General features: G+C 37.7%; 1 protein-coding gene across 2 annotated transcripts; it reads right to left on the minus strand.

The window, feature by feature from the left end:
- Positions 1 to 12355: 12355 nt before the first annotated feature.
- Positions 12356 to 44373, minus strand: CC2H21orf91 (chromosome C2 C21orf91 homolog). 2 transcript variants are annotated; one of them, XM_025913160.2, is made up of 5 exons: positions 44015 to 44373; positions 42977 to 43110; positions 19319 to 19855; positions 18239 to 18301; positions 12356 to 17058 (listed from the first exon to the last, which is right to left on the minus strand). In XM_025913160.2, the coding sequence occupies exons 1-5, from the start codon at positions 44146 to 44148 to the stop codon at positions 16892 to 16894; spliced, it is 1035 nt and encodes a 344-aa protein (XP_025768945.2). In that variant the 5' UTR covers positions 44149 to 44373; the 3' UTR covers positions 12356 to 16891. The 2 variants fall into 2 exon arrangements, with proteins under 2 accessions (XP_025768945.2, XP_086531894.1); XM_086675768.1 differs by lacking the exon at positions 44015 to 44373 and adding an exon at positions 43749 to 43996 and having other exon boundaries at positions 42977 to 43108.
- Positions 44374 to 72089: the final 27716 nt, after the last annotated feature.

The raw sequence follows: 72089 nt of genomic DNA on the forward strand, positions 1-72089 counted from the left end.
TGGAGCTGTGAAATGATAAGACAAATCAAGTTTACCAGACATTTTTGCTGAGATCAGGTTGCTAGATACTCAAGCACTGCAAACCTCCTGGGGGCCTATCTCATTCAGCGCACTCCACTGCTCTCACTTGGTTTAAGTTCTGAACATTTATTTGTGTTGATTGTTAGTATGAAAGTGATGTAATATTGCAAGAATTATGACCAAACCAAATAGTGCTTCCCGAGCTTTTCCAAACAGAAGACACTTTGGAGTACCAGAGGGGTGAAAGCTACAGAGATTTCAACATGGTTCTACTTTCCGGTTTTTTAAGAGAAGCATTTTTCACTGTTGGATTAAAGGGAATGCAGGATGTGATGAGGTGTAGATCACTGAATTGTAGGAGATGCCTGTGTATATGTCTGTTACAAAATGGGAGTTTTTATGACCTAGGGATAGGTTTATGAATAGGAATGTGAATGCTGGCTGAAGAAATAGCATCTTTTATTAGTTGTCTCCTAGTATTTAAGCTAAAAGATCATCTATGATCTGGCCCATTTAATTAATATCACACAACTAATTGGATGTATACTATCTCCTTTCATACTCCTTAGGCGTGAGGGTTATTTGCAAGGCAGATCTGCTGATGCTTAAAAACCCAAACAAATGGGAAGAATCACAAAAGGATATAAGATAAGGACACTTTGTACATAGATACTAGAAATTACTAAATGTTGGAGCTAGCAGCTGAGCCCAGACCCTGTTAACCAGAATGTCTAGTCTCAAGTCCCAGCTTTACCACTTAGAACCTCATGATGTGGTCAACTCAGTCTTGTGCCTCAGTTTCCCATCTGTAAAGTAATAGTACCCACCTCTTAGGTTTGTTAAGAGGACTAATTCATTTACTGTGTGTAAATCATTAGAGCAATTTGTGGCACATGCTGTTCGTTGCTTTGTTATTATTTGCTATGATCATTTACTCCAAGTTCCTGATGTCTAGTTTAATGCTCTTTTATATGACTGCTGCCCAGAAAAGAACCTAATTTCTAGGTTCAAATGAGCTACATCATGCTGGTAAACACAGAAACTGGAAATATATGTGTATGTGTATGCATGTGCATGTGTGTCTCAAATATAGCAGTCTATACTTCAAATCATGCTACAGCAGGGACCTTGAAAGAACTGTTTCTGTCTCCTTCCATTGAGGAAGGCCATCTAGAATATCGTAGGTGCCTCCTAAGTGATGTGTCCTTTAAAGGCCATCACTCTTACTGCCCTCCCCCTGAGTGGCCTTTCATACAAATGTTGAGCCTCCTCTTTTAGTGGAAGTTTTAAGGTCACCAGTGATGTTGTTAGCAGTTGACAAACCTCAAAGAAACGTCTTGGCCCAAGAGCTTTTTCCAGGCTCTCTTTGCACAAGTCATCTGAATGGGACTTTGGAATTTGCAACTCATCAGTAGTAATAATAGTCCCAAATAACCAGCTCAAGACCAGGAACGTGCCTCCAAAAATTGTACATTTTTAGAAGCGGAACTAGGTTTTCATCACTGACCATAGTCAGCATTGGATTTACTGTTTTAGTTTGCAAGACTCTTGCTCTTTTCTGAAAACAAAAAAGTGCCTTTACCTTACGGGCAAAATGTAAATGTGTGACAAGTGCTTTTCCCCAGGCAAGTGACTCACTGCAGATGTAATGACAAGCAATCCTTCAGTTTGATAGTAGATCAGTGAACTCGATGTAGAAGTGCAGGAAATGTGCAATGTTAGGAAATTGGATAAGCAAGTTTATCTCTAAAATAAGCCTCAACTTGTTAAAAGTACTACTGCAGCCAAAGTTAATGGCTATCAAAATTTAGAAAGAGTATATTCATAGATCCAATTCATTCCCTCAACATTAGTTTAATGAGCATTTACTACAAGTCTCTCTACTAGGGTCGAGGACACAAAGACAAGGAGATACTGTCCTTGCCCTTGGGGCATTTTGAGTCTTTGGCTGAAACTGATCCTAAATAAATGCTTTCCAAAATGGATCCATAAGTCTAGTGTTAAGGGAGCACAGAAATTTGGAGAAATATTTTCAGAAGATTAAACACTTAGAGTGGGTCTCAAAAGGGAAAAATAAATTTCTGGAGAGAATGGGGGAAGGACATTCCAGAAACAGCCAGAGAGCATGTATAGAGGCAGAGAGAAGGGGTTGCATAGGATGTGCTTGGGGACTTGGCTGGAGGGAACATTTCATTGAAAACTGTAGGGAGAAGTAAAGTTAGTAATAGTAATTGGGTCCAAAGGTACAGAGCTTTGGATACCCTGGTGGGTTTAAAACCCAACCTAAGGCAACATACCATCACACTTTTTTAAGTATGAATGTGATGTGGATAAAGGTCTTTGAAAGCTGACTTGGGAGATAGGCTGGTGTATGGATTAGGATGGGGAAAGTCTGGACAGAGTGGGGGTATGTTGGTCAACTCAGGCTCTGTAACAAAAACCATAGACTGGGTGGTTTAAACAACTTATTTCTCACAGTTCTGGAGGCTGAGGAGTTCAAGATCAAGATACTGGGTGATTTGGTTCTTGGGGAGGGCGCTCTTCCTGGCTTACAAATGTATGCTTTCTCACTGGCTTCATAAGGCTGAGGGGGCTGAAGGAGGAAGGAGGTATACGTGTTGGGGGAGAGAACATTCTAGTCTCTCTACTTCTTAGGAGGACACTAATCCCATCATGACCTCATGTAAACCTAATTACCTCCCAAAGGCCTCACTGCCTAACAGGAACCTAATTTGTGGGTTCAGATGAGCTACGGCATGCTCCCATACTGTCACATTGGGAGTTAAGTCTTCAATACATGAGTTCTGGAGGCACGCAAACATTGAGCACGTAACAGAATTAGAAGGCTCCTTAATGACCAAGGCATTAAATAGCAGGGTTAGAATTAAGGTACCTCAGTTTTCTGATCTGTAGAGTGGGGAAATTAATTATACCTACCTCATAAAGAAATTTTGAAAGTTAAATGTCACAATGTGTATAAAGCAAGAGGAACAATGCTTGCTCTTTAGGAAGACTCCATACATGTCAGTATTTTATTACCTACAATGACGAATAATAGTATTCACTAACTTTTTGAATTGCTTTTTTCACATTGGTTACATTTGAAACTCTAAGGATCAGGATTTGTATTTAGAGCCATTATATGATTCCCCCCCGCTTCGTTTCAAGTGCTTTGTTATCACAGAATAGTCTTTCTTTTAATTTTTAAAATTAAAAAAAGTTAACATATAGTGTAATAATGATTTCAGGAATAGAATTTAGTGATTCATCACTTACGTATAAATCCAATGCTCATCCCAACACGTGCCCTCAATGCTCATCACCCCACAGAATAGTCTTTTTTTTTTTTTATAATTTTTTTTTAAACGTTTATTTATTTTTGAGACAGAGAGAGACAGAGCATGAATGGGGGAGGGTCAGAGAGAGAGAGAGGGAGACACAGAATCTGAGACAGGCTCCAGGCTCTGAGCTGTCAGCACAGAGCCCGGCGCGGGGCTTGAACTCACGAACCGCGGACTGAGCCGAAGTCGGATGCTTAACCGGCTGAGCCACCCAGGCGCCCCAGAATAGTCTTAATTCATAAAATTTGTTGTTTCTTTTCTAGCTTTCAGTGAATAAGCCCTAAGAATAACAGCCAAAAATTTTTACCAAATGTTTTCCAATTTAATATTTTTATCAGTTTTACATTTATATCATTAAAAAAAAATCAAACTGCATTTTCTTATGGTAAATAGCAGTCCCGTGCCTCTTCCCACCCCACCTTCACCCTCCATCACTTAATCACCTGATTAAGGTGGGGCCTTAAAGTTATTCTTTTCCACTTGTGAAGTCATAATTATTTAGGGGAGGTGTTTTGAGATTATGTAACTCCTCTATCTCTCACGACAAACTCAATTTATTCACTTTTTAAAATCAGTATGGATACCTATTTTCCCATTTATTCAAATGATTCACTAATTATTTTGATACTTAAACTGTTTCTGATTTAGCCAATGGAGTCCTGTTAATGTGGCTTCTGTGTTCTTTTGACATGCCCACATCATGTTTTAAACACTTTTGTACTTTTGGGAACAAAAAGACTCATCTTGTTCTTTTCCTGCCCTAGTCCTAAAGTCAATCATTTCCCCAAGGGGCCTGATTTAGTAAAGAATGGTTTGTAGAAATTAAGGTTTGGGTTCTAGGTGATGCTTATTGCTTTTGTCCAGGGTCAGTCTCCCAGCCCCTTTCAGTGGACAAGCACATATAAATGTGTTTACACATATGCACCTGTATTCCTCTATCTACTTAGCTATCATTTATCTATCTTAAAAATTATGAGTCCACTCTATTATCTTCAGTTCCAGTCAAGCCCATAGAGTTCATTCTAGTATTCTCCCTTTCCAATTTGTAACTCTTTCAGGAATGAGAAACCAGGCTCCCATTATCCTTAATATATTCATTTGATCAACCTCTGTGTCTGTAACCAACTCTTCATCGCCACTCTTTCCCCCTTCTTCCTGCAGATGCCCTCTTCAGCCCACTGAGGCTCTAACACCCCACAGCCAGGCCTTCATCTCTCCTGATGCCCCCTTGGATGCCCTCCTTATCTCTCTGGTGGTCTGTCAGACTGCATCAGCTGCCTCCACCCCCCCAGCTCTAACACCTCGCACCAGCAGCACCCTCCACCCTCTGGACAGCTGGCTTATTTGTCTCACCTAGTAGTTCCTATGCTGAATTGGTCTAGAAGGAAAGGGGAAGAGGCAACACAAACTTCCTGAATTTTCTTAGGGCATTTTGCTGGTGCTATTTCTGGCATCTCCAGTAATGAGATTTCAGTGAAGTTGACTGCTCAGAACAATTTAGCACAGCCAGACATGTGGCCAAGCTGCAGGCTGCTTTCAGACATGAGTTCTTTCTTTATAGCAGTCTCTCATTCTCTTCCTGTCCATTAGCATAACAGGAAACCAAGCAGTGGGTAATGGGATAGGTCCTCATTTTACTTCTAATGAGCATTAAGTTAGTGGTAATGACTAAGAAGAGGGTTACTTAACTAACAGTCTCAGATCTTGTTCTAAAGTTTCTTTGTATCTGGCTACACATCTGTATCAAATTCACTTAGGTATGGGATTGGAATTTGGCTTACTGAGTTTTGCTGGTCCACCTACCTTAGCTTTCTTCTCACTGGTTCTAGAGTGTGGTACAGAAATATGTCATTTCTGCAAAAGAATTAATATAATATAATATATAATATAATATAATATAATATAATATAATATAATATAATATATAATATATAATATAGAGTGGGACATTTGGGACTTTATACATGCTGTTGTCATTTTCTTCTGTTGTCAAGGAAATCCCACCCACATTGTGCTTAGCCCTTTGAACATACAGCTACAATAATATAGGACTTTAGCACCTCTGTTTTGAAGAACCAGTTAGGAGCAATGGGCATATGTTTTCCTTTTTTTCTAGGTAATTGCAGTGGACATTTAGAAGCTTCCATATTTCCTAGGAATGAATTTTGCTGAAACTGGCTTTTTGATGTAAGGAAGTCACTTGCTGTCTTCAGGTTCTGATAGGAACTGTTCTTATAGCCTATCCTGGTTGCCCTCCCAGTGAGGACATCTAAGATACTCTCTGGATTCACTAGCAGTTGTCCTGGTTCCAACAAAGCCTTGCTTTAACTTAGCAGGGAAAACTTACCCTGTTTTTTTCTTTTCCCTGTGTTTTTCTCTTCTGGCTGTTTCTGTGGTCCATCAGAGTGTGAAGAAATATCCTACAATTCCATTAGATGGAACATCTTATATGATAGAGATAAAAACTAGAAGCCTGGATAGAGGTGGTATATTACAGGAATGCTGGAAATGGAATGGGGAGATTTGGGATTTGGTCCTTGCCTCTGTGGCTACTAAGAGCTGTAGAATGTTTGGAAGTTTCTTAAGCAATTTAAGCCACTTAAGGGGATGAGACTAGTTAAGCAGTTTCTTATAGGGCTTCGTAGATACCCAGGGCTATAGATCACTCAGAGCTGACCTACAGCTTTGGTGTAGGTGACAGTTTGGGGGACCTGGGGGTGGGGGGCAGTCACTTAGAAGGATGTGAAGGCAGTTTGTTCCAAGAATCTCCACTGTCTTTCATGCAGAGCAGTAACTCTACTTTCATACGTTACAATTTATGTTCTTAGAGGACTTTTTGTTTTGAAAGGCTCTCCTAAAATAAAACAAAATCAAGTCAAATAAAGGCTAAAGGACTCTTGAAGTCCCCTTTAGCACTACATATTTAGTGGTTTCCTATGATATTTATGTATCTCACATGCTGGTTCACTTTGTTCTCTGAGATGAGACCAGTCTGTGTCAATCTGGGACAGAAATTCCCTCCACACTTTGATGAAAAGCAGGGTAGCCCTGCAGGATGTGAACTTTCTGTTTGCTAGTGCTTTGTTCACACAGGTATGAAGATGAAAAGAAATGGAAGAAGCAAAGGAAATGTGGTTTTACATGTCACTAGCTCAACTCCGCCTACATTTTCTTTTCTGTTAAAGGAAACTCCCCGATCTTTCTTTCGGAAGGGCTTCAGCAGTGCACAAGGGCCCCACATTTCTTCTGGTGTTTTTCTGAGAGGCAGTGTGGCAGCAACTTAGCAGGGGGCCCAGATGCTGGATTTTCTAGTTTCAGAGCTATCTGATGAGAACAGAAAGGAACAAGTTCCCCACAGTGAGATAGCCAGAAACTTATTTACCCAGTTAATTGTGGGGAGCACCCAGGAGTAAGCAAATTTGTTTCAAGGATGTTGGCTTTGGGGTGATGGTGGTTAAGATTTAGTGGTATCTCTCTGGAGAATTATTTGTGTGGTAGAGGTAGGAGAGAGCAAAGATAATAAGAGATGTACAAACAATCAATATTCTAAAACCTTCAATAATTTATCTAAAATTATTGGGTAGTGATTTTAGTAGGGTTAATCATCTACATAAGCTTGTGGTTTTAATTTTTACCAAATAAGGACTCAAAATTTAAGAAATAAACACAAATAAAAACCTACCGTCTACTATTACTATCACTTTATGAAAGAAAGAACAATTTTCCACTCCCATAATAGGAAAGATATAATCTCAGAATAAAGGTGAGATGTATTGATGGAACTATGTTCTACTACACAGATTACCATACTGCTTTACATTTTCATTTTCCATGCCCAGGTGGAAATGTCCAAGCCAGTTATTAGGGGCTGAGCTGTAGATGACCCAACTTCTGACTGTGTAACAGAATCATCCCATTGTTACTCCTAAGAGAAATACTTTTCCTTGATAAAAAAAAAAAAAAAAAAAAAAAAAAAAAAAAAAAAAAAAAAAGTGGGACAGTAATAAGGTGTCAAGACTTAGTCTTTTTTTTTCTTTCTACAGACAATACATAGAGAACTGTATAGCTGTTTATGAGCCAGGTTGATTCTGCTATCTTTTCTCTTCTGTCACAGATGATCATACAACTATCTTGCTGTAAAAGCACCTCACAGTTTCTTCTTAAATGAAACCACACTTCCTTTATATTCTTTTCAGCTCAGTTCTGCTGTTCATGCCGGGGCTAGGGAGATTTTCCATTGCAGGCTTCTTAAAATTCATGATCCTTTTAGGATATGAGCTGGCAGTTCCCCTGAAGATCACCGAGTTCAATGCCACCCTTTACAGATGAGAACACAGAGCCTAAGAGAGTTAGAGTGGTGCCCAGCAGTGACAGAAGAGGGTCAGAACCTAAGTTCTCGAATGTCAGTTTAGCAATGCCTTCCTCATTACAACTTCCTCTTCTGCCTTTACCGCTTTCCATTCAGTTGCCTCTTTTTCCCTAGAAGAGCCCTTCTCCTTCACGTTGCCTTTTCTTGGCTTTGAAGTTGCATATCTGAAACTGTGTTTAGCTAGGCCTTGGCTTTCCTCCACACTCTGTATCCCTACTAGCTTCTTCTAAACTGCTTTTTATCTAGGGTAGATACTTCCCACTTCTATGCTGAAGCTTGACACCAACCGACCTAGACAACAGAGTCTTAATCCACTCTTCAAACAAAAATAATTGCTTGAAAATGATTGCTTAAGTCAAAGCTACAGAGTTCATTTTTTCTGCTACACACTATTTGCAGTAACTTTTCAAATTTCTCATTTCCCCCCACGTTTGGAATTTTATCTAGTGGGTAGGGTTTTTGTGAATTTTGTTTTTGAGTCACAATGTTATCTGAGTTTCAGATTCTATTTTCAGCAGTGCTTTCAGCTGAGTTTATAATTGCAAAAATATTCCTACTCTGTATGTATTTACAGCAACAAAATCTGAATGCAAATTGAGAAATTCAATCAATGGCGAGTCATAGACCCCAGTTTCCACCTTTTCTAAACAGTCTGGCAACCTTGCCTCCGGTAGCCAGGATCTCTCTCACGCCTGAGAAAGCAGCTATTTAGCACTTCACCATTTCTCCTGAGCCTCTGACCCCATCATCTTTTTCTTTTCTCTCAGAGAAAATAGAATTGGCCACATAGGGGCTTTTTCAACTTACTCTTCAATGAATCTCCCTCGAACACGTGCATCTGCAGTTTTGTCGATGTGAAAGCCTGAGACGATCCTAAACTTCTTCAAAGACAACCTGTTCTAGATATGCTAGCCTGTTCTGCCTCTTCAGTACTCTACTCCTTTGATTATGGCTACTTCTCCATCTGTAGCCTTTCCACTAATCTGTCCTCTTAGTATTTACTCATGATAAAGTACTTCTCAACTTAAAAAGCACAACCACATTCTGACTTCACCTTCATTTATCGTTAAAATTCTTAGAGATCACACCCCAGTTCCACTATGCTACTGCTTTACCCACACTTCAATTCATCGTGCTCTACTTTTTTCTCCCATAGGTCCATTGAAACACTTCTTATTGAATTTTTGGTTGCTAAATCCGATGGACACTTTTCAGTCCTTATTGACTTAAACTTGGTGTGTAATCCTTTTCAGTTGACCAATAAAACCTTATTGGCTTTTGTATCCTTTGGACCCAAAGCCTACGGGGCGTGTTAGAATTCCTGGCACATAAAAGTCTCAGTTTGATGACAAAATTTAAATGGAAAATAGGCAGGAGCCAAGTGGTGAAGGCTTTTAATGCTGAGCTCTGAGGATTCGTTTTGATTACACGAGCAATGGTAATCTAGAAAAGACTGCGCAGGGAAGTAGTAGTATTACATCTTGTGGGAAGTAAACTCTGGGGCAGTTGATGGTTTAGAGCAGTGGTTTGCAAAGTGCTCTGTAGACCAGCAGCATCAGCATCACCTGGGAGTTTGTTCGACAAAAATTCATAGGTCCCACCCCTGACCTATTGATTCAGAAGCACTGGAGGTGCAGCCGCGTGATGTTATGTTCCATGAAACTCAGAACCAGCATTTTGGAGAAGAAATAGAGACAGAACGAATGTGAGTTATCAAAGTCCTGAAATAGTCATGAAGGTGTGAAAAGTGGGATACGAGGAGAGGTGTATTCAATCACTGGATGAATGCCTTAGGCATTGTTTTGGTAACTGATTTACCTCTAGAGGGCATGCAATCCTAGTGTTGCCTATGAAGTCTCATTCACTCATTCATTCTATAGATGCTTACTGGGCTAAAGGTCATTATTTCCAGGGAGAACACAGGCAAAGCCCTGAGCTAAAATTATGACCAACACTCTTTCTATTAGTTTCTATTAGATCACCTCTTCCAAGATCCTGGTAGATACAAACCGTAAGCACTTTCAGTAATCAGTGGAGGGCAGTGAGAAGTTCTCCAAAGTCACTCCAAGTGCGAACAATGAAAATGTTTAATTGGAAAAGACACCCACATTACCAAAAGGTTTACTTTCTCTTCAAAATTTTCCCATCAGATTCAGCTAACCCAGCAGGCAGACCTTGTGGTCCTGAAGACTTTCAGTTCACTTTTAGAAACGAATGTTGTTAAGATTTCAGAGCAGAACATTGGACATGGACCCAGTGCATGAAGTGAGTAACTGAGTTCTCAGTTGCAAACCAGAGAAAGCAACCACTTCACTTAGGCTGAAAAGGAACTTATTCAATGGGCAGAGATCACGCAAAAGGCTTGGAAACCAGAAGGAACAAAATGTACAAAATTCATGACCAGATTTACACAGAGCAATGGCTACTCAACACCAGATGCCAGGAGCTTACCTGTTGCCCCCACTGGATACTGGATGTAGGATGTTTGTCCTCTTGAGGGACATTGCTGCTCTCAACATGGACCTTTCCTACCCAGTTTCTTTGCTTTGCCAGTCAGAGTGGGGTGTCCCAGATGTAAGAGAGGTTGGGATTAAGTTTTTGCTTCTAGAAGTCAAGGTGGTTTGTGCCATTTGAACACTGGAATGGAATTCAAACGGAGCACGAATGAGAGAGAGAGAGAGATCCATTGATATAAACTTATGAGTCATGTGTAATTTAAGATAGTAATGATCTAAGACATGATCTAGATCAGATACCAAAAGTGAAACCTCTTACTAATACTCAGAATCCAATATATAAATGATATAGAAAGGATATTATTCTGATTGCTGCTCTCCCTCTGTTCTGTCCAACACATGCACACCTACTTGCTAGGCTCTAAATTACCTGCAAAGAATTCCAGGCCCTATCATGACATTTAAAGATGACGGAGAACAAATTTTATTAGTTTTAAAATTCCCAAGAAGCCTTGGCAACTGGGCAGGAACAAAGGTTGGAAAAGGGGCACTAAGCTTGCATTCTACCAACTATTTGCTCTAGCTTGGTGAATTCAGGCTTAGAAAAGTTAAGTGATGAATTTCCCTTAACATCACAAAGTAGTTAAAGCTAAAACAAGACAGCAATTTCACTTGTGGTCTCATGCTCTTTCCAGTATTTTCTCCAAACCAGACTCCACTGATCTTCACTTGCCTCTTCTGGAAAACAAAGTGGTCTGACTTAGACTGTTAGACATTGAAAAGACCTTCAAGGATGATTACTATTCTCTTAGCAACCTGTTAAATGTTTCAGTTCTCAAACATCCCTTGTTTTGTATTCTGCCTCTGATCTTTTTTGTACAACTGTCCTTGTTTCCTAGTTTTAAATTACCACAAAAGCAGGGGCGCCTGGGTGACTCAGTCAGTTGGGTGTCTGACTTTGGCTCGGGTCATGATCTCACACTCTGTGAATTCAAGCCATGCATCGGGCTCTGTCCTGACGGCTCAGAGCCTGGAGCCTGTTTCAGATTCTGTGTCTCCCTCTCTCTCTGCCTCCCCCCTACTCACGCTCTGTCTCTCTCTCTCTCCTTCAAGAATAAACATTAAAATAAAAAAATTTAAAAATAAATAAATTATCGCAAAAGCATATACATTACTTTAAAAATCATTTGTGGGGAAAAATTGTAATTTGTGAATATTTGGATTAATAATGCTAACCACAATTAATGACCTCGAATACTTTAATTTCTATTTTAATATTATTTTAAAAGCCAATTTAAAAATATTCACAACAGCTTTATTCATATTAATCCCATACTGGAAACAATTAAAATGTCCATTACAGGTGAATGGATAAACAATTTACAATACATTCATACAATAATAGAATACAGAAGAAAAAAAAAAAGAGGGCACAAATTAGTGATCTTTTTGTTAATATGGAAGAAATTTCAAAGCATCCGGTTGCATGAAAAAAGCCAAAGGCAAATGAGTACAGTACATCCTGTGTAACATTTATGTAAAGTCCTAATATAGCCAAATGCAAATTACAGTGATGGAAGTCAGAACAGTGGAGGGGAAATGGGGAGTTAAGACGACTGGAAAGGGTCACAAAGGTTGATGGTTACACAGTTGTGTACCTTTGCTAAAACTCAAATACCACTCTTAAAACCTGTGTATTTATTGTATGCAAAGTACACTCCAATTTAAAAAGTTGCACAGACACCCAGTAAGCCACAAGAATCTTATTTCCTGTTTCTGGGCTCTTGATACAGAGGGAATATTAACTCTCAAAGAGATTCTCACAAAAAATTAAGATAAATTGCTAGAAGAGGATTGTTAAGTATAGACTCCCTAAGCCTGCAAAACAAAACGCTTCATATAGGTCATCCATTTAAGGAAAGAAAAAGAAAGTACACTTAAAAATATCCACTGGGTGGCTCAGTCGGTTAAACCTGACTCTTGATTTTGGCCTAGGTCATGATCTCATGGTTCGATTCATGGGGGATAGAGCCCTGCATTGGGCTCTGCACTGACAGCACGGAGCCTGCTTGGGATTTGCTCTCTCTCTTTCTCTCTCTGCCCCTCCCCTGTTTGCACTCTCTGTCTCTCTCAAAATAAATAAGTATTAAAAAAAAATCCACTGAAGCTAACAGATAACAAAATATTTATTTTATTGTTGTAAAATTAAAAATAGACAAGCATATGCAGTTACAGTTCCAAAGCAGAACAATACAAATATATAAATTATTGCAGTTTTAAAAGAAAAAATAGCCAGTAATGTCTGAAACCCTCTTAAAACCAACTTGTTTTTTGCCAGTAGTTTCATTTTCTTTTCCCAAAGACCCTAGCACAATTTTGTAAAATAAATTTCTAACAGCAAAGAGAGATAAGTTCAATGATCGTAGTATATGCTACTTTAAAACAAGGTTAACACACACATACGGACTATAAAAGTAGGGATGGCAGCATTTAAACAGAAGTCACTACTGAATACTTTGTAAAGTGCCTCTTTTGGAGGCAGCAGATGGAAATAAACATTCTACACAAGTTTGAAAAAAGAAACACACATTTGCTAAAATTCCCTTTGCTGTGTGTGCAGCTGAGGAAAGTTCAACTAACAATTTAGGGGGGTGGGGAATACTCATCTTCATGATTTTTTTGTTTTACTTTGGTAAGCTTAAAATTGTGTACTAATTCAGTATTACTAAAATGCATTCGTAGGCTGGACTCTTTTTAAACCAAAAAGAATAGGGAAAAGTAGGTTACAAGCTAGGTGCTAAAAAAAAAATCTAATGCTAGAGACTTGCTATGATTGGTTCATAGCAAGATGACCAAGTTGTGTAATACGTTAGACTAAATTCTATAATAAGGGCAATTAGGAAGGGATGAAGTGAATGGAAATACTGAGATGTGGGACTTATTCCATAGTACTAGAGCCCTCCTCCAAGGTACCTTTCCTTGTGCTGGAGCTCTATTACCTTATTATTCTGGTAAATAACCTCTTTCCCCTGCTACCACCACAAAACTTAACATGGCAAGAATAACCTTTTGAAGATTTTATCTCTCACTGATTCTCACCACAAATTTCCTCCATAATTATTCCCACCAACCTGAAGTTAATAACACAATTAAAATTAAAATTAAATTAAAAAAATTGTAGAGTACTAAACTTTTTATTAAGTACTTAAAAATACTCAGATATCTTACTTCAGTATAAGCAATATCTGTCAGTAAATCAGAAAAAAAGAAACACTATTAGATCTTTACACTGTCCCATTTGAAAACTTTTATGTCACAATTTTATGGTCACCAACTGAACCTCCTTCTAAGCGATACAAATAATTTATTCTTTAATAGTTCTTACTTAAATTTAGAGCGTATACATTTTAAATTGAATTTTATAACATTAATACAAAACAAAGTAAAAGCAAAACTGGTAAACATTAACACAAATAGATCCTCAAAAATTAATTAGAAAAATCCTAGCAAAAACTGACAAGTCTCAACAGTGTAAATGCCAAGGTAAAAAATATCTAAACGAGAAAAGAAAGCACTTTAAACCATTTTCAGTGTTAAACAATGTGGTCAGATGAAAACCCCAGGAAATCTCAAGATGCCTGTCAAGACGCCAATAAAATATATTTTGACTATATTTTTGAAATCACTTCCCAACATGAACTTATTATTTTAAAAATAATTCTCAAGTGTATGTAAAAATGGGCACTTTGTGGTGAATTGCGCATAAATTTGAAAAACTAAGAACATTTCTTTGCTCCAACATTTAAGAACTACATAATGGAATGAAACACTATTTTGCTGTCTGTATCACCTAAGTGATGTCCTAAGTGCATACCTTTTTTTTCTTAAAAAAAAAAGGAAAGACTAATTTGGATATTAAATGTTAGGGTCAAAGGGTGGTAACCTCAAATTAAAATAGATTTTTACCTTAATTAAAAGTCTGAACAAATTTGAAAACTTTAATCTCTAATGTGAACAATCTTGTGTGGTCAAAATCACTTTGGACTTCAAGTTGATTTTTAAAACTCCATCCAATTTGTCTAAAATTATGAAATCTAACATGAAAAAAACATTAGTTTTATTTCACTCCCCTTAATAATATAAGCTCTGGAAATGTTAGATTGGCGGTCTTCTCCCTTTTGCCATTTTTGAAACTGATGGTATATATGAGATTTTCTTCTAAACTTCCTCAAAAAGTACTAACAACTGTACAGAAGAATAGCCAAGGATGGTAACAATATTTGTAGTATTTCATATTCTCTCAGAACTCAACTCTGTCCCTTCTCCTCCTTTTAGCATATACAGTAACTACATCTTCATTCAATCAAGAAAACTAACAAAGGAATCAAAGTTTACCAAATGGTTGGATAAACTATTGTGCAAAGTCCTTCAAGAAAAATTCTTTCACTACAGTATTCATTCACATAAAGTACTAATATGAGTACCAGCACCGCAGATTGTTTACAGCACCTTTCCTTTGAAGAGCTTAGGTAGAAATATCTAAATGAAATAAATCAGAATCCTCAGTTAAGACCTTACTTAAGTACATGCACAATCCCACCCAATTGTTCCAAACTCATTAGTAAAGCTACATATTTGCCAAAAACAAAGCAAACACTTTTCTTTGGATTAACACTGTTGCATTTAGGACCGCACCATATGGCTCATCCTCTGGAAATAGGCTACTACTGATATCAAATGCAACACATCACAAACTTTTATGACTGTCCCTAAGTGATCTAAATAGAAGCACAAATGTGTGCAAGCACACTGGCTGGAAACATTCTTGATGAATTATGCCAAAAAAGAGTAAAGTCAAATTTAAAAAATGTGACCTAACAACTAAGCACTTACTAAGGTATTTACTGGCATCATCAGGAAATGTCTTTATTTAACTTGTAAATTTATAAAGATTTTGATATTGCACACGTTCAGTTTAAAGCTTATCAAAACTAAGGCAATGTATCCCCACACTCCCTGGATTTCAAATTCATTTTGGATGCCTCGAAAAACTGAGAGAAATTCAAAGTATTTTTCAAAAGCTCCCTCTGAAAAGCAGTTATGTCAGACTTAAAAGAAAACAAAATGAAATCAATTGAGATATCAATTAATACTCTCAGGCAAATTTAACACGTTAGTATTACAAAAAATTGTTTTCTACTAGACTGAGGCGTTTCTTTGCTTAGTCAAATACTGTTTGTGTTCAGACTAAACTGACCCAAGCCAGAGCAGGCTGCCAAATTTAAAATAGAAGTCATTCATATCTTTATGCATGAAGCCGCCAAGTTAATGGGCTTTTCTGTAGATTCTTTCAAGCAAAGATTTTACCTCATAAATATATTCTAAGCACCAACACAAAACAGAATTTAGAGCCCATTTTAATTCTGTATTGGTTATAGCTTTTACTATATAACACATTGTTATAAAACTTACCTAGCTGTCTGAGACGACATACTAGTTCAGAATTCTTTGGAAACATCACAGGCAACTTACAAGAATATCCTTTTAAAATGGGCTTATTTTTTTGAATTAGAGTTTTGTTTTCCTGTGTCAAGCAGTCTTCTCTTTCTCTTTAAGTTCTAAAGTTTAGAAAAACACCTCATAATGCTTTTTTCAGGTCAGTAATATTGACAAGAGAATTAGGACAGTTTAAGGATTCTTGAACCTATGTCTGAAGTAGCACACAGAAGAATTTTTAAGTTTTTTTTCTAAAGATAGGACAACAATTTCGCAGCATATTCAATTTGACAGATGTTACACTGGACTTGGAAGTGAGGCGTGACTTACTCTGTCCAAATTCTAACACATCAAAGTCATTAGAATGGAAGTAATAATGAAATATAACAGGCTTTTACTTTTATAGAGACAAGCTGACATATGAAAACTAGATTAGCATTTTCTTTCTGAACAAACTCAGAACTGCTTTTGTTAGAAAAAAATAATGTACTTTTTTTCTTGGATATTTGCTTTAAAAAGTTATTAATTCCTCTTTCCTAAGAGTTATTAGAAGTCAAAACAATTCAACTAGATAGATTTCTACTTCAAAATACATTTATCTTTGGAAAACAATAGTAAAAAGAGTATATTAAGAGAATAAAATGCAGTGATCTGAAATATGAGTGAACGTATTCACACAGGAAAAGTGTAAATATAATATACAGAGGCATTCAAATACACATTTATAAAGAGAATGGAAAGGTACCTAAAATAGCATTTATATATATAAAACTTTCATATTAAAATATTGCTCATAATAAATAAGAGGTGTATTATGAATTCCATTTCCCTCTTAAAAGTTATCTTTAGTAGTTCAGACTAATCTAAGGAGTTTAATTTTCTATTGTTTTGACAGGTGAATTGCATTAAAATGTTTAATCAAGTCACACTGTAACAGTAGTCACATGTGGTAAGTTAGGGAGGGCCATTTAGTAATAATGGGAAGAAAGATTCCCAAAATGAACCAAAATGATTAATCCTAGAAGACTAGAGTGTAACGATCTGCTTTATTTGACAAAGATGTTAAATACTGCCTTCAGCTTTGCAAATTTAAGGACCATAAAAAAATGGGACCAATAACTTTCTTCAACTTCTTTAAAGTTATCATGCCTGGCAGACCAGTACATGGTAGGGGCAGGAGGGCCAAGGAAGGAAATGTTAAGTCTGGTTTAGTTGTTTATGGGTAGGTGTGACTTTGTTCCTGTTCGCCCCACTTGCAGACATGGTAACTTGGAATAGTTCTTGAGGAGCTGTTCGATGGCAACGTGGCGGACGTGGAGCTCTGAGGCCAAAGAATCTTTTTCTTGCACTTGGTGTGTTAACTCTTCAAAAACTTCTGTAAAGATTTAAAAGGTGGATGAATATATAAATAGGTTCATTTATGACTTATGGGACAGGAAGTGACCATTAATACTCAGGTCTGGAAATACCTCTTAGGAGGTTTTGGATTCAGACTACCTACATTTTTGAATTCTTGTTCCTACACTTTTATAAGTCTCAGGCAAGTGACTAAAACTACACGCTTTAATTTCCTCTTATGTATAATCTTGGTATCAATACTAAGCAATTCACAGGGCTACTGTGAGGATTAAATGAGGTCATACTATAAAGTACATTCCACAGAATAAGCACTTGATAAACAGAAGTTGCTATTACTATTATTATTGTTACTATTTTATTATTCTCAGCTGATGTGTGATTAAGACCACTGGCCATGGAGTTAAGGCAGGGGTTATATAATCCTTAATCTGTTACTAACTGAACGCACGATGTTTGTAAGCAACTTAATGTCTCTGAAGTGTAATTTCCTCACCAAAATGAAAATCAGTTGTTTAAAAAAAAAAAAGGGAACAACAGGGGAATATCAACATTAACTGTTGTTAGTGTTAGCGTTGTATTTGATGATGTTTAAAGAATTACTAGCTATTGTTGCTGTTTTTTTTTAGGTGTGATAATGAGGTTGTGATTACCTTTAAAAGAAATTATCTTTTAGAGAAAATCCTGGAGTATTTGTAGACAAAACAATTTGTCTGGGATCTGTGTCAAATAATCCATGCTGGGCATGGGGTGAAAGGAATGGGTATGAGCAGAGATGAGGGGAAATTAGCTATGCTTTTGATAATAGTTGAAGCTGGTGAAGATGGGTCAAGGGGTTCACTAAACTATTCTCACCAACTTTTGTGTTTGACATTGTTTATAATTTAAAAAACTCCACAAAACAGGGCTAATACAACTTTAAGGAACTGTTAGGAAGCACACTCATATAGTGTCTGGCATAATAATATGCTAGGAAGAGATATGGGTTTAGTTGTCTCCATTTTTACTTAAAAAAGAAAAACTTATTTCCCCTTTATTTCATAAAGAAGTCGTTTTCTTAATCTTTTGCTCTGGAAGTTCCAATGGGTTCTAATCCCCTTTCCGAATTTAAATGCAGATAAAGTTAAGAATGTCCTGTCATGAGGGATTTTCTGTATCAAAATTTTCACATGCATAAAACATTGACACTGAGTCTTTACCCTGTATTTCCTGTCGGAGCTTTGCATTCAGTTGCTTTACCTCACCAAGAGTCATCGAATTCACTGAAACATGAAAATATGTGAATTATTACTACAGTAACCTGGAAAAATAAATTGTCTACATCACTAATACAATATTCTATTTAAAAAAATATTCACTTAACTGCCATTATAGTATTCACCCGTCCTCCAGGATTTATTCATTAACTCCTACAGTGTGGAGGATATTTTCAAATTCTAACTACAGCTCACAGCAAGAAACATATTTTACATCACTTCCAGTACACCTCCACCTGAATCAAAAGTTTTGCCAAAGAATACTTGGTAAACTGCTAGAAGCCACTACTCATCAAGCTGATTATGCTTAAGCACTACATAGTTTATGATCCACAGTTGGGAAAACACTAAAGTACTGTGGAAATAGTCTGAAAAACTGATCTATCTCGTTATATAACCTTAGATAACTCATGTGTAGAATTTAGAAGTTGCATTAAAGATACACCAATGTCCCTTCTAGTTCTAAAATCACTTGACTTAAAGTCAATTAGAATTATCTCAGTTTCTGTGAGTTTTTGTGGAAGTAAATGAAAACTGAACGGGTCACTTTTCCCAACTTTAAAATAAGTGCACACATTACCTTTGTCCTTTAGTGAAATGTCAGCTTTTTGCTTTTGAAATGCCACCCCCAGTAGATTAATCTTGTAGCGATGAGCAACGCGACAATGTATGTTAGCCAATGGTTGAAGATGTACTTCTAAACTACATGAACTTCAAACTTCCAATTGTTTGTCAATTCCATTTAGTTTAATACATTTAATTTATTAAATTTATTTATTTTAAATTTATTAAAAAAGATGATGGGACTGAATTCAAATGCTTTAGGACATACTAAGGAGTATTTGAGAGAACTGATGGAGAATTTAAGACACCTCATTTTTGCTAGGGTGAACCTGTCATTTAAATACTCTATAAAATCCATAATTCTAGAACAAAATTCTTGACATATCACATATGTAAAAATGTAAAAAAAAGAAAAGCCAACAAAACTGCAACCTTTACTTTTCTCCCCATTTTACTTACATTCCTCTCTGCTGTAATGTGGATGCTGGGCCTGGACGTTAGCATCTGGATCAGAGATTATTTCTTCTTTTTTCTGTGCCTGGTTGTGACTATGAGGCCACAATACACTACTGTGGCATAAAGTGGCACCTGAATCTTGCAACACCGCAAGCTCAAAGTCTGTATTTTCCCGCTGCTCCAATATTCTTTGTGAACAGTTTGAGAGGCCGCCTGCGCTTGCATCTATCCACTTTGCAGAATACTTTGGTACTTGAGAGTCAAACTGTGGGAGTAACTTTTTATCTGGCTTATGCCTGCAATTTAACAGGTGATGCTGGGTATTTTTAGAACATTCAGAATCTGAATCCAGATCCTTATTTTGTGCATACTGTACAATCCAGTTTATCTTCTTACTCAAAAGAGTTTTAACTTCTTCGTAAGTACTTTTTGAAAGTTTAGATCGGGGACAATCCTGGTTTGCAATCAAATGGTATTTTTCAAAGCAGTCTTTATGGCCCCTTAATGATCTGGTGTGCAAGAGATTAGATTTTGGTACTCCTATAGAGAAAAAAAAAAAACAAAAGACAACTTTTTGTTTTTTTAAAAGCTGCGATAAGAGTATATACAGATCTTAGTAAAACATGGATCTCAGTCATCAGGTTTGTAAATTAGAGGAAAGATGCTAAAGAATATGGGTGTTAATAACATAAAATATGGTCTAATAATTTCTGCTTCAGTTTAACTATATAGTTCAGTAATATTAAATTTTTATGAATAATAAAGCCTTTCCAAGGACTTGATTCATTTTAAACCTTGCTCCAGAGGGAGGTTATTGCATGTAATATAAAAAAGTAGTACCAAACTAGCAATTTACATTTACAAAATGTTGGCCTTTATAGTGTAGTGCTTTCTTTGCTAATCCTCCTGAAGTACACACTTGCAAAAATTTCTACTTTAAGGCTCAGTAAGAGAAATGCTTGACAATTTTTTTCTAACAAAAACATAAGTTGATCATGTTCTTAAATTATAGTTATATTTTACTGGGGAAAGGTATACCAGAACCAAAAAAATACACATTAATAAAAGCCTCACAAAGTCAATGAAGTGGGTTTTCTGTCTGTCTATCTATCTATCTTGATTCTATCTAGTAGGCCTCATGCCCAGCATGGAGCCCAATTCAGGGCTTGAACTCATGACCCTGAGATCAAGACCTGAGCTGAGATCAAGAGTTGGACACTTAGGGTCGCCTGGGTGGCTCATTCGGTTAAGCATCTGACTTGATTTCAGCTCAGGTCATGATCTCGTGGTTTGTGAGTTCGAGCCCTGTGTTAGGCTCTCTGCTCTCAGCACAGAGCCTGCTTCGGATCCTCTGTCTCCCTGTCTCTACCCCTCCCCGCTTGCTCGCGCACTCTCTCTCTCTCAAATAAATAAGCTTAAAAAAAAAGAAAGAGCTGGACATTTAACTGACTGAGTCACCCAGGTGCCCCTAGATTTATTTTTTTAAGAAAATGAAAGCATCTAAAATGTTTTCACATTTGTTTACCTTTCTAAAACTTTATCAAGATAATTTTATCCTCTAGAAGAAATGCATTACACACAATTAATTTTCATATAGCGATAGATTCTATCTGCTCCAATAACCAGTATAATTCTTCAACAAATCTTCATGATATCCTATAAATAGTAGATATGTTCTTATCACATTTTTCTATGTCCTAACTTTTTAGTAAGCTTAAGTATGCTATTTCAATTGTTTTTTAAAATACAGATTATAGAACACATTTTCAAAGACATAATACATTTCATAATACAGAATACCTTATTACATTTTTATAAACTCAAGCCATATTATTAAAGTCAAACAGCAGTATGTTTATACTGAAAGTGAATAAGGGATGTGGAGCTGAAAATTAATGCCTGCCAGAATTAACCAGTCTAAATCTGCTTAGCTTTGAAAACAAGGTAAGTGGAGTGCCACTCAGGTGGCAGGTTAAAAAAAAAAAAAAAAAGTTTTAGCTGACTTATCAGAAAAAATTAAACCCTGCACTCATCCTTTGTTTTAAAAATTGAAGTTGTAACAATTTTATTAACTGAACTGCAAACTTTGGCTAGTAGTAAGATAATGAAGTACTTGCACTTTAATGGTATTAAATCAGGTATAAAACGGTGTGTAAGTATTAATTTGTTCTAAAATGATGTAACATCAGCCAATAGTGGGACCTGCTGAGTTTGCCAAAACCACTGCTAAATGGGCTATCCGGTGGCTCACAAGTGAGCTATGGGGAGTACACCTCCTGAACAATGATCATGTAAGCATGTGGGAACAGCTGCTCTCACGAAGCAAACTCAAATATCTCAGCGTTGTCTTCCACCAAGTACAAAAACAGACCTGAAATGGAATTTCATACACATTTTATTTATCCCTTGGCTACTTATACTGCAGTTGTGTGTGTATGTTTTTTTTTTTTGTTTGTTTTGTTTTGTTTTTTAACCAGTTACTGTCTGATTAGGTCAAATTTCCAGCAAAATTAAGATACTTAAGTGCAAATCTTCAAAGCTCTATTTGATAACACGAGCGTACACCTTCAAGACTGGGTAAATTAACACGAAAAGGAAGTTCACAAATCTTATTAGAATGAAAATATTAAAAGTTTTGTTATTATATATGTTTAAGGCCATAAACAAGACAAAAAAGTAGCTAGTACAAAAGTACAGCCCAAATAAATAGCTCCACTCTGCTGTTTGATTCTAATACTTACTGCACTGGATAAACAGCAGGCAGGCAGAGAACTTGAACTTGCTTACTTTACTAACTCGGGAAGATTTTTCAAGAGCTGCCTTACTCTGCAACCTCCCTTCAGTCTCACTGCCAACAGATGGCTAACCAATCTCCAACGGTCAACTGTCTTCACAGACCACTGCCACAGCTCTAAGCCATGATTTAGTTGAATCTATTAAACATAGCAAATTTTAAGTTTCACTGGTCTCTATGAAAAGAAATTCTTTAGCATATAAAAAAATGGGTTTAAATTATGCTGCAGAAGTTAATTTTTGCTGTTAAATCTTGTGGGCTTCTGGTATTTATTTAGAAACGTCAAAAACTGTACTGATAAAAGATACAAAATTATATGAAACAATGAATTTCCTGATGTGTCCAGAGCTTCAACAGCAGGCTAATAGATGTCTATTTGAAGGATAACGTGGACTTTTAAAGTTAAAGATTTTCTTTTCCAATGTTCCTTCTTAGTTATTTGTGCAACATAACTTTTCTTCAAAAATATTTTAATTTTTAAGTTTATTTTTATTTTGATGAGGCGGGCAGAGAGAGAGAGAGAGAGAGAGAGAGAGAGAGAGGTGGAGGGGCAGAGAGAGAAGGTGGGAGAGAATCCCAAGCAGGCTCTGCACTGTCAGCACAGAGCCCTATGTGGGGCTTGAACCCATGAACCATGGGATCATGGCCTGAACCAAAATCGAGAGTTGCTTAACTGACTGAGCCACCCATGTGCCCCAAAATAATTTTTCTTTTAGTTTTTACTTAAATACCCAAATTAATGCTAGAAACCTGGATAAAAACATGATTACATGCATATAAATAATCTTTTGAGATGAAAAGCAAATCAGAGAACAATATTCAATTTACTGTACAAATACACAAATGTAACATAAATTTCTTTCAGATATTCAGGAGTAAAAGTCACCTGTAAATGACATGAGGGGCTCCTGGGTGGCTCAGTTGGTTAAGCGTCTGACTTCAGCTCAGGACATGATCTCATGATTCGTTGAGTTCGAACCCTGCATTGGGCTCTCTGCTGCTAGCACAGAACCTGCTTTGGATCCTCTGTCCCCTCTCTCTCTGCCCCTCCCCTGCTCACGCTCTCTCTCAAAAATGAATAAACATTTTACAAAAGAAAAATAAAACACATGAAAAAAAGTGTCATGGGCAAGAAAGAGTTCTGAGTATAGGGAACACTTACACTTAGATGGCCCATAGGCTTCTCAAACACCTACCTCCTGGACGAAATGCTTCTTCCTCTTCTAAGTGCCCAAACCTTAAACCTGATTCTCTTCCTGAGTCTGGCACCACCAACTGCTCAAGAAACCTAGGTGTCCTCCTTGACAGCTCCTCCCCTCACCTATCCCAAATGTTTTGCTGTCCATTTTAAAGGGTTCTTTTCCCCATAAAATCTAGCGGTACAACATCCCAAAATCCTGCTTCACCCGATCACCCCTCTCACTGAACTGTCTGGGTCATTACCATCTCCTGTCTGGTTCTTACTCCAACATGTCTGGGTTAGCTGAGAACACCAGATTTCACAAATGCCTCTTCACTGGCCTTTATCTCCGACTATGAGTAAGTTCTGTGGGAAAGAGCACATGCCTGGCACATGGGGAGTACTCAAGAAAAAGCAGTTAAATGAATAAAGGAAAATTTAAATTATATTAAAACCAAATAAATAAAATAAACTTATTAGCGATTGTCATTCAAGGTCTACTACAATGAACTTTTGCCCATCCTGGGCAAGGGAAGCAGGATATGCAGTTTTGCCAGGCTACTCAGAAGTTAACTGAAGAAAGCCATCTTCAGTGGAATTACTCCTATGTTTAGTTTAATGGGCCACTAGTCTGAAGAACTGATGAGTGGCACTGATACACAGATGGCAATCTTGTGGCATCGTTCAATCTGCCAGGCAAAACCATGAACTTCTACTCAACTGTATTAATTTTAACAGAAATTTACATGTAGAGAATATAAAAGGCTATTTTACGTGAACTGTACCTCATTAATACCTTTAATTTCTTTAAGCTCACTAAGTTTTAAAGTTCAATTTGAAAATGTTTGTTTTATAAACATGGTTTAAAATATCCCATGCAGTAGCACAGGAAACAAAACATTCAAAAAGTATAATATACTGATTACTTCATATACTTGAACAAATTACCTTTTAATCTAGAAAAGAATGTGAGTAGCCCACTTAATTTGTATCAGCAATATACGTGCCATTTGATAAACTCTTGAAGTGATTTTGTTTTCTTCACTTCATCAGTTCGAATTATTATAAAAGAAACAACTATTGCTATTATCAGAGATCCCAGTGAGTTTCCCTACTGACTTTTCAATTTTAATTGCATTTACAAGTGTAAACAGCTCTGAGCACCAATTTGTTTCCTTAGCAGCTTTTGAAAAGGAATGAATCTAAATGCAATTAAATGAGTTGATATTTTTGAAGAGCTGAGTTATAAGGAGTTTCCAAACCAGTTCAACAAAAACTGCGCTACAACTTCCTCACTAATAAAAATGTTGAAGGCAAACGTAATTGACATCCTATTATGAAAACTTCTTTAAATCATACTTCAAAAAGGTCCATGTAATTTTTTTTTTTTTTTTGTCATGAAGTCATTTTTATTAGTGAACCAAGACCTTAATTGGCAACCATGACTGCTTTTTTTTAAGTACTAGCTGCTCTGGAGAGAGGCCATTTAGAATTACATAGGCAGTATATTTCTGTATGAACAGGGGTATTTTAAAAAGTTAAGCTGTTCCTATTCAATAGTTTTTTCTTTTTTATCTTTTCCCACTTTCATCTCTGATTTTGTTATACCATTCTCACATACTTTGAAAACCCTCCCACTAACCCATCTGGCATGCTATCCCCATTTCTATTCTTTAAGTCCCTCTTTAAGATCAATTTACTTTTAAGAAAACTTGGTTAAACCCACAGAAGAGCAAAGTCACTCAAAAATATAGACTTTTCTGTCTACCTGCCACGGTTGCCCTTTTAAAATAAGGATATTTCCATGCTTATATTTAATCTGCCTATCGTAGCAACATGTCTCTTTTTCCCTAATAAGATGAGACTCTTAAGTGGCACTAAAAAATAGGAACAAAACCCAAACGCTTAGCAAGTTGTATTCCATGTCCCATTATCCTTGGATTAAAAAAAAAATTTTTTTTTAATGTTTATTTTTGGGAGAGAGAGAGAGACAGAGCATGATCATGCAGGGGAGGGGCAGAGAGAGAGAGAGGGAGACACAGAATCCAAAGCAGCCTCCTGGCTCTGAGTTGCCAACAATGAGCTCAATGTGGGGCTCAAACTCATCAACTGTGAGATCATGACCTGAGCCGTAGTTGGATGCTTAACCGACTGAGCCACACAGGCACCCCATCCTTGGATTTCACCTCCAGCCTCTTGAAGACCTTATTTGGGATTTGGTGGTAATGAGGTAAACAAAGCAATCTTTTCTTGATGGCTCACCAGTTGGTCCTGTCAAACAGCACTGTTTCTCAGTGGACTACACTGATGCCACATGGCTTTCTACTTTACACATCCCTGAATCCCGTCATCTGACTTACTCCAATCCTGCCTTACTGGACTCCGTCCATTAGAGTTCATTTGAATTTGATTACTTAACTTCATTTCCCAGTCAAAGGAATGGCTTCAAATAATTTGGTGCTCCTTAGGCAGAGCAAACAGAACACAACCAGTCGCTGGATGTAAAGCTGTGAATACACACGTTAGCACATCAGTAGGAGACTGGACAGCTCTAAGAGAGCAAGCTCTTCAAGTTTTACTTCAAACATAAAACAGAATTAGACAACTGGCAGTGTTGGTATTCCAAACTGTGGGTTTGTGTGTTCTTTCTTAATATTTAAATAAGGCAAGGAAATTTTAGTTATAAATTTAAGTTCCAGGCTGTTAACATGCTGTGAAGAAATTTGAAACATTTTGCCTTCAAACATGACCAACATTTGTGCAACAATTCGTGTGGTATTGCTTCAGAATCTTTTCTATGCAAGCTCACATTTTGCCCAGTTTAAAGAGTTTTCCAAGAGTTAAGATGTTTTTCTTTTTATGATGATCTTATCTTAGTTGCTAAGAAAGGGAGTACAAGTACCTGCATGTTTATGTGCTGTTCATATTAAGAAGTAATCTTGAGCTTCTTTAAAGTGTTAATTGTAAAAATGGGAGGAGAGCTAAACTTTGTTGTGCTAAGAAAGACTAAAAGGATTAAGATGTTACTTCTTTGGGAGGATCCGATCCCATTTCTGATAAAAGGAATAGAGGAAAAGCTCTGTAAATAGACGTAGCACACCCACACCCATACTGCAGACAAGTTTTGTTTAGCCTACAAGTGTATTAAAAGAAGAAAAAAATTATATCTACTTATAGTTTTCAGTTTCTTGGTTTCTCTTAAAAGCCAAATCTGAAGATCTGGCAGCAACTGGCTAGTAGTGAGAAGCAGCTGCCATCTGAAAATAGGGCAAGTTCTCTTTAATCCAAAACAGTCCTTATCATATCCTTCCTGAGTGTGCAGGGTACCTATGACCCAGCAGGCTCTGCGGCCAGGCTGCCAACTAGTGACACGTGTGCTATATACCAAGACTGTGCAGTGATACAGATCTGAATTGCTTTGGTGCAAAAACTGCTTGTCCCAATGATGCTTTGACACCTAACTTGACCAGGCTATTTTGCATCTGATGAGCAAGCAGGAACAGGCAAGCTAGGATTCAACAAGAGTTATTACCACTGTATCTATTGCCCATCACAGCCACTCAGTGGGAGGATGCTCAGATTGTCTATCCTGCCATGGGGCTAAAGGTGGGAAATTAGACCAAAGGCAGGAAGGCAAGGATACATAGTTGGAGCACCCACTTCCTTTCCACACCCATAATAGGCCAGGCTTCTATTTTTATTGGATGCCCAAGTGCTTTAGTGACTACTATGCTAACAGTGTCCTATTCCCTCCCACCCCATGCCTTTAGCTAACTCAGGAGCCACTGAAGAGTATGTCATATTCAAGTACTGAACATACTGTTAAAAAGTAATAGGTAATTGCTTATCTCTGCATTTAGCAGATGGAATTGCTGGCAACCACAGTAAGCCAATATACAGATGGGTTCAGCAACCTGCTTTTCTACATTTTGAGAACCAATGCCCTAAGGGAAGATATATCAACAGGTGGTCTTTAGACAGCAGACTGCAGTTTAGAGATGTTTATTCCATTCTCAAGTTACTGTATGTGCTACGAGAAGGATTAAGCCGTTAAACAGCTTAATCCAGTAAATGAATTATAAGGGCAAATTCCAATAAGCAATGAGTTCTGAGAGACAATGTTAAAAGATAAACCTCAATCTCTAATAATGAAGGAACTGAGGTCTGGTAATGAAAGGAGATCTATAAACTGCAAATGACTTGTCAAAAAGAAAACCTCTCAGTGAATTTCACTTTTTCATTTTAACAGTTGGAAAACTGGGGAAACACACCTACATAACAACTGTTTATTACTAATGGTACAAAAAATAAGTCCACATTCAATTCTATTCCCTAATTTAGCTACCTGGTTTTTTTTGTTGTTGTTTGAGAGAGAGCATACACAGGAGCAGAGGAGAGGGGCAGGGGGGAGAGAGAGAGAGAGAGAGAGAGAGAGAGAGAGAGAGAGAGAGAGAGAATGAATCTGAATCCCAATATGGGCTTCTATCTGATGACCCTGGGATCATGACCTGAGTCAAAACCAAAAGTAGGATGCTCAACTGACTGAACCACCCAAGCACTCCTAGCTACCTGTTTTTTAACTAGCAATGTCTAACAGAACATTCTGCGATGATGGACATGGTCTATAACTGTTATCCAATAGTAGCCACTGCCACATGCAGTTATTAAGCATTTGAATGTAGCTGGCATGACCAAGAACTAAAATTTTAACCTTATCTAATTTTAATTAAGGTTAATAACCATACTGTGGTAAGGCTACCAAATTGGACAGGGCAGTCTGTCTGGAAGTAATTAAGCAAAAGTGTACTTGGAACGAGAACATGGATAGAAGCTGTCCATGTTCTTACTAATGGTTTAATATGAGCTACTAAGCTTACAGCAGCCTACAATATAAAAGGCTAAATTTGTTTGTCTAGTACATTAAAATATGTCAAATTTAGACTGTAATTTTTTGGTGGTACAAAAAACATGATACTATAAAAAGTTTTAAGTCAATAATCCAACTGACTCAAGTAAACATCTACTTGTTTCATTTTCCCCAAAAAGAGCTCTGAGTATACTGACATTAAAAAATTGTTTTTGTGCATGAAGCTGTATAAAAGACTCCCAAAAAGTTACTCAAATCAGGGGTGCCTGGGTGGCTCAGTCAGTTAAGTGTCCAACTCTTGATTTCAGCTCAGGTCATGATCTCATGGTTCAAGGGATCAAGCCTCACACTGGGCTCTGTGCTGACAGCATGGAGTCTGCTTGGGATTCTCTCTCTTTCTTTCTCTCTCTCTCTCTCCCCCCTGCCCCCACACAGTCTCCCCAGCTTGTGCTCTCTCTCTCTCAAAATAAATAAACTTAAGAAAAAAGTTACTCTAATTAACTGTAGTATGATTGAGCTGTTTTATATGTGGCACAAAGAGACACTAATTTGCAGAAAAAAACAAAAAATCCCAACATTCCTAAAGATACATAAAGTTAAAATGATACATGTTACTTAAACAAAAGAGACTGTAAAAAAAAGAAATCCACTTTTATAGTAACACCAGATAAACAGGGAAAATCATAATGACAAAGTAAAATTATAGGTTCAACGCAAGAAATGTGATAGACATATGAATTCTTTGCCCTTTATCTCCTGAAACCTTGTCTGCCCAGTAAAGGTTATGAATGATTTATTTTCTTACAAATGAGGGAAAAAAAAATGAAAAGCTGTCCTACAGCTATTTTAAAACCTCAGTTTTGCATTTCAACTTTTTGCATAAATTTGAATCATGGTTCCTGAAACTCTAGTTGCCTATTCCTTAAATAGATGCTAAATGGTAGCATCTAATAGGGATATATTAGCTAGTGAATTTGAAAACATGTATAAGTCACTTACTACTATAGGTAGTAAATGGTAAAAATTCAGGCTGATGGAAAACAATCATTACAATTCACTAACCATTTGATAAGAAAAACTAACATTAAAAAAAATAATTGATAAATCATATTGCATGATGCTAAACATAGAAATATTATGACTGTGTTATAATTGCATCATAGTAATTCTAGAGTAGAAAGAACTAAACAAAGGGGTTGGTGAACTGACATAAAATAAAATTTTCCCATGATGAAACAAATAGTTTTTTTGTTTTGTTTTGTTTTGTTTTGTTTTGTTTTTTAACTGGAAGATTACATGGTCCTAATTCAGCAGTAATGGAAGGCATTGAAACAAATGATAGGACTACAAATTGGGACAGGACTCTGATCTAAAAGTCTACCTCTGGGAATTTAAACTACAATGAAATGGGAATTTAATCAGACATGCATAAAAAATGTACATATAACAATCTTTTAGTACTGGTAAACTGCAAACAAGCTAAACATTTAGCAATGGGATAGTGGTTAAATGAATTAGGGTACAATGGACTGCAACCTTAAAAAAAGTAGAAAATTTTACCTAGCATGAAAAAGATATTCCTAACATATTAAATGAAAAGGCTGATTATTAAATGCTATATATAGCTTGATTTCATTTTTAAACACAATTTACTACATATGTGTGCATGCACATATACATACATAGTCTACTACAGAAAACAATTTAGAAGAACACACCAAAAATATCAAGAGATTGTTGGTAGATGAGTGGCATTATGAATCTTAATATTCTTATTATTTCCTATATTTTGATTTTTCTGTAATAGGCATTATTTGCTTTTTCAGTGAAAAACATTTTTAAAAATGTCTAGGAATAAATACATTTTGGTTTGGGAAAGAACACTGCATTCCTTAGTCTAAGACAAATTATGCTTTTAGTATTGGACTGTATGTTCCATTGAACTAAGTGAAAGAAAAAAGATGGAGATACTGATAATGGTAAAAGACACACATACCTAAGATTCTTAATTTTTTCAAGACTGTGAGAATTTTCTTAGGCGAACAATGTATCTAGCAAGGAAAAGTATTTTCCTTCAAATGAAAGCAGTTCCTCTTCTCCAAAGAAAAATCATAACCATGTTATCGTTTTATCTGGCAATCCTCGGTGATGACCCAAGGACCCAAAGAGAGTAAGGGAAAAAGACACTGATAAGTGAAGACAGTTCATACTGTTGATTAAAAAAACAAAGAATGTATGGTGAAAGGATTTGCTGAGCAGCTGCTACAAAACAGAAATGAAAGCTAGAGCAGAAAAACCTAATGAAACCAAATCATAGAAAGGTAAAATCAGGTAAATTCAAACCTCCTCAATGTACAATAAAACATTAAATTATTTTTGTCAATGGAGAAGATGTTCAATATACAAGCAGTATTTCATCTTTTCAGATCCTTCTAATATTTGAATTTAAATACTAACATTTGTTTCATATACTATATTTACCACAAGGCTCCTCTATACTCATCATTTGATGTGACCCTCACACTGCTCCTTGAACACACGCATTGATGTTGTTTATCATCGCCTTTATTTAATACATGTACTCTAAAAGTTGAGCAGTTGCATACTAGGAGGAAGGAGAAGGAAATGGCATTTAAGACAGAGGAAACTTAGAAAGACATGAAAGTGAGAAAGAAATGGAGGGAATGAACCAGAGTGAGAAAGACAGAGATAGAGTTGGCACACAGACTGGCTTGTAGAGTGCCTTTGGAAGAGTAATGAAAGATGAAGGTGGCCAGTTGAACAGACATAACCCAGCCATGACATGTTTTATGTGTTGTGTTAGGAAGCTAATAATCTGAGTAAAATAGCAAGGAGTCAATGGATAGTTAGTTCTATGACAGTGAATGGCATGATCAGATCTTTAAAGTAAAAGACCTTTCTGGTGATACTGAGAAAGAACTGGGGAGGTAGGGTAGCGGTGGGGATAAAAAGATTAAATCTATGAAGCTAATTAAGTAGTCTTGGAGTAATATTGGTAAGGAGGAAAAAGGGCCTGGACAAAAGTATAGCAGTGGGAATGAAAAGTAGGAAACAAATGGGAGAGAATCAATAGGACTCAGGGACAGAGTGCAAAGAGAGGGCGGGTGGAAGCCGTCGGGTAACAGACAGGACCTGCTGCTAGGCCATAGGCCAACTTGCCTTTATATATTGGAAAGTCATCCCTACCAGGGTACACAGCTTGAACAGCAGAGCCTAGATCAGATTCTGGGCTACATTATCATTGTACCTACACAACTCTACATGGAAAGTCCTGAAGAACCAGGAACCATTCATTCACTAATGGCAGTTTTTCAAAGTTTGGTCCTGAGGTCATTTGCAGAATAGTTAGCTGGGACTCTTGTTAAAATGCAAATTTCAAGATCAACTCTAGACCTATGAAATCAAAATCTCTGCATGTGGATCCCAGAGTTCCATTTGAACCAAAGATGAATGAAATATAAAATGCATGTGTATATGGAAATAGAGATCCATTTAGTTCTGAGAAACTTAAATTCAAGACAGGTACAAAATATTCAAATGGAAGGCACAAAATATTCAAGACAGTTGAATATACAGGTCTGGCACTCAGAAGAAAGATTTGGTTTGGCCTGGCAATGTGTCTGTGGTATAGTACAGAGGTATAGCTAAAGACATGTCAATGAAAGAAGTAGATGAGTGCAATAAAAGAAGGACAGAATTCAATGAAACACTAGTATTTTAGGGACTTGTACCTGGCAATGAACCCGAGAAGACAGAAAAGTGGGCAGAAATACGAGGACACAGCTCTTTTCTCACAGAACCCATGGAGTCAAGTGTTTCAAAAGAAAATGTTAAATGTCAGATTTTGATAATGGCACGAACATGAGACTATTTACTGCATTGACTATAAGGAGGTCACTAGTGAGAGTAAAGGAGGATGGCAAATTGTAAGGGCACTGAAGGATAGGATGGGAGGACTGAGTAGACCCTGAATGAACACGGCTCTTCCAAGAACTGTGGTTTCAGGGAAAGAAATCATATGGTTTATGATTTTTTCTTTTAAGTATGGGAGACATGAGCATTTCTGCCACTCTAACCATCTTTTTGGTCAATCTGCCAGGATACAGAGATAGTAACTGTAGGTAGGCAAGATGATGAGTAAGCAGAAGTTACAACAAATGGAGGAGAGAGTAAATAAATGAATTAAGAAGAGTGGGTGGTAGAAAAGACAGTCTGTAAAAAGCATGGTATTTTTCTACATCTAGTCCTAACTGGATATAAAATTGTGAGATTTTAGTTTCTTTCTCAAGATACTTGCGGCTGGTATTTACCAGACACATTTAGTTAATACACTGGGTAACCTAAAACTGAGTTTTTGGGAGAACTTTCTGTTACAGTATGTAGGAATTATATTTTTTCTATACTGTTATATTTAATCTATATGTATTTATTCTACTTCGTAGCAGAAATACAATCAAAATGTTGCTTGACATGGAGTTGAAAACTGATTGTTAATATCCTGAAAATACTCTGAATAAGCCAAAGTAACATAATCAAGATTATAAAGAATATTTTAATAATAAACAGAAATGTTATCAGGACAAATATATTAACAAACAGTGTTAGTAAGGAAGTAGAAAGAATACAAAAACTTGAAAATATTTTACATTATACCCAATACTTAAAGATCTGTAAGTATTTAAAGATAGAAATACAAAAATATGAAGAGTACTTTGTTAATTTTGAAACACTCCCCAATACCCCTAAACTTTAACATATGGGTTCTGTTTTCAAATCAGACTAGCAATTTTTGTTCACTACATTCATTGTAGATATTATTCCAACAGTTATCCTAAGTTTTAGATATTAAAAATGTCATTTAAGTATATTTGAATAGCACTTTAGAGATTGGAAGGTGCTTTCACTGTCTACTTAATCTCCACGTTATTTCATAAGAAATGAACATTAAGTGTAAATTTCAAGTAAGGTAATACATGGAAAAATATACTAGTGATTTAATCTATACTTCATAAAGGCAAATAATCCCATATCCTCTTCCAACATACTATATAATTAATTTATTCTATTGTCTTTTCCCTCCTCTCATATAAGCTTTATGAGATTTATGTTTGTTTTATTCCATGTCTTATCTCAGCTACTAGAATAACTTCCAGCACAGAGTGGTTGCTTAGTTAATATTTACTGAATAATTGTGCTTAAAAATTGCTATGGACCCAACCACACAGCTTTAATTATGAGATATAGATTTTAATGGGTACACACAAATTATTCTGCTTTACTGGTATACAATTGAGACAGGAATGGCAAAAAATTACCAGAGATACGCTAGTTTAAAATTATTTGTAAACAAACAGGCAAGTTTCCCTTATTACAAACTATAAATCCAAGGCTGTGTTTAATGGGTTTATTCCCCTTATCAAAATCGTAATGAACCATATGGTGTGCCAAATTGGATTAGCATAATTTAAATCCACTCTAATTAGAACTATAGTTACCACATTTTGATAAGTTTTCAGTGTTAGCCTCTTTGATTTTAATCACTTACACATTTTTCATGTATTACTATATTTGAAATTCACAATGTTAACTTCCTATATAATGTGGAGATTAAGGTGCTGTAAAAGCACCTTTCACTTTCTAAAGTACTATGCAAATATAAAGGTATGAGGTCTTTATTTTCAGTAATAAACACTGGAAAATTTAAGTTTTTTTTAAGCAGAGTATCAGCAGAGGTGCTGTATTTCTGAATATGTTCTAAGTATTTCTAAAATCTTCTATTGATGTAGTTAAGTTCAATGCTCATTACCTTCTAAACTCAGAAACTAGAAAACTCATCTCATAAACTACCTATTTTTCTTTTTCTGAAAGTGCCCCAGGCACTTATTGAGGCCGATGAGCAAAAGGACCATGGTGTGCAATTTCCAGGAATGGTGCTAACATTTTCACTTGTGTTTGCACTGACTGCATCCATTTACTCAGATCCCTATTCCTTCTTGAAAGACTGATAATCAGGGTAAGCCTCCATTACCCAGATGGTTGGGAGGACAGAGAACAGTGTTAGAACCACTGCCTCATTACCAGTCGACACCTGCATGATTCTCTAGCAAATGTCAGTCTACAGATCAATAAGCTTATCCTTTCTGGGCAGGAGCGGCAAGATAGTCACAGGTGTGTTCCCTTCACTCTGATCGTTACCAGCCCAATCCAAGGGTTCTAAAAATTGTATTTTTTGACAGATTGTTGAGATTACAACATATTGAGATTACAATCCATGTGGAGACTGCATCATCCTACTCTCTTAAGTCATCAGAAATGTATATTTTCAGATATTCCACTGAACATGTATTAATATCATGGGGAGAAATAATTCTAAAAAATTTTATGTCTCCTGAGACCCAGATTTTGTTCCTTGCCTCAATATTCACATTTGTATAATTCACCTCTGACTTTGCCTAACTTAATACCTCCTAAATTTTAATAGTTCATGTAATTTTCTTTGGAAGCAGAAATGATTTAGGCACTTGGTTTTTTGGAATCAGAGACCTTGGGTTTGAACTTGTAAGCTGTGCAATTTTGGACCAGTTACCTAGCCTGTCTGCTCACTTTCCTTATTCATCAACTTGGGATAACAATAAAAACAACGCATGTAAAGTGTACAATACTCGACAAACAATACCTATTATTTAAATAAGTCTCTTATCTGAAAGTGTAAGTCCCTTAAGTATTTACTGACAGTTGAACTAGCTTCTTCCTAACTTGAGAGTGATAGTTCACTTCTTCCAGAGAACAGAGAAACCTATCTTTGTCTTCTTTCTTCACAGGACATTATTTTGCATGTGATAGAAAAATTACCCTTTTATTTCTGGGTAGCTGATTTCTCTTTATCAACTTTTCAGTAACAGTTTTAAATTATTTTAAGTCACATAAATCATATCCATTTACTAAGAATAGATAATTTTGACCTACATATTAAAGATTTTCAATCTAGATTTAATTTATTTCCATATCTCATAAAATATTTTTCATCTTTGTCAACACAATGGGATGAAAGAATTATGAAGCTGAACCAGAATGCCACATTTTTAACATTCTGATAAATCCTTTTTATTTATAATTATGATGTTCTTATTACTAAGATATTCTGGGTTGTATATTCTGCTTCCTTGTTTTCAACTTTAAATCACTGATTTAACGAATATATTTTTATCACTGATTTAAAGAGGACTCAGGGTCATCAAATGCCTAGGGGTCATCATTATGAGCACACAACACTATGTTGGGGTGTTCAGAAAAAGAGAAATGCAATGCGTAAAATGAATCTAGAAACTCCCATTCTTGACACAGCCCTGTTAAAACTTCTTGCTCTGTATTTGGGGAAAAATACTTATGTCTGTTTTTTACCCTGACTGAAAAAGAACCAATTATCACTATTAGTATTATTGGCTACATCTTATTTTTTTGAATATGGTACAAAGTTCTATTAGTTAAGATTCATAAAACTTCTAGTAGACTCCAAAAAGATCTCATGAAATTCTCTAAAAGGGCAGAAAAATAGTAGAAAAGTTTCAGTGTGAGCAAGTTTAAAGGAAAAATAATGTAAAGAGAAACAGTACTCTAAAGTCTCCTTTAGATTGATGCAGTCTTCAGTCAAATATTTATTCATTTCTCTTTGCCAGTCCTGTGCTACTGCTGATTATGTACTAGCAAACAAAACATACTCTAAAATAAATCCATGTCCTTACAGAATTACAAATGGGGGGGGGGGGAGGGAAGCACATTAAACAAACACACAAGCAAAGAACTACAGTAAACAATTATAACAAGTGCCATGAAAAAAAAGGGTGCTATGAGGAAAAGAATATTGGGGAGAGTAGTGGTGGTAGGGAGGGGCTGGGGGGAGGAGAATTAAAAGGCAGGGAGGGATCCTTTGAGAAGTAACTTTCTAAGAATTAAGAAACAGGCAGGCTCTCTCTGTGGAGCTAACCTGCACAGATTTTAGTTAGGCATCTAAGTCTTTACCTTCTCCACCCTTGACTTCCAACTCTGATATTTTTGGTTTCAGGGATAGAAGGGGAATTTACTTATTTATTCATTCACTCACTCTGAAAAGAGATATGGCTAGGGTAGGAATAACAGCTTAAAGCTTTAGACATGTAACTTGGAAGTACTTATTGGTTACATAGGTGAAGATGTCTAAAAATTAGTTACATATATTGATGTATAGCTGGGGGTGGGGGTGAAGGGAAGGAGGAGGAGGCAAGGGGTTGTTTTGTTAGTTTTCATCATATAAAAGGTTATGAAAGCCCAGAGTGAGGATGAAAAGCCTAGGACAGAGGAGGCCAACATTAAATTTTTCTTTTTTAAAGAAACCTATACAGATTATCAGGACCATTCAAAAACATTAAGAAAACCAGTGAGTGAATGAGTGAATGGCATCATTATAGAGGTGCTGGTCTACAATTTAAGCTGTTAAAATATGACAAAGGAAACAGAAATGTCCATTTCACACAGTGGTACATCAGCTCTGATATGAGACACCTGATTGGAATCCCTTCTGTGTCGTTTACTGTCTATGTGACTTTAGGCAAGTTTACTTGACCCCAGAGCCTTTATTTCGCCACATATATATTGGGAATATTACCACTTACTTCTTAGTCCTGACGGGAGAGCTCTGTTAGCTCTAATAAATGCTTGGTTATGCTTAAAAATCAGTAGGCAAAGTCAGGCTTTCTAACCTTTCTAGTCATTTCTACAGGTATTTTAACTACTCACTGTATCACTAAAGAAGAGAAAATAAATCTTAATCATTTCCTACTTAAAACTCAGATAGGCATATGCCTCCAGCTGAATTGACAGGATCATAATACACTTAAGCAACTTGCCCAAGTTCTCCTGGTTGGTGAATGGGAATTTGAATTCAGTCTGGCTCTGCAGTGTGTGCCCCAGCTGGAGGTGTTGGGCCTCTGGAGCAGTTTTAAGAACCTGTGCTCCCAATCACTGCTTGCTACTCTGCAGCTTCATCCTCAGCATCAAGAACAAACAAACCTGAGATCCGCTGCTTATCTTGGAACAAATGGCAACTATGGGAGTTCAGCCTTCGGAATGAGATTCTGGCACAATAATTTCAAGGTTAAGAAATACAAATAGGAAATTGCTCTTACTGGTGACATTTGAGAACCAGTATGACACAAAAACTTAGATATCTTGCCAAGAAGACCCAACTAGTTATGTGGCAGGGTCAAATGCAAGGCCAGGTCTGAGTCTAGGACCCACGTGCTTAATCAGCAGAACAGAAGTGAGCAGTGGCAGATGCACCCGGCTGCGGAAAAGCAATCTTCCCTGTAAAAGTATGAGGGAGGTAGAAACCATGTGAGTCTACCATGAACAGAGTCTGGGAGAGAGGAGGGAAAAGTTTTCCCAAGTTCATAATCTCTAAATTGCTTAACCACACAAATTTCTTCCAGACAAAAATTGGGGGACCTCTTTCAAACAGTAACATCAATCCTTACATGATACATAATGAGATAGGTTAGATACTTCAAAACTCTTACAGCTTTCTGGCAACAAGTCCATATGTGATCTGCCTGCATGCCCATCCTCAGAATACAATCCCTCATTCCGCTAAAATCCCTTCCAGTTCTAACTCCAGGACTGGAAGAATCATCAGAGCATTACTTATTAGTATTAGCTGTAGCTCAAATAGTTTGTCTCCAACATGGAATAACCTTTAATTACTAGGAAGGCCCCTCTCTGCCTGATTTTACTTCTTGCCTACTCAATATCCTTTGTCCCATCTTTGTGAAACACTGACGTTATTTGGAGCAGCTTCTCTTAGGGGCAATGAAATGTGTAAGAAACTATTAGCTGGGACTTCACGAAAAACCCCTTTTTAGATGCAAGACTGCTAACATGCATCTTTTGTCAGATGTCCTGCTGTCCTTTCTTTCTTGTCTGAGAATAAGGAAGCAATGGCTGGAGTTCCAGCAGCCACTTTGGCTCATGAGATGACCTTGAAGATAGTTACGTATGTGGTAAGGGAAGTGGAATAGAAAAACAGAAGTAGCTTGAGTCCTTCTGATCAGGGAGCTATCATACCAAGTCCAGGTCCAACTTATTTTTATATGGGAGATAGAAATATCCATTCCATTTTATTTCACCATTATTATTTGGATTTCCTGTTATTTGCGGCCAGATCTCATTCCTGATGGATGTATCTTCCCCATCAAAATTTGTGTACGATCTAGGTTTTAAATTCATCCTAGACTTTAGAATTAGAAAGCTTCACAAAGTTAAAAGGGAGGAAAAGCTGGGAGTAACTAAAAAGAGGCAAACATAATTAGCACAGGGATGATTCTAGAACCTGGCTCCTTATAAATGGGTTGGTAGTTAAGTCACAAGTCTTCATTAGATTCTGTTAGCCTAGATTCAATTATTTTTCTTTTAAAGTATTCTATAATTTAAACTTATCACCAGTTAAAACTACTTTCCACTTTCATCCCTCCCTACTCCTGTCCAAATAATGAGGTTTTACTGTTGCAGCCATTTAAAAAGCATTCAAATTTATTTAAAGTGACATTAAAAGGCAGTTAAAGAATTAACTTTGTGCCTGTATTTCTAAGTATATCAAAGATAGCCAAGTTAAAGTTTAAAAGTCACACTGAGCTTTATATTTACAAGTATTCTCGGGGCACCTGGGTGGCTCTGTTGGTTAAGTGGCCGACTTCGGCTCAGGTCATGATCTCGCAGTCCGTGAGTTTGAGACCCACATCGGGCTCTGTGCTGACAGCTCAGAGCCTGGAGCCTGCTTCAGATTCTGTGTCTCCCTCTCTCTCGGCCCCTCCCCTGCTCACACTCTTTCTTTCTATCCAAAATAAATAAGCATAAAAAAATTAAAAAAAATAAAAGTATTCTCTTAGTTAATACCAATATATCACATTTGCAATTATATGAAACAAGAGGCTAATGCCAGATACAGTTAGCTATAAATACAGTTTCCCTATCACAAGAGGTGGATCTTTTTACTTAAGTGGAAAGATGCTAGTGTGTCAGAAGCAGGACAAAGGAAGAGCTATTGGCAGACTTTGAGTAGTAAATGACCAGTCTTGACAACCAAACTGAATCAGGATTTAGGCTCCAAGCTGTCAGCACAGAGCCCAATGCGGGGCTCCAACTCACAAACCGTGAAATCATGGCCTGGGCTGAAGTTGGACGCCTAACCGACTGAGCCACCCAGGCGCCCCCAATCCAGTTTTATAAAAAAGTTTATCTCCACAGAAAAGAGAGGAAGTCAGTTATTAGAGGAAGGTAAGAATGCTCTAAAAATTATTTGCACAGTCTTTTGGCAGAAAATGAAAACTGTATGAAGTAACAGATTGGAGTCCTGGACTTTTGTCCCCTCTAGCTTCATTTCCAACTTTGTTACATTACAGCTGAGTTTTATTATTGGCTCCTGACTATCCTGGGCTATCTTCTTCCCAGCCTCAATAGCTTAGGGAAAGGTAGTAATATGGTCACTAATTGTAAAGATTTTAGTATCATGAACTATGATGCATATTAGAGTATCTGATTATACATGCATAAAAAAGTTTATAGTGTCTTAGAGCCTAGGATAGGCCATGAGTATTAGGAAGTTTATGCATCTGTTTTCTAATCCTAGAAGTAGACAAGTTATTTTAATGTGAATTACAGGTACAAAGAAAAATCAATCTTGCAAGCATTTCAAAACAGTTAAGTCCTCAAAGTACATTTCTTAGGTCCTTGAAGTATACAAGGAAGTATAAAAAATATAGGTACCATTTCCTTTTAATTACTGTGAAGTCACAGAAAAAAGGCAATTTAGAGCCATGCTCAGAATACGAAATCTCTCCAAGAAGATTTGACTGTCTTTTGTTATTTCTTTCTTCTTTCGTCTTCATTTATAAATATATGCAGGTACACAGCTTTAAACAACAGGCCATTTGATTGGACCAGTTTTGATTTGATGTAATCAACAACCCAAAAGATACAAAATTTCCTGTTTACTACAAATGTGTGGACTCAAAATTAGGTAAACTGTTATTATTCTTCAAACTGGTCTCTTGGAGAATATAGAATGCTTTAGAACAAATTTAGCAATTAGTAAACTAAGAAACCAAGTAAGAGCAACATTACCATACTACAAAGACTTACACCAAACTACTGTAGTTAAATGCCATTGTTTTTAAAAGTTCCTCTTATATTCTAATATTTATTGGCTGGTATTGTGCTAACAACTTCATAAGGAAGAGAAAATTTAAAACACTTTAAAAGATTTATTGACAAAGACCAGAATATACCTTGTTATTTTTCAGGTATGCGATTACTTTATTATCACTTTTTTTCATTGAGTTTTAAAGACCTGTATACTGATATGAAAACTGAAATTTTGTGGAATTCAGAGTTCTCATTCCCTTTCCTCCTATAATAATCTTATGACATTAAGTTAAAATGGTTATAATAGACTAGCTTGTCACTGTAGTTAAGTATAAAAATGTATACAGTTGGAAGAGCAACATCAGATAAATGGAGAAGAAAATTTAATTCTGAAATAATTTTTCTCCATGAAGTTTAATTCACATCTTAAAATATAAAATCTTCAGTGTATGTAGAGCATAAAATGAAACAGTTCTGATTCAAATTGAGAACTCTTTGTTTTTTAAGTTACACATCACTATTATTTCAACATGACTTATGTTATGCTTATGTATTAAAATAGATGTTATCAGAGATGAAATATTTACAAAGGTGGTACCTGAAGAATATTTGTATGTTCTCTATATAATGACAGAAAACCAGTTGAAAGGCATATTTTTGAAAGGCTAGAAAAGCAATTATGGAAGTTTAGGTTTCTGTGGAAAAATTCTATCACAGCATGAACATCACTAATGATGATTTATTAGGAAGCACTGGTTAGGAAATGTTGGCTGACTGAATAGCAAGGATAGCTAATTAAGATTCAGGAAAATGGGTTTCCGATAGTAAAATAACTATTGACAAAAGATCAATGGACTTAAATATATACTGGAAGGAGATCACCAGGCTTCAAACCCCAGCATGTCAATTACTGCTGTGTGACTTCAAAGTGCCTTTCTTGAAGGTCTCAATGGTTAGGTCCCGTTACCTTTAAAATGGATAACAGAAGCCATCCCAGAGCTATTTTGAGTTCATTCAATATGATAATCCACGTAAGGTGCTTACTACAGTGCCTGGCACCTAATGACAGTTTGCCATCACCACTGCAACCTTGAACAGTTCTATTATTTGACCCTCAGTTTCCTTCAATTAAAATACAGGTTTGGGCTGGATCATTTCTAATGCCTTTGCCCATTCAAAATTAAAATCTACAATGTAGAAGAATATATAGGGCCAACTCTATTTCCAAAGAACATAAATTTAGATCTGTCACCTTGGCATAATTAAGGACATGGTAATTTAAATGCTATAGAGGAATCATATTTTTAAGTCAGTCCTTTCAAATTAGTTATAATTACTACACTTATTAAGGCCCAAGTTATATGTATTCTATTTATTCCCAAGAAATCCATGATCTTCCATCAACTATCATGCTCAGGAACTACAATTCTTCCAGAAGGTAAAATGGCAAAACTAACATAACCAATACGATCGTAAGGGGAACATGAATGTCATGCAATTTATTATTATTTTAGTGTCTACTTATGATTATAATTTTGGCTTGTTACTACAGAATAGCTAAATATATTAATTTGGTGCCTACAACAATATCTGAAAAGTCCTAACAGGAATCTCAAAAGGAAACTGAAAACAGTAACAACAAATACATTAGGATTAACTATAAGAACATTTCACATCTCTAGTTACTTAACAGAAAAAGTAAAGGTAATGAAATTTTTCAAATATACAATCCAGGAAAAAAAAAATTAAATACTGTTTTGAAGCTGCCCCAAATCTAAAAGTCTAACAAAATCTCTGTACTGATATGTTACAATTCAAAATTCAAATGACACATAAACTTTTTAATCACAAGAATATTAAGATTCGTTTTAGTTTGAGTCATAAATATTTTTTTTAAAAATCTGAGTTTTATCATAATATCAAGATTAAAGAAACATATCCCACATGTTTCTTGGGGGCAAACTACTAATGTCCATACACATATTAACTGTACACGAATCCAAACAAATAGTACATTTAATAACAGACTTTTTTTTAATAGTTGGAGAACTCTTTCATATACTTTCAAAATCACTATTAAGAAATGTAAAAAACCTTTTTAGTTTTTAAAAAATATTAAAGGTGTGTGTGATCACCTTTTAGAAATTATCTAAAAATTTAAAAATGTTTTTCCAGATAAGATATGACTGGGGAAAAGAGTTCTCGTTCACCTCAGTCAGGTACCAGCATGAAAGGCCAAAGGAATTAAATTACATTTTCTCATCCATGTAAATGTTTGGTAATGTTCATTCTTAATATACAACGAACAAAAGCATCCACCTGACAACTTAATAGGGTCTCAAACCAGAAAACACGTTTCCTACTCAATGCTCATACCTTGTTTTTATATTAGCAAAAATGGGGTTAGTACCCTGGGAATTAAAAAAAGGAAAAGATTCATCTTAAATTCACAGCTGTGAGAACTTCGGCCTCCCTTCCATAAATTTTTATCTTCCACAGATCTTCACATATCACACTTGGCACAAGTGCCGATCATTCAAGAAATTTTAGTTTTACCTTATAGTTAGTTCAGCAAAAGTAGTTGTGTAAAGTTCATGCCATTAAAATGAATCTACACTGTATCCTTACCCTCAATATTTAGCTCAAAACAAACGTGGCAGAAGGAGAGTGTTTCTTTGTCTGTTCCCAGTTTACAAACACTGCAAATGTTGTCATCATTCAAATCAATGTTTACAAACTGCTCCTCTTCGTTCATAGTGCCCCTGTTAAGAAACAGAAAGGGTAGGTTATGCAATTTCAAGAACTTGACGGTATGGCAATAACAGGAACTTCTAGGGGAAGGATGCTGTTTATCTAATGTCACAGCCCCATCAAACAAGCATCGCCATGCTTGTACTTGAGTATCACACTTTTATCGCGTAAAGTCACAAAGCTAGTAAAACTTAAAGCCTTGCCATAGGCGTCACTAAGCCTGAGCGCCTTTTTTGATCTCGTACTTCATTTGGTTGAGGAGGTGAGCTGAAGGAAAGCCGTTTGCGGGTGTTCTGCTCTGCCCCATCCCCGGTCCTGGCACTGAATGCTTAGCAGCGCTGCCAGGGGTCTTTCAACCTACTTCACACTGTTAAATTCAGGAAAAACGATCTCTTCGGGACACTGTTTTGCTAACTTCATTGATGGGTTTCGCTAACTCGATGTAGCGAGGCTTCCTATCAGAGATACGCGGCAGAAAAACACACGTGCCAGCGCGAACACCCGAAAAGGGCGTCCCGGCAGCGTCCAAACGACCCGCACCGAAGGCCGGGCAGCGTCTCCACCGCACGGGTCGGACACGGCCGGAGCCGGGGTGTCCAAGCCGAGCTCGTAGGAGTCTTGGGGACCCCTCGCCCTGGACTTCTTTCCACCCAAGAAGGCGTCCAAGTGCCAAGGCAGCCGGACAGCCCGGGACTCAACGCCTCGGGGAGCCAGGCCCCCACTTCACATCCGGCGTTGGGGGGGCGCGCCCGTCCCTCACGAAGCCGCGGACCCGAGTCCGACTCTCTGTCCGTCCAGGCGCCCCGCGATGAGCAGTGCGAAGGGCCGCGGGGCTCGGAGCGCGAAGGCGGCGGAACCGCGGGATCGCGGGGCCGAGGCGCTTGCGGGTTTGGGACCGGGACGCGAGGTCTTTACCGTCGGCTCCGCGCGCCGCAGCAGCCGTTCCGCACGGCTCGGGCTCCTCCACTATTGTTTCCGGCCGCAGCGGAGGCGGCCGCAGCAGAGGAGGCAGCGGCGCGCCCGGCCCCGCCCCCTCCCGCCGGTGCCATCCCGCGGAGGCTGGTAGGGGGACGCGCCGGGGGGGACGCGGCCGAGAGCAAAGCTGCGCGCTGGCCAGGCGGCTGCGGGCCCTGCCTTTCTCCGCTTGCTCCGACGCCGCGTTCTTGGCTAGGATTTTCTCGTGATTCCGAGTCTCTTGGCCCACATCTCTTACGGTTCTCTGGAACGTGGCTGCTGATACACCCCCCTCCTCGAGGCAAGTAGATACCGGAGTCCGTTACCACCTCCCCCTTCAGCGTAGTGGAAACTACTGCCCTCGGGCGGGGGCCGCAGGGGGCGGGGGCAGAAAAGTGACGAATGGATCGGAGAAGGGGACAGAAATGCGTGGGTAGGATTTTGTTTGAAATCACTAGACTGAAAAAGTAGTATCACTGAACGTCGAGTTAGGTTCCAGTTGAAACATTTAATAAGGGAGAAGTTCAGATTTCAGGTTTCATCCTTTAGGGATAATGTTAAATACAGAAGCTTACTTTTTAAATGGGGCTTCCCTTCCGTATAATATGGTCTATTCCTTGCACGCCCACGGGATAATCCCAGAGCCCCGCCTCATATTTTTAGGTCCCGCCTTGTTCTCAAACTGTATGGTACTTGAAATCTTCTGTCTACTTTGCTTGACATTTTAAGTCATTATTTTTTTAAGGTTGTACTTCGTGCTATACTTTCGCTTACATTTTCTGTTGTAATCTTCACAACAGTTTAGGAGAAACCGGAACTATTCTCTCATTTCATAGCTATGAATGACTAACTCAGATTATAGTTGGTTAGAAGCAGAACTGGGACTTGGACCCAGGGCTGCCTATGTAAAATCACTGTTATTTTCCACAGCATCATAAGCACCTGCACTGGTTACATTCACAGACAGGAAGCGGGCTGGGTTGTCAGTCTGCATGTAAAGGATGATAGGAATGGATTCCATAGATCTGCGAAACTTCTAGACCAAATTGGCACTGGATACAAACCATCGATGCCTCAGTAATGTTATTTGTGTTCTTGCTGCTTAAAGTGTAGTGGATGAACCAGCAGCATCAGAATCACCTGGTGTTTTGTTAGAAATGTAGAATCTCAGATCTTACCCAAGATTTCCTGAATCAGAACCGGCATTTTAACAAGACCTTTAGGTGATTCCTATGGACATTAAAGAAACATTTGAAATAGAAGTTTGAGAAGCATTAACTGAAATAGAATAGTCTGTGCCTTTTCTATTTGAATTTTTCAGTCTAGGTAAGTATAACCAAAATGTCTTGCATCATGGATTCTACACATCTTTTCAATAAAGGTGTTTTCTAAAATCACACTTCTTGCAGTGAAACAAGTTCTTTTCATTTCTCAGAATTATCTTACTTCCTGTGGCATTTTACCCTGTTAATTCTCCTTAAAACTCCTGACCCTTCTTGTTGTTGTTTAAGTCAAGAAATCCAGGCCTAATTTACAGAAATAAAATTTTCCTATTTTAAAAATAGTCAGTGAATTTCTACAAATGTACACACTGTGTAACCACCACGCCAATCAATTTATTGAACCTTTCCACAACCCCCAAATTCCCTTATGTCTCTCCCAAGTCAACCTCCCCCCACCTCTGATTTAATTTATATCCTTAAAGGCAAGTTTTGCCTTTTCTAGAACTTCACATACATGGAGTTAAACGGTATGTATTCTTTTGTGATTGGCTACTTTCATGCAGCATGTTTTTGCAATTTATGATGAGCTTTGTAGTAGTTTCTTTTTACTACTGAGTAATATTGCACAATTTGTTATCCCTGTGAGTTGTTTCTAGTTTTGGAACTATTATTATAAAGCTATTATGAATATTCATTTAAAAGTCTTTTTGTGTTTTCATGTATTCTTTCTTTCAGGTAAATACCTAGGAGTGGAATTGATGAGTAATATGATAAGTGCATATTTACTTTTTTTTTTTAATTTTGTTTAATGTTTTTATTTATTTTTGAGAAAGAGAGAGACAGAGCATGAGCAGGGGAGGGGCAGAGAGAGCAGGAGGCACAGAATCCAAAGCAGGCTGCAGGCTCTGAGCTGTCAGCACAGAGCCTGACGCGGGACTCGAACTCACGGACTGCGAGATCATGACCTGAGCTGAAGTCGGACGCTTAACGGACTAGGCCACCCAGGCACTCAGTGCATATTTACTTTTAAAAGAAATTGCCCAAGTGCTTTCCCAAGCAGTTATACCATTTTTTAAAAAATGTTTATTTGTTTTGAGAGTGGGAGAGTGAGTAGAGGAGGGGCAGAGAGAGAGAGAGAGAGGAGGAGAGAGAATCCCAAGCAGGCTGCATGCTCACCATGGAGCCAGGTGCAGGGCTTGATCCCATGAACCATGAGGTTATGACCTAAGCTGAAGTCAAGAGGTGGACGCTTAGCTGACTGAGCCACCCAGGTGCCCCAGAAGTTATACCATTTTATGTAGTTAGTGCTGTTATGTCTTCTTGATGAATTAATCCTTTTTATCACTATACAATTTTTTTATCTCTGGTAATAGTTCTTCTGAAATCTGCTTTCTCTGATGCCACTCCTGCTTTCTTATAATGAGTGTTTGCATGTGTATCTTTTTCTCTTTTTTTACCTCTTCTGTCTTTATATTACTACATGTGTTTTTTTTGTAGACAAATATAGTTGTGTCTTGCTTTTTAAATTCAGTCTGACAATCTCTGTCTTTTAATTGGTGTGTTCAGTCCATTTATGTTTAATGCAATTATTGATATAGTTGGGTTAAGTCTACTATCTTATTATTTGTTTTCTATTTGTTCTATATGTTCTTTGTTCCTTTTACCTTTTTGCATGGCTTCTTTGGATTAGTTGAGTCTTTTGTTTTGTTTTGTTGTTTAGTATTTTGTCTCTTCATTTTATCTCCTCTATTAGCTATATTTTATGTGTGTAGGGATTGATGGATATATTTATGTATTTTGGGGCTGAAAAATATCTGGAGTTTAGTAGATTCATCTTTAACTTATCACAATCTACCTGAAATAATATTATACCATTTTATGTAAAACATAAGAAGCTTATAATAATATATTTCTCTACTCTGATCATTTATTATTGTCATGTATCTTACTTCACATGTGTTATACACTCCAAATACATTTTTTCCTCAACAAGCTATATTTTAAATAAATTTAATAAGAGCATGAAATAAGTTTTATGTTTACCCACATATTTACCAATTTCAGCATTCTTCATTCCTTTGTGTATATCCATATTGCCACTGGTATTTTCTTTCCCCTGGAGAAATTTGTCTGACAAATTTTATTTCAGCTATCATTTGTCTGACAATGTCTTTTTCATTAATGTTTATTTGGTTTTTTTCTTTTTTTTTTCAATATATGAAATTTATTGTCAAATTGGTTTCCATACAACACCCAGTGCTCATCCCAAAAGGTGCCCTCCTCAATACCCATCACCCACCCTCCCCTCCCTCCCACCCCCCATCAACCCTCAGTTTGTTCTCAGTTTTTAACAGTCTCTTATGCTTTGGCTCTCTCCCACTCTAACCTCTTTTTTTTTTTCTTCCCCTCCCCTATGGGTTTCTGCTAAGTTTCTCAGGATCCACATAAGAGTGAAAACATATGGTATCTGTCTTTCTCTGTATGGCTTATTTCACTTAGCATCACACTCTCCAGTTCCATCCATGTTGCTACAAAGGGCCATATTTCGTTCTTTCTCATTGCCATGTAGTACTCCATTGTGTATGTAAACCACAATTTCTTTATCCATTCATCAGTTGATGGACATTTAGGCTCTTTCCATAATTTGGCTACTGTTGAGAGTGCTGCTATAAACATTGGGGTACAAGTGCCCCTATGCATCAGTACTCCTGTATCCCTTGGGTAAATTCCTAGCAGTGCTATTGCTGGGTCATAGGGTAGGTCTAATTGTTTATTTGTTTTTGAGAGAGAGAGAGAGCGTGCATGTGTGAGTGTGAGGTGGGAGGAAGGCCAGAGAAAGCAGGGGAGAAAGAATCCCAAGCAGGCTCCTTGCTGTCAGTGCAGAGTCCAGCATGGTGCTTGGTCTCACAAAAGAGTGAGAACTGAGCTGAAATCAAGAGTGAGATGCTTACCTGACTGGGCCATCCAGGCACCCCTGTCTGACAGTGTCTTTATGTCACCTTCCGTTTTGAAGCAATCGTTCTGTATATACAGAATTCTAGGAAGGTAGATTTTTGTCTTTTAGCCTTTTGAATGTCTTAACTTTTGTTCTTGCGTATAATGTGTCTTCCCCCCACCCCCTACCCCCCGCCCCCATCTGCTTTCCAGTCTTCTCTTAATTGTCTTAGCCAGTTTGATTATGATGTGTCTTGGTTGGTTTTCTTATGTTTATCCTGCATGGGGCTTGTTGAGCCTCTTGAATATGGAGTTGATATTTTTCATCAAATGTAAAAAAGAATGTAATCTTCTCTTATAGTATGAGATTGCAATTATACATGTTAGATTGATTAATATTATACTAGAGATTACTAAGGCCCTGGTCATTTATTTTTCAACATTTACTCTCTGTACTTCACTTTTTACAGTTTCTATCAACAAGTCTTCAAGTTTCCTATTTCTTCTGTAGTGTCTAACTTATGCTTATCCAGTGAAAATTTCATTTCAGATAATATATTTAAAATTCTGTTTTTATATTTTAAAAATATTTTAAATATACTTTAAATATATTAATATTAATATTTTAAATATTTTAAAAATTCTGTTTACTTCTGTTTAACTTACATTTATTTCCTCAGTGTCTTTATGTTTTTCTTTAAAACATTGGAGATATATATATATATATACATATACATACATATTCCATATATATGTATATATATAAATATATATATATATTAAAGTTTATTGAGAGGGAGAGGCACATGGGGGAGGGGCAGAGAGAGGGAGAGACAGAATCCTAAACAGGCTTGGTGCTGTCAGTGCAGAGCTGGACAAGGAGCTGGAACCCACAAACCATGAGATCATCACCTGAGCTGAGACCAAGGGTCTGCTGCTCAACCAACTGAGCCACCCAGATCCCCCAAAACATTGGATATATTTTTAATAACTATTTTTTTAATTAAGAAAACCTTTATTCATTTTTGAGAGAGAGAGAGAGAGAGTCAGAGTGCAAGTGGAGGAGGGACAGAGAGAGAGGGAGACAGAATCTGACACAGGCTTCAGGCTCTGAGTTGTCAACACAGAGCCTGATGTGGGTCTCTAACTCATGAACCATGAGATCATGACCTAAGCCGAAGTTGAACGCTTAACTGACTTAGCCACCCAGGCACCCCCTTTAATGACTATTTTAAAAACTTTATCTGCTAGTTCCATTATCTCTGATTTCTGCCTGTTAACATTAATAGATATTTTGGGGCATCTGGCTGACTCAGTCGGAAGAGCACGTGACTCTTGATCTTGGGATTGAATTTGAGCTGCACATTGAGTGTAGAAATTACTAAAAAATAACATAAAAATATAAAAATATATTAACAGATTTTTTTTCCTCTTCCTGGATGTAAGTCATATTTTCCTGCACTTTATCTGATATGCGTTGATTGGATGCTAAACATTGTAAATGGGACTTTGTTGAGCATGGTGGGTAGAATAACTCCCCAAAGACACTCATACCCTACTCCTTGCTTCCTGCAAATACAGTATGTAACATAGCAAAAGGGATTGTGCAGATATAATTAAGGTTATGGACTTTAGGATGTGGAGATTATCCCAGATTATTGGGTAAACCCGGTCTAATCACATGAGCCCTTAAAAGCAAAGAACTTTCTCCAACTAAAGTCAGAGAGATGCTGCAGAAGGAGGAATGAAAGTGACTGGAAGCATGAGATTTTAGCCACCATTGCTGTAGGTGCAGAGACTGGGCCCCAGCTGATAGCTAGCAGGAAAATGGGGACTTCAGTCCTAAAACTGAGAGGAACTGAATTCAGCCAACAAATTGAAAGGGTTTTGGAAGTTCATTCTAATACCCTGCTGACACCTTGATTTCACCCTTGTGAGGTTCTAAACAGGGGATTCAACAGAATCATGCTGTACTTAGGCTTTTTACCTACAGAATAATGAGATAATAGATGGGTATAGTTTTAAGCCATTAAATTTATATCAATTTGTTACAGCAGCATTGTGAAACCAACACATTAGATGTTTAGAATTTTAGAGTATTGGGCTTTGTTTTGGGAGGCTGTTACCCTAGTAGTGGATCAGCTTGATCCGTTTGAGGCTTGTTTTTAAACTTTGTGAGGGTCTGGATTATCCTTTTGTTTTAAGGATTTTCTAGTCCTTTTCTAGAGAATTTGGATTAGGCTTTCTGTTGTCTGTCTTAGGTCTTTATAATAAAGTTTCTATACTCTAATTGGATGAAACTCAAATGACCCCTTTCCCATGTGAGTGCCAGTAGTCACTCAGATTGTAGTTCTCCAGTAATTTTTTTTTCCTCTGGTAGTTAATTTTTGCCCATTCTCTTGGAGCCTCACCCTATACATGCACAGCTTAGTATTCAGGCAAAGACTTAAAGAAAGGGTATTATGAAATTCTTTCTGTGTACAGTTCTTCCTTTCTAACTCCTTGTTGCAAATTCCAGACATTTCATACTCCCCAAGCTCAATCTTTGTCTCCTCAGCCCAGCTTTGCTTTGGGTCTCCCTGTGTTGATCATGGCCTAAAAGTACCTCCAGCTATAAAACTGGGACAATTGTAGGGCTCACCTCATTTTTTCTTTTTTTTCCTATTTGCTTTCCTGTGTTTCAGTGTTTGAAAACAGAAATTTCATATATTTTCTCCTGTTTTCTAACTTTTAACAGTGACTCTGGTACTCTTCACTGTATCCTGGCTGGAATCATTTACTTTGTGAGTGAATTCTTCATTCATCAAACAAGACCCTCTTCACAGATTTCTTTGCTTCCAGTCTAGTTTTAGCAGTCCATCCTTCACAGTCCATTCTGAAATAAACACAGATGAAGTTTTCTCCCCCCAAACGTGTGCTGATTTCTTGACTTTCTCATAACAGTAATACATAAATCTATTTAGCATTTAGACAGTTACCAGTTTACCAACTTATTTTATAAAATCTAACTTATTTACTTGGATAGTCAAGGATTTTATCTTTAGGTGCAATCCTTTCAACTCTAGTAACTCAATAGCATGGGCAAAAATGTGTTATAAACACATTTTGTTATAAACAAAAATGTGTAAAGTAATATACAAAGACAAGTTATATAATTGGTTCTTGACCTAAAACAGATATTACCTTGACTTCAGGCTTAAAGCAGTTAGGAATTCTTTCAGGTACAAGTAACAGAAAACCTGATTAACATTATCTGAATTGAGTGAAGTTCTGTTTCACAGAACAAAATCAGAGGAACAAACTCTGTTGGCTAGTCATTGTCAAGACTACCCACTCTGCAACTATTCTGGATTTCCTCTGAAGAGTACAGAACGGCTACCTTACAAACATATTTTCTAACAGGCATGAAGATAGTGATGGAAAGGGTAGGCGAAGTTGGAGGAGAAGCTGCCTCTTTCTTCTTTTTTTAAAAGTTTATTTATTTTGAGAGAGAGTGTGTGCATGCGTGTGCACAAGTGGTGGAGGGATAGAGAGAGAGAGGGATAGAGAGAATCCCAAGCAGGCTCCACGTTGTTAGCACAGAGCCCAATGTGGGGCTTGATCCCAGAAACTGTGAGATAATGACCTGAGCTGAAATCAAGAGTCAGACGCCCAACTGACTGAGCCACCCAGGCACCACTGGCATTGTGTACATTTTAAAGTAAAGGATTCAGGGGCACCTGGGTGGCTCAGTTGGTTAAGCGACCGGCTCTTGGGTCTGGCTCAGTTTGTGAGTTTGAGCCCTGCATCGGGCTCTGCACTGACAGTGTGGAGCCTGCTTGAGATTCTCCCTCTCTCCCCTTCTCTCTCTTTCTGTCTCTCTCTCAAAAATAAATGAATAAAAACTTAACAAAAAAAGGATTCAGTATACTTGCAATATCTATCCATCCATATCTCACCCCTGCCATCTTTGCTTTTCTTCGCGTGTTATCTTTCGCTGCTGTTGGAGATGTGCCTCATCCATTTAGCCTGCATGATGGGCATATGATGCCACTGGCTTAGAACTTTTTAATACCATGACTCTGAAGGCACCAGAAACTCAAGATATGTGCATAATTTATTACATTGTTATTTCTACTTCTTCGTACTCTCCCTCTGCCGAGTGACCTTACAATTCACTACCTTGGGCAGAATATACTTTCCCTCTCCAATGAAGTGTTAACAAATGCAACATGAGCAGAGACCGTAAATGTACTTGTGTGGTTTAGCTTGGCTTCTTTACCTTTGCCACCTGTCATGAGAACTTTACCCAAATGATTGCTGGTCCAAGGAGCATGTGAGATGTGGAGCAGGCCTGGGCTTAATCTTCAGCCTAAAGCTAGGTAAATTCAGCTGACCTGCAGCCCCATGATAGATGTTTGTTGCTGTAAGCACTAACTTATGGTTTGTTTTGATATGCAACATATTGCAGTGATAGCTGTTAATACAGTGGGATTCTAAATGCCCAAGTTTAATTCATATGCTCATTCCTGAATCAGTTACAATGGCTAGTACTTTAATTGGCCAGGCTTAGATTACATTCCATCTCTCCCCTCCTCCCCACCTTCTCAAATTACGGGTTGGCTCAGGAATGGGGCTACAGGTATTGAAACTTGATCTTATGGTATATGAGAAGAGTTATTCCAAAGGAACATGGATGCTGTTATCAGAAGAGAGTTCTTTTGAAATCATAATAAACAGGCAAAAACTATTATAATCCACTCTGGTGCTGTTTATACTTCAGTATTCATTGCTAAATTTTAAGCTGATTGTGTACAGGAATTCTGCCTTACTCATCTTGTATTTATTTCAACACTTAAAATATCTTACAAATATCTTGTATCAATTAGGATTAGATTTCACCGCAAGCAATATAAAAACCCCAAAGAAAAGTGATTTTAAAAGATAGGACTTTTTTCTTTTCCATTAAAGTCTAGAGGTGGGCAGTCTAGGGCAGGTGTGGTAACTGATTCACAAAGTCCTTAGGCATTCATGATCCTTCTAGCTTTCTGCTCAGTCATCTCTACGAGGTGGGTCTCTTGTTTGTGTACAGGACATGGGCTCTTTCATTAGAACCACGTTCCACACAGCAGGGTGGAGGAAGGTGAAAAGGCAGAGCACAGAATACATGCCAGCTGCTTTTTAGGGCTATGTCTCAGAAGCTGCCACATAACATTTCTGACTACCCCTCTCCCTTGTGGTGTTAAGAGCCTAGCTGAAAGGGAAACTAGGGTGTCAGGTCTTTATTTCAGCGTCCGTGTGCTCAATTAAAACTCAGGGCTTCTGGGGCGCCTGGGTGGCGCAGTCGGTTAAGCGTCCGACTTCAGCCAGGTCACGATCTCGCGGTCCGTGAGTTCGAGCCCCGCGTCGGGCTCTGGGCTGATGGCTCGGAGCCTGGAGCCTGTTTCCGATTCTGTGTCTCCCTCTCTCTCTGCCCCTCGCCCGCTCATGCTCTGTCTCTCTCCGTCCCAAAAATAAATAAACGTTGAAAAAAAAAAAAAATTTAAAAAAAACTCAGGGCTTCTAAAGGAGTGAGGATATTGGAGCAGGCAACAAGCAATCTCTGCTGCAGTGCTCAATAAATATTTGTTGTAGAGGAGTGTGAGTGAATGAATCACATATTAAAAATTAAAATTGGTTAATAAACACTGAAGACTAAATTTTCATACTTAGATTCTATGCATGCTTAATATATTTGAGGTTAAAATGCCTTTTTAAACTATTCTTCATTTTTAGTAAGCAAGAACGCAAAAGTTGATGATTTGTTTTAGAATTCTTTTTGCATTGTCCTCAAATTGAACAGTGCAGGGGGCTTATTTCCGCTTTGTCAATCCATTTTCTAAAAGTCTAATCCTTAACAGTATTTGAGATGAAGTCTAGTGCTGCTGTATTGGAATCCTTAACCCTAAAGAAAATGCCTCTCTTAAAATTATGTCTCCTTTTAAGCTTAGACAAGCATCCCTTTGAGAGTTTGGGATACAAATATTTGCATTAAAGGGATTTACCACCTATAGTTTCAGTAATGCTGACATTATGGGTAAACTGTCTGCTGATCCATTGTCCTGCTGTGCAGGCAGAACAAACCAAAACTATTTCCAGTCTGTGGATAAATTCACTGTTGGCATTGCTGGGAGGAGATTGGGAGGTAACTACCAAGCTATTGATTTTTTTTTTTTTTTTTTTTTTTTTTTTTACTGTGGGCCAAATCCAGTCTTTAGTAACGTGCACAGTTCCCACTGCTAAATTCAAGGTGATAAAAGGAAAGTTTGGGATTGATGTCTCAAGTTAGAGAAGAGTCCATTTCATAAAATTTTATTAGAGGTTTATTTTTATATTTCATTGTATAAATATCAAATGTCTAGCTGTGGAATACTCAAGCTAGAAATGGAAATGCAGACATATTTCTGAGTTAACTATTGATGTGCCTATTGAGTTAGATTTAAAATTTAAGAATTTTAAATTTTCATACTTTTCTTTATTCCAAAATATTTGTTGATGGGAAATGGTAGCATTCAGGGTGGGTGAGAAAGAATACAACTTTTTGTGTTTCAGGTGTCTATTAAACATGGTACTTTGGGGGCACCTGGGTAGTTTAGTTGGTTAAGCATTGGACTGTTGGTTTTGGCTCAGGTCATGATCTCATAGTTCATGAGATAGAGAGCCTGTGTCAGGCTGCTGGGCATGCAGCCTGCCTAAGATTCTCTATCTCCTTCTTTTTCTGCACCTCCCAGGCTCGTGCTCTCTCTCTCTCTCTCAAAAAAACCCCACCAAAACCAAAACACAGTATTTTTTCATAAAAGTTAAAACTAATTAAACATTAATTTTTTTTCATTTCATCATTGAACACATTTTTATTAAATGTTCATTGTATGTGAGATATTATGCCAGGTATTAATTATACAGTAGAAAGCAAAATAATCATTCTTGAGAAATTTATGACCTAGTGGAAGAGACAGGCATTAAGTGATTGCTTTTGGAATGGCGTTTTTAATGACATTGAAGTATACTTGCGTTTTAATTGATGTAGCACTATAAAGGTGTCTGAATACTACATTGGCAAATAATATTTTTCTGTCTTTTTCTTCATTATTCTTCTAAATCTTACGTGTTGTTTAGTAATGATTCATGTATCCATAATCTGTAGAAAATGAGTGGTTCCTCCACAATTTTTTTCCAAAATAACAAAAATGTTTTCAAAACTTTAAAAATTTTAGCTATTTTGAAAGCAAACTACAATAAACATTTATGTCCCTTCCCCCCAATTCATATGTTGAAATCCTAATCACCAATGTGATAGTATAAGGAGGTGAGGTCTTTGGTGAGGTGACTTAATCCTCATGAATGGAATTAGTGTCCTTATAAAAGAGATCCCAGAGAGCTCTCTTACCCTTCTGCCACATGTGGACACAGCAAAAGGATGTCTGTCTATGAACAGGAAATGGGCTCTCCCCAGACACTGAATGCACGAATACTTTAATCTTAGCTTCCAGCCTCCAGAGCCATGAGAAATAAATTTGTGTCATTTGTAACGCTTCTAGTAGTCTATGGGCCCAAACTAAGACAAAAGCTTTCTAAAGTGAATTATATTCTTTTTTTTACCATCTTGAAATATATAGAAGATAATTTCTGCATCAGCCAGGGAGTTAAATTTCTATATTAGTGTATACTAAGTCGTTGTACACATAGAGTTAGAAAATCAGAGACTTCAGGAACGAGTAATAGTCGAGGGTGCTCCAGGTCGGTAGCAGCTCTCTTCCACTCTTGTGAATGCTGCTTCAAGGACCAGGACTCTTCCTTCTTGTGACTCCTTCATCCTATAGGACCTTGTCATCAGGTGCACGGTCTCAGGGCTTGTTCACCACATCCAGGTTGCAGCCAGTGGAAAGGGGAACAGTGCATCAGAGGTATACCACTCTTACAGGCCCCAGTCCTGACAAGGCAGGCACATATCCCATTTGCCCACATATTATCACTGAGAATTTATGTATGTATGTATTTGTTTGTTTATGTATTTATTTGTTTATTTATTACATGAGCAGGGAGGTGCAGAGAGAGAGAGAGAGAGAGAGAGAGAGAGAGAGTATCCCAACCAATCTCCGCAATGTCAGCACAGAGTCTGATGCGGGCCCAGTCTCAAGAACTGTGAGATCATGACCTGAGCCGAAATCAAGTCAGATGCTCCACTGACTGAGCCACCCGGGTGCCCCTATTGCTGAGAGTTTAGTCACATGATTGCATCAGTCTACAAGGGAGACTAGGAAATAACCTGATTATATACATTATTTACATATGTAGATAATGTATATAATCTGATTATATGCCCAAGAATAAGGGCTGGATGGATATTGTTGGGCTGCTATGGTGTCTCCCACAGCCTACAGCTCTGGCTGCCAGGTTTCTGTGTGTATCCTTCTCACATTCATCCTTTCTCCAAGCAAGACACGTAGAGCACACTCACCCCTTTCCAAGGGAGACCACTCAAAGGATCATCCAGTTTCTGTATTCAGCTTAAATCCAACGAGTCCTGGGTAATGATCTGTCTCTTCATTCATGTCCAAATGTAGCTCAGGTGGATCAGAAAATTAAAACTTCTATTCAGAAAAGAGAAGAATGAGAAACCGCAGTCACTGGTTCCTAGCACTGATGGAGATCAGCAGGACAGGAGTGTCAAAGACCTGTGCTCTGGCAGTGGATGAGGCCCCTCCAGTGCACCCTGTTTCACTCCCTGGGAAGGAATTCTTGTCCATTGCTGTCTGTGGCCCCTGCTTCTCTGTCTGGGAGGACCTATCTTGTCTACTATTTCTCTTGGTCACATCTGAAATTGGCTTTGGGAATATGTTCTCCCTGGGGGCTGCATATATTTTGCAGTTGTTTGTAGGCCCATAGGTTGTTTTAAGACTTCAAAGAGTCACATGGTTCCTTGATTCTTAGGCTCATAGGTTCTTTAACAACACAATTTCTGCAGTTTTAGTAAGCTCCATTTTTTTTTTCTTCCAGCGTGTCTATAAGCACAACCAAAAATTTTTTTTTTGCATATATTCTGCACAGTACTTAGGGTTTTGCTTTCTTACTCTTCCTTTTTGATATGTTCTTTCACTTTAATGGCAGCTACCTTGAGGCCATCTGAACAATTAGACTGGGCTGAGAAAGCAACAATCTGACCTTCTGCCATTTAGAATCCAGAATCAGTCAGCTTTTTAGGCCAGGGCCTTAATCTTTGCCTTTTTTACCTTCAAATCACTGTCACTTTCTTAAGAGGCCTTCTCTATTCTTATCTTCCATCCCACTTTGCCCTGATCTTAAAAAAATAAAACCAAATCACTTCCATATATATATGAAATAGTTATATATATGATATATTTATATATGTGATATATATCTTTTTGTTATTGTTTATTGTCTGTTTTTCTCCTCTATGCTGTAAATTCTATGATGTTTGGAATTATATTTTTTCTCTATGTTGTAACCCAGGGATGCAGAATAGTGTCTGTCTGCCACATAATAAGTGCTTAACAAATATTTGTTGAATGAATGAATGATTTGAGAGTATGCAGACTCTTTTTTTTTTTAAATTTTTTTTTTCAACGTTTATCTATTTTTGGGACAGAGAGAGACAGAGCATGAACGGGGGAGGGGCAGAGAGAGAGGAAGACACAGAATCTGAAACAGGCTCCAGGCTCTGAGCCATCAGCCCAGAGCCTGACGCGGGGCTCGAACTCACGGACCACGAGATCGTGACCTGGCTGAAGTCGGTCGCTTAACCGACTGCGCCACCCAGGCGCCCCGAGAGTATGCAGACTCTTTAAGATCTTCTATATATCATGCTGTTAGTGAGCTCTGCAGATACTGGGGGTTACAACCATTTCTTCATCTTCCGTGTAAACAGAATCCTCATTTTGTGTATTTGGTAGCGTAAGGCAGGGAGGATGCATCTTTGTTCTCTGTTCTCTAGCCATAGAGTTTCTATGCTAGTTGTGGAAATTCCATTCTTCTTTGTTCAGCCTAACAATGGACAAGTGACCCAGTCTTGGCTTAGTGAGAGGTAAGCAAAAGTGTGTTAAGATGGAGAACCTCTGGAAAGAAAAGAAAATTGTTTTTGTTTGTTTGGCTTTTGTTTTTCTTTTTTTCCTGCTCACTCTCTTCCTTTCTGCTTTGGCTATTCTTTATTCTTGTGATAGTGTGGTGTTGAGGCTTTAGCAGCCATCTTGTGATCATGAAGGCAGACAGCACTGACATACTGAGGTTGAAAGATGGCAAGAAAGAACTTGGACCCATATGACATAATTCAATCACTCCCTTTTAAAGTGAGATAATAAATATCTACTTTATTTAATCCATTTTTTGTCTGCTATTCTGTTACTTGTTTATTGTAGCTGAAAATATTCTAACTGATACAGTAGCAGTATTTTTAGTAGCTGCTCAGACTAATTGGCTGCCATACTGCTACTCATTTAACCATTTGTCCATTCACTCATTATTAAGTTTACGATATATCAGGCTATATGCAAAACTTAGAGTAAAAAGATTAATAAGATACAGTTCATGCATATCCTCAAGGAATCGACAATAGGGGTATGAACAAATAATCACAGTTACACAGTCTCTGACTTACAGTGGTTCAACTTAACAATTTTTTAAAGTATTTATTTATTTTTGAGAGAGGGGGGAAGGGCAGAAAGAGAGAGGGAGACACAGAATCCGAAGCAGGCTCCAGGCTCTGAGCTATCAGCACAGAGCCCGTCGTGGGGCACGAACTCACGAACCCTGAGATCATGACCTGAGCTGAAGTCAGATGCTTAACTGACTGAGCCACCCAGGCACCCCGCAACTTAATGATTTTTTGAGTTTATGATGGTGCAAAAGTGATGCGCATTTAGAAGTCATACTTTGAATCCTGAATTTTGATCTTTTCCTGGGCTAGTGATACGTGGTGCCATACTGTGTTGAGACATGGGGCTACAGGGGCCACTGCTTACCAGGGTAAGCAACAGATACACTTCCAACCACTTTTTCACTTTCAGTACCATATTTAATAAATTTCACAAGATACTTTTTATTATATTCTTTATTGTAAAATAAATAAATACACTTTTTATACAATAGGCTTTGTGTTAGATGATTTTGCCCAACTGGAGGCTAATGTAATGTCGGTAGGCTTGACTGAGGTATGATGTTTCGTAGGTTAGATTTATTACATGTATTTTCAACTTAAGATATTTTTAACTTACAATGAATGGATTTATAGGGATATAACCCCATTGTAATTAGAAGACTTGTATCTAGCACATTGTTATCACAGAGCAAGTGTTTATTAACTTTCAAATTCAGTATAACTAGTAGAATTGGTTAGTCTTCTAGGTAGACCAACTTGGATAGAGGTAGCCTATCATCTCTGCAATGGGTCCACATGGATTTTACTCTCAGTTACCATTTGAGGGAGGCTTTAAGGAATAGTACGAATATAGGCAATTTTGGTCATATTATTTATGTTCTATTTATTCTGACATAAACCCATTGGTGGAGAAGATTATAGAGTTAAGGAATCAGGTAAGATAGTTTGCCTCTTTCTCCTCTATGTCCACCAATGGGTCCTTTTTAAACCCCAGGGAAAATGGAACTGACTGTGGGTACGGTGTGTTGATTAACTTGTGGCAGCTTAAGTATGCTGCTACAGGCTATTGGTAAAATTTTCATGCATGCCTAGAGAATAAATTAGAATTGCAGAGTGTTAAATATTTCAGTTTAATCATCCGGGAAACTATAGTTTGTTTGTTTTTTTTTTTTTGTCTGCAAAAATCAAAGAAAACAAAAAAGCTTTGCAGCTTTATCATCCAAAGCTAGCTATCTAGTCTTTAATATGTTTAACTTTTTTTTTTTTTTTGCAAAGCCATTTAGTGTGCAGATGAATGATAATGTTAGCTGCCAAATGAGGATGTGGGCTTTATACCTAAAACTCAGTAAGGGAAGTTGACTGTATCCAGCTCTTTTTCTTAATTGAAGTTCAAATGACAAATGCATGTATGCTTAGGATGCATAATCTCTCTAAAGTGCATTATATAATATTAGGTTCACTGGCTTACATTTTATGTTAAGCTCATTAAAAGTTTATGTAGGAAAAACGCTTGTATGGCAAACTCAAGAAAAGGTAGTGACTCAGGGCAGTACACTGATTTCTGACAGATCTGACAGATTAATTTATATGCCAATGGAAACTGTTCAGGAACTACTCTCAGTTTGCTTTATTTATTTAAAGTTTATATCAAATACCTTTAAGTCTAAGAATCCTTAATTATTTCTCTCTGATTTAGAATGCTTTTATTTCCATTCTTTAGTCTTGTCTACTCTGTGGTCACTGACTTCTCTAATGGTATTTGTCAGTTTTCTTTATTTGCTTTTGGTTTGTGAAGTTTAATAGCCAGGTGCAGTTAACTAATGTAGAAGAGAGATTATAATTTTCATTTGTGATACATGTAAACTTGTGGTTTTTAAAGAGACAAACCAGTTACGTATACATCTGTGAAGAAAGTAAAAAATAGAGGATATAAAAATGTGAAAGATAGCAAAGCTAGCAACTATGCCTGTACCAAAGTATACTTAGACTTTTATAATGCCGTTCTTCTAAGGAGGTCAAAGTATTTCATATGGTATTTTATGTTTGTGACACTCCTACTATTGTACAGGAGCACTTGCCATCTCTACTTTATATTCTAGCATTGAAGAATGACTTATCTGTGGAACAGAGATGAGAATGACTCCACGAGTAACGAATTTCCCATGATCATGAGAGACATATTTATTCTATGTATGGTATTGCATATTGTGAGCCGACTTATTGCAATACCCACCAGGGTAGTCTCTAAAAATTCTGACTCACTCACAAGACTTCCATAGGGTGTACCTGGCATCAGACTTATTTAGAGGAATATGGTCTTGGAAATGGAACTTGCTAGAAGGTCAGCATTCAGCACTCCTCTTCAATAAGACTTCTGATCGCAGTCCTCACACCAATCAGGGGGCATAAATTCCTGAGTCCCTGCAAGGGGTCTGTCAGTTTATGAGAATCATCACACTTAGGGAGCCCAAAGCTATGATTTCCCACAAGGTATTCTTAGTTCATATGTAGTTTCTCTCCTGCTAGATGCGATTTGTGTTTTTTTTTTATAAGAAATATTACCTAGTAGTACCACTTCCAATCTACCCTTCTCAGGTTTCCAGAGAAACAGTGTTATAAAGTTAATCCAAGGTCAGGTTTAGTCATAAAGGACAAGAGGTTTAGTTCATGCTTTACTCACAGTTATGTGGTCTCCTTTGTACTATGAAGACTAGGTCGGATGCTCAGCAGGTAATCCATCACTAATCGAGTAATATACTTTCTCTGGTCCTTGGGAAGAAGGGTTACATTTAATTTTATAGCTAAGGAAATCTTTTTAAACTTTTTTATTTTATAAATAAAATCTTATTATACCATATTTTGTACTTGCAACTATAGGTAGAGACAGAATTAACTTTTGGCACTTGCCAATAGTACCGATCTAATAGGGGAGAACACAGCTCCACTGTTTGGATTCCCACTGAGTTAAAATCTTGTAATCCAGACTCTAACAACTTCCAGCACATAATCTGACTCTCTACTTGCATCTAAAAGGGCACAGGCAAGGACAGATCTTTGCAGGCATACAGGAAATACAGGCATACCCCAACAGGATTTCTCCCAGTTTAACATTTTCCAGCAGAATGCTTGTGACTTTTAATACCCAAATGTCATAAAATATACATAGCTCTCAGCTGTGCCCATGCAATATGATGATGTACATTTTGTGAGGTATAATTTACATGTGGAATGTATACATCTTAAGTGTACAATTCAATAATGAATCAATATACTTACGTAATCCACACCATTGTCAAGACATAGAGCATGTCTATTACCTTGGGAAATTCCCTTGTACCCCTTCCTGGTCAGTCTCCTTTCTTTCCCCCTAAGGCAACCACTCTTCTAACTTTGATCAACATCAATTAGTTTTACCTGTTTTGAATTTCCTGTAAATGGGGTCATAAAACAAATACCCTTTTGTGTCTGGCTTCTTTTGTTCACCACATTTTTGTGGTTCATCCATATTGTATGCAGCACTAGTTCATTCCTCATTATATGAATATACTACAGTTTGTTCATCTGCTGCCTGTTGTTGGACGATTGCGTGGTTCCCAGTTTTAAGCTATTAAGAATATGGCTGCTGTAAGTATTTTTGTTAAATAAGCTTTTAGTGAACGTGTTTTCACTTCTCTTGAGTAAATACTTAAGAGTAGAATCGTTGGGTCATAGAGTAGCTGTTTGTTTAACATCATAAGAACCTACCAAGGAAACGTCCAAAGTGCTTGTACTATTTTGCAAGTTCAGCAGCAATTTATGAGTGATCTGGTTGCTCCACATCCTTTCCTGCATTAAGTGTTGTCAACCTTTATTTTCAGCCATCCTAGTGTGTATAAACTTCTGGAAGAAAGAAACACAAAAATATCTTTGTGACCTTGAAGTGGGTAAAGATTTCTCATAGAAATCACTAACTAGAAAAGAAACAATTGAATAATTGGATTCGTCAAAATTAAAAGTTTCTGCTCTTTGAAAAACACTTAAAAAATGAAAAGCAAACTACAAGCAGGGGTGGGGGGAATATCCACACTACATATATTTGACAAAAGACTCGTACCCAGAATATAGAGAAACTCTTATATCTCAACAATAAAAATACATACATTGAATAAACGAAGTAACTTAAATACATGAAGAGACATTTAACAAAGGAAAATATACAAATACCCACTGAGTACCTTAAAAAATGCAACACCATTAGTTATCAATGAAATGAAAAATCAAAATATTTTCTTTGTTTTAAAAATGTTTATTTATTTATTTTGAGTGAGAGAGAGAGGGAGGGAAAGAGAGGGAGGGAGAGACAGAGAATCCCAAGCAGGCTCCATGCTGTCAGCACAGAGCCTGATGTGGGGCTTGATCCCATGAACCATGAGATCATGACCTGAGTTGAAATCAAGAGTCAGATGCTTAACTGACTGAGCCACCCAGGGCCCCAACGAAATATTTTCAATGAAACAATGCATGGACAAGTATTTGAGTTATTTCAACCACAACATCAGGGTCACATGTTGATATTTTGGGAAGCTTTTGAGCCTTCAGACAGGAGGTATTCAATATATTGCTATATACCAAATAACTAGTTATTAGCTGTATTAATTTGTTGGCTACTGGGAAGTAATTTTTTAAGCGTTTTACATCCTAGCATGATGGTTTGTGATTTATTTAGAGGTATTTTACTGAGTTTTAGGAAGTTAGCTGTGGGTTTTTGGTTGATATGTGCCACATTATAAGTTTTTCTTATTTAAATCATAATAGGTTCCCAGTTAGCATTTTTGTACAGAACTATTCAAAAACAGATTATTGAAATTAAGATGGAGATTACCATATTTATTTATTGGTTAATTGGATTCTACATTTAAGTAAAGGAAGAATTTAGACTGCACTTTCATTTTTATTTATTTTTTTATTAAAAAAATTTTTTTTAACGTTTTTTTAAAATTTATTTTTGAGACAGGGAGAGACAGAGCATGAACAGGGGAGGGTCAGAGAGAGGGAGACACAGAATCTGAAACAGGCTCCAGGCTCTGAGCTGTCAGCACAGAGCCCGATGTGGGGACCGCGAGATCATGACCTGAGCCGAAGTCGGCCGTTTAACCGACTGAGCCACCCAGACGCCCCTCATTTTTATTTAGAAGTTAAACTATTTCTTAAAACAATTTAATGATCCTTTTATTTTGTGAAATATTTTATTTACTTATTTATTTTTAAAAGTTTATTTATTTATTTTGAGAGAGATAGAGACAGTGCGAGTGGGGGAGGAGCAGAGAGAGAGAGAGAATTCCAAGCAGGATCCTTGCTGCCCACACAGAGTCCAGTTCGGGGCTCAAACCTATGGAACCGCGAGATCATGACCTAAGACAAATCAAGAGTCAGACGCTTAACCGTCTGAGCCACCCAGGTTCCCCTTTAGTATTTTTTTCTAAAGTTTATTTATTTTGAGAGAGAGAGAAAGAGAGGGAGAATGCGCATGTGCACATGGGACAGGGGCAGAGACAGAGGGAGAGAGAATCCCAAGCAGGCTCCACACTGTCAGTACAGAGCCTGATGTGGGGCTCAAACTCATGAAACCATGAGATCATAACCTGAGCCAAAATTGATGCTTAACCAACTGAGCCACCCAGGTGTTCCAGAAACCTTTTTTTTTTTTTTTTTTTTTTTTTTTTTTTTTTTTTTTTTTTTTTTAGTTAGGTGTAGAGATATTCAGTGTGGGGCTTGACTTTTTCTGACTGAGCCAGTCGGGCACCCCTTTAATGACCATTTTAAAATTTAATGTTTACATTTTTCAAAGCTAATATTACTAAATGACCTAGTAATTTGTTTCTCAGTGTAACAGGTAATGTTGAGCTCCTCTCTCTTACGGACTTCTTTCTTTCTCCCTTTTCTGTTCTCTCCCTGATCTCAGTATTGAAATGGCCATAATATAGGATCCAAAATAAACAAATGAATAGATTGTCATTCTTGCTCTAAACTAGAACTAGAACTAAGTTTACCTGAATATTATCATCATCATCATCATGAGCCCCTTAAAAGAAAAAGTATTTTTGTAACAATTTTAGAAGTTCTGTCCAAGCTCTCCCCAGAACAAAAGATCCCGTGAACACCGAACTTTTTCTATGAACAATTCAAAGTGATAGGTCGACTCTATGAGGCTATCAGGATCCTGAAAGTGGTTAGACTTCTAACTCACCTCTAGAGCAGGTGTCTCAACCTTAGTAGCATTGACCTTTCTGACTGTCGATTCCTGGGGGGACTGTCCGTACATTGAAGGATGTTTAGCAGCATCTCTGGCTTCTACCAGTTGTCTTCGGTTGTGACAACCAAAACTATCTGCAGACACTGCCAACATTCCTATGGGGAGCAAACCGCCCCCCGCCCCCGCCCCGCCTCTGCCATCCCCAACCACCTGATGCTTTTCCCCACTGTCCCCACTGACAACCACTGCTCTAGGGCTTATCTTAACTATCTGGCCAATTTCAATACCTAATGTACCTTCTTGGAGTCCTGTAGACTTTTAATTGACCCAAGAATGGACTGGACGTCTTTGGAATGCACTGTACTAAAGAATATCAGCTAGCAACCCTTCTCACCTTGGTGACCTATACCCAGCATTAAATTAGAATCAGAATATGCCTCAGAGAGAAGGCCAGGTGTGAGAAAAATAGCAGTTCACTTTGTTACTTTCAATATAGTGTTGAACCATTTCAGTCAATGATTTGTTATTATTATTTTAAATAAAGTATGTTGTAGTTCCCCAAAGAGAACACTTAATCCTCTTAAGAATGCAGTAAACACCTTTATACCTATTGTAAGTATAATTTTCAGAGGCCCTAAAGTCATACATGCAGAACAGGTAACATTTTATTTTCTTGCAACTGGACTTAGTTTCTGTTATATGCTTTATCTATTTTTCCTGATGCTGTAAAATTATATGCAGGTGTTCCTAGGTGAACATAGTCTTTGTCACACCTTTTTCAGCCACTTCAAGTTTAAAATCGTATTTCTGGATTTTACCTTTTTTTCTTCTTCAAGGTGACACTCTTGTCCCACGGTTTATTTATGATAATGACAGGATGGAAGTTGAGGGAGGAGGTCAGGGAGGGAGGGTGTCTGCTTTCTAGTGGTCATATTACTTGGCACTCTTCCAAAAGGCCACCTCCTGAAATCCCTGCAATGTAAGGCCTCAGTTGCATAATTCACGCTGGCATTTGGGTTACAAATTCAAGCCCCTTTGGCCCTTGGCTGTCTCCTTTAACTAACATTCGAGCCCTGCTTAGGGAAGTGCAGAAAGTTTATTTGTCTACTTTTCACTAATGAGCTTAAGGTAGAATCAGAGCTGTTGTTAGAGCCTCTTTGTTCCCTGATGTCATACCCAGCCATGTTTAATTGTTGGCCTGATGTCATTTTGGTGCAGAGAGACCTACACTACCATTCTTCCTTGATGCTAGGGTACCAAGTGGATGTGTAGATATATCTAGAACACCACACTTTTCTCCAATCTTTTCTCTACTTAAACTACACACCTGGGAAGGAGGGTCATGTTCAAATCCTCCCTGTATATGCACTTAACCATTTTGCTTCACCTCTGTAATTTCTTTTTATTTAAATCAGGAGTCCCTTGTTTATCGGGCATGGGAGTTTAAGTGGAGAGGAAGGATGTAGTCTTTCTGCAAGTACTCTCGCAAAGTCTGTATTCTCCTAGAACGTTTCTTCTGAAGCTAAAAACAAAGAATATGACATCCTTTTCTCCTGTTCTGCAGTAGTTTTTCTTTTTCTGAATTAGGAAATGCCTCTGAATGAGTAGTATGAGGGAAAGTTCTTGGGACAACAAAGAAATGACCACAATTAAACACACACACATGCACACACACACACGCGCGCACACACATACACATTTTGCCACTTCACCTATGAAAACATTCCCTTCTCTCTTCTGTCTTCACCCAGGACCAATCAGGTTCTATCATCTTCTTAATTTCATCTCATGAGTGGACTCTTCTTTTCATTATCATGGCTATACCCTTCTGCTCGCATACCCAGCATTTGTGATAGCCTGCCAAGAGGCTCTAGTCTCACTCCCATGTTTGCATCCTGTAAATTGATTCCACATGAATCTTTATCTAATAAATAGTACCAAAACCCTCAGTGGCACTGTGTTGTCTCTGAGATAAATTACATTGACATTCTGCATAATCTGACATCGATGTATTTTACAAAATTCACCTGCTATTTCCTCCTGTAATGAAATCTCCAGTTTATTTGTGGAGAAGCAAACACTGAGTACGTACTTTATTACAAACACTGGGGATTGGGTGAAAGATTTCATTCACTCAGATTGAAAGATTCTTAATGATAAGAGCTGTGACCAACAGGAGCTACTCCAACAAGGAGGAGTGCTCATTAGTTTGATAGATCTCATGCTTTTGTGCATTTTCCTAATTTAGCTACAGTGGGGAAAGGGGAGCAGGAAGAAGTCAGATTTCCCAGGGAAAATGAAGAGGAGTTATTCATGTAGGAAAGGATGACGACGTGTTTCTTTATCTCTCTATTTTTTTTTAAAGTTTATTTTTATTTATTTTGAGAGAGAGAGCACGAGCAGGGGAGGGGCAGAGAGAGAGAGAGGGAGAGAGAGAGAGAATCCCAAGCGGGCTCCACACTGTCAATGCAGAGCCCCACGTGGGGATCCAGTTCACGAACTATGAGATCATGACCTGAGCCGAAATCAAGAGTCAGATGCTTAACCCACGGGGCCACTCAGGAGCCCCTGAAGATGTGTTTCAAACATGATTTTCAGCATCAGTAAAGCAGTGGAGGTATGAAATATTATGGTACATGTAATAGCATTTATTTTTTGTTGTGATGACCTAGCATCTGAACACACTTTCTGCATTGGAGAATTTTTAATTTGATTGAACAGAACCCGTATCTAACTTGTAGAGGCTGGAGGCATCAATGTGAAGCAGTGAGCATGTGACTTAGGCTCCATCAGTCAGATGCGCTTTCTCCAGACTTCAAATTGGGGGTAGTGATATCAAAACACACTGATGACACAGAATCCATTCTGGTGGCCCTGGCAGTGATAGTAGTAGCTTCAAGCACTTTCCAGGGGCCCAACTGGCAGTCTCTGTGTCCAGCAGTACAAAGTGCAATTTTTAGATCTGGAGGAAGAGGTGGTAGAATTTCTACTGGACTAGTCCTGTGGCTTCAAGTTTAGTTACTTAGATTTTGCTATATAAGAAACTACCCCAAACTAAGTGGCAAATAACAGAGACTCTCTTCTTGACTAAACTTTGTTTAGGGTCCTCTGAGTTTCCTTTTCAACTAGGCCTCAACTTTGGTGTGTGAAAAACAGCAGACTCGGTGCAAATGATTTTGTCTACTTCCTCTCCCCCTGCTACCATGCACACTGAAAGATTTGAACAAACATGAACATATGACTCAAGGCCATATCCCTAGGCTGACCCCAGCCCTCTCAGTATGCCTGCCTGAGAAAATCAAGACTTCCAGAAGAATTACTATTTGTTCCAGCACAAACCTGGTAATCAACAGGCCTCTGAACCCCTTCTCATGGAGCAATTACTTTAGAAAGCTTATGGTTATAGGGCGCCTGGGTCGCTCAGTTGGTTAAATGTCTGACTTTGGCTCAGGTCATGATCTCAAAGTTCATGGGTTCAAGCCCTGTGTCAGGCTCTGGAGCCTGGAGCCCAGAGCCTGCTTTAGATTCTGTGTCTCCCTCTCTCTCTGCCCCTCCCCTCTACTCTTACTCTGTCTCTCTTTCTTCCAAAAGATAAATAAACATTAAAAAAAAAAAAAAAGCTTACAGTTGTAAATCCATTCTCTCCCCCTTTGAGATGTAAATCTTCCACCACCCAGAACCTTCTTCTCAGACCAGAGAGTCATCTCTTTGAAATGCAGACATTCAGGGCAATAACTTTTGCCCTCCCTTCCAGGATGAAGGGGGCCATCCTTTGCTCTAACTTATACTACTACTTGCTAGCATAAAGATACAAAAAATTTCCTTCTCCTCCAAATAAGCTCCAGGTAATAAACCTAATCTTTGCTTGTTACCTGTGCCTACTCCCTCAATTTCTCTTTAAAATGCCCGGTCAGTTCTGCACAGATCAGAATTCAGTTGACACTGGACCCTCTTCCTCATTGCAGCAGTTATTGCTGAATAAAGTCTGTCCTTACCACTTTTACTAGTCTCCAGATTTATCTTTGAAAAAGCCTTTTCAAAATAACCTGGTAGGCTATTTAGTTCAGGATTCTATAGAATCATCAGTTTGGACCAGTTTTAACTGGACTGCTTGCTCTGAGCTCACTCGTGTCTGCAATCGGTTTCCGGTCAGTGAGACAGCTCTGTTTCTGTGGAGTGGGTGACAGTCAGCTGAGGCTATAGAGACAACTGGAATATACGTCCCTGTCATCCAGCAGGCCAGCCTACATTTGTACCCATGACCACTCAGCATGGTTCTGAGAAGGAGTGGCCTCATGCTTCTTGTCAAACCTAGTCATGAGTCCAGCCCAAAATCAAGGGGTAAAGAAATACACTCAACCTCTCATTGGGAGGCAAAGTCACATTGCCAAGGCACAAGGGTACAGGAAAGAGAATGATGGAGCCATTTTTTGCAAACAACCTGCAGACCTGCTACCTAGCTATGCAGACTCTAAGCTTGGTTCTTTGGACCAGGTTTTGGAGACTCCTTTATTTTTCAGTAAAATCTTTTTTGCTTATGTCAGCCTAAATGATTTCTGTGTCATGTAATTAAACATCTTGTTGAATATACTGAGTCATACCCATATTCTCTACCTCTGTCTCTCTTCACCTTGTGGCCCTTTTCCACAATTTCTAGAACAGTGCTGTACAATAGAAGTATAATACAAGTCAGTACTATGATTTTCAAGTTTTTAGTGGCCATATTATAGAAAGTAAAAAGAAACCAATGAAATTAGTGTTAGTCATATATTTTCTTTGACCCAATAATATCCAAAACATTATCATTTCAACTAATCAGTATAAAATTGTTAATGAGATACTTTACTTTTTTATGCCAAATTTTTAAAATCTGTTGTGTAGCCTACACTGTCAACATTTCTTAGTTTGGACTCTGCATTTTCAAGTCCTCAATAGCCATATTGGCTACCATTTTGGACAGTTGTTTTGCTGTGACTGAGTTCTTGATAAGGACTGGAAAACTGATTCATTAGTAGAGTGAATGGCATTTATGAAGAGATGCAAGGAAGGGAACCATCATTACTAACTATATATTAGAATATGGGCACTGTTAGCACTTTACATAATATCTTTGTTTTACCCCTAAAGCAGAGCCTGAAGCAAGCATTTGGGGGAAGATAGTCTATTTGAGAAATGATTCAAGGAAGCCAATTAAATGCACATTATTGATCCAGTTATTGCTGTGGGCAACTAGTATTCAAATCCATTAGGGAGCCCCTCAAGGAACTGTATAGAACGGGCTTTAGACTTTTCCCTCCAAAGGGTGGGAGACTGGTGCATTTGTTCATTGACTCCCATTCCTCATTGGCTGAGGGTTGCTTCTGTGGTTGTTAATCCCTCATGTTTCTGGAATGTTCTTCATAAGTCTGAGTAATTGATATCTTTGAAACAAGTCCTGAGGTAGAAAAGGTGAGTGAGAGATAAGACAGACACTTGGGGTGGAGTTTTGCCATAGCATGGGGATCGTCTAATCACCAGTTGGAATTGGTCCATCAAGGATGGATTGGCATGTGGCAAAGTCCAATTTATGTAATATTTGCAAAATAGACATTAAGTAACATAGCTTAAGTTTTAAATAATAAAGTTTTATTGAGTAATAAGATTTTTCTACACAAATGTGACTCACAGCAAGGTCCATGCAAGACATATTTTGGGGGGACTTTATTATTTTGAGGGAGAGAGAGAGAGAGCACACATGTGCAGGTGGGGGAAAGGCAGAGAGAGAGAGGGAGAGAAAGACTCCCAAACAGGCTCCATGCTGGTGCTGTCAGTGCAGAGCCTGCTGTGGGGCTCAGTCCTACAAATCATGAGATCATGACCTGAGCCGAAATCAAGAGCCAGATACTCAAATGACTTGAGCCACCCAGGCACCCTGGAATTTTCTTTTTCTAAGGGAGATCTCTAGAGCTTTCCCCCCCTTTTTATTGCATATTACTTTGTATTTCAGAAATTTAGACACATCTACAAAGTCAGTTCTGATTGGACTGTCTTGAACCAGTTCTTTTGAAAGGGTAGCACCATAAACTTTACATCAGATTTTCATAAGGATATGATATACTGTTTTAAAAATGCACATTTGGTATTGTGTTTAATATATCCTCTGACCTTCAGAAAGAAATTTCCAGTAAATTTTGTAAGTTCACTTATTTTCATAATTCATTGCTGAATTTCTTGTGCAGAGCTCATTTTCAAGTCAGTTATTAGTCCAGCAGATCCTCCATAAATGGTAGAGACTGAACACATCACAGGCTGGGCAGCTCCCATTATCTGAAATAGCTGTAATCTGCTTTAATGTTAGAGATTTTCTCTAAAGGATTGTCCTCTTGGAAGACTGGCTGTGGTTGTTGGTGAGGCAGAACAAATTATAAAATGATTGTGGCTTCAGAGATGTATGTTTCTAAATGATTGCTTCACCAGTCCATAAAATGTCTGCTTTTAAAAAACAGGTGAAGTATGAGAGCCTTAAGAGATTAGATCATTGGGATATTATAGAAAATGTCTTTATAGGCCTGGATGCAAGGCCATGGGAGTATATAACTTAACAGGGATGCTGATAGGAAGTCATCAGCATAAAGAAAGAAAGGCAGGTTTAACAATGAACAGCAAAGGCCTTAAGAATAAAATAATAAAGCTAACTAAAAAAAAAGAATTGAAAGGGTATTATAGTGCAAACTGTTAACTGTGTTTTTCTCTGTAAAGTGCTGTGGAATTGAGGGCACTTAGGGGTGAGAGAGGTAAAGCCAAAGGAGATTTTTCTTTTTTCTCTATATGCTTCTGTGTGTACTTGAATGTTAAAGTACACAAACATGTACACAGTTTGTGTAACTAAAAATAATCTTAACAGGGAATGTCATTAATAGATTTACTTCTCAGTTTTATCCTGCTGTTTTTTTTTAACGCTGGATAGACTTTCAAGTCTAATAACACACAGGGAATATTCACTAGGCATTTACTGAAGAAAGGAGGGAATCTTCAGAA

The sequence above is a fragment of the Puma concolor genome, chromosome C2 (assembly GCF_028749965.1).
Source record: "Puma concolor isolate L17-30 chromosome C2, mPumCon1.1.hap2, whole genome shotgun sequence".
NCBI lineage: Eukaryota > Metazoa > Chordata > Mammalia > Carnivora > Felidae > Puma > Puma concolor.

What these genes read in the sequence shown, in the direction of transcription:
- CC2H21orf91 (XM_025913160.2), bottom strand. Translation starts at nt 44,148, where the DNA reads ATGGCACCGGCGGGAGGGGGCGGGGCCGGGCGCGCCGCTGCCTCCTCT. An exon ending in ACATTACAGCAGAGAGGAAT is followed by an intron (nt 18,302 to 19,318) that starts GTAAGTAAAATG and finishes TTCATGTTTCAG; the next exon opens with TGAATTCGATGACTCTTGGT. An exon ending in GCTCCGACAGGAAATACAGG is followed by an intron (nt 17,059 to 18,238) that starts GTAAAGACTCAG and finishes AAATCTTTACAG; the next exon opens with AAGTTTTTGAAGAGTTAACA.